At 32.3% G+C, this 72,089-nt stretch overlaps 4 protein-coding genes across 5 annotated transcripts; 2 read left to right on the plus strand and 2 right to left on the minus strand.

Moving 5' to 3' along the window:
- Positions 1-15,486: 15,486 nt before the first annotated feature.
- Positions 15,487-31,127, minus strand: LOC139498256 (uncharacterized). Its single transcript, XM_071286627.1, has 5 exons — positions 30,636-31,127; positions 27,138-27,275; positions 24,203-24,353; positions 18,890-19,165; positions 15,487-15,762 (listed from the first exon to the last, which is right to left on the minus strand). The coding sequence occupies exons 1-5, from the start codon at positions 30,977-30,979 to the stop codon at positions 15,586-15,588; spliced, it is 1,086 nt and encodes a 361-aa protein (XP_071142728.1). The 5' UTR covers positions 30,980-31,127; the 3' UTR covers positions 15,487-15,585.
- A 7,169-nt stretch (positions 31,128-38,296) lies between these two features.
- LOC139498245 (uncharacterized) lies at positions 38,297-45,041 on the plus strand. The gene is made up of 3 exons (XM_071286612.1): positions 38,297-38,368; positions 39,449-39,802; positions 40,988-45,041. Exons 2-3 carry the CDS (start codon positions 39,463-39,465, stop codon positions 42,988-42,990), a joined length of 2,343 nt encoding a protein of 780 aa, XP_071142713.1. The 5' UTR covers positions 38,297-38,368; positions 39,449-39,462; the 3' UTR covers positions 42,991-45,041.
- A 6,624-nt stretch (positions 45,042-51,665) lies between these two features.
- Positions 51,666-56,655, plus strand: LOC139499514 (uncharacterized). Its single transcript, XM_071288221.1, has 2 exons — positions 51,666-52,019; positions 54,556-56,655. Exon 2 carries the CDS (start codon positions 55,066-55,068, stop codon positions 56,557-56,559), a length of 1,494 nt encoding a protein of 497 aa, XP_071144322.1. The 5' UTR covers positions 51,666-52,019; positions 54,556-55,065; the 3' UTR covers positions 56,560-56,655.
- A 5,513-nt stretch (positions 56,656-62,168) lies between these two features.
- On the minus strand, positions 62,169-69,188 carry LOC139498246 (uncharacterized). 2 transcript variants are annotated; one of them, XM_071286615.1, is made up of 3 exons: positions 69,148-69,188; positions 65,590-66,007; positions 62,169-64,413 (listed from the first exon to the last, which is right to left on the minus strand). In XM_071286615.1, exons 2-3 carry the CDS (start codon positions 65,927-65,929, stop codon positions 62,438-62,440), a joined length of 2,316 nt encoding a protein of 771 aa, XP_071142716.1. In that variant the 5' UTR covers positions 65,930-66,007; positions 69,148-69,188; the 3' UTR covers positions 62,169-62,437. The 2 variants fall into 2 exon arrangements, with proteins under 2 accessions (XP_071142716.1, XP_071142715.1); XM_071286614.1 differs by having other exon boundaries at positions 69,105-69,184.
- Positions 69,189-72,089: the final 2,901 nt, after the last annotated feature.

Here is a 72,089-nt window from a genome sequence, read left to right on the forward strand (position 1 = left end):
AAATTTAAAATCACTGTGCTTCTTTCAATTACAAAACTGATTTTCAACCATACCGCATTTAAAAGTATTCAACTGTCTGAAAGTAATAATCCAGCATGCTTTTTCATAAAATATTCACATATGCTACTATATTGTTTTTGGTACAATTAAAAAAATATTATTTTAAATGAACTGGAGCATAAAACATGCTACACAGATGAACACAGTGTGTGTATGCTGGCGTGTCTCATTGGCAACTTATGTGTTAACAGTAGATGTAGTATTTTTAACAGGATGTCGGCGTACCTTCGGGGACTGTTGCCGAACATTTTATTTTTTTTATGAATCAGAGTTCCTTTAAGGTGGAACCCTACAGATATAGCAATTTTTTTTCCAAATTGAATTTTTCTTAAAATTTGCATACATATACTATGCAATGGCCTCTATAAAAATCTGAGTTAAAAAATAGTATGTCACCAGACTCGATTCTATGGTAACGGTCACCAAAGTTGTTACATCACGTGTATGCATAAATACATACCTGATGTAGAATTTTTCAAGCCATTGAAAGTAATTTGAAAGGTTTGTTCTTCATTTATTACAAAATTATTATTAAACATGTAAATAAAATACAAATAATGGCAGTTTTATTCATATTTATTGATTTCGGCTCCAATTTCATCAACACTGCTGCACACAAAAAAACATAGGTTTTGTTCAAAATTTCTATTTTTCTTAAATTTCCAAAAAGATGGTCCATTGAATATTTTTTTTAATTTGACATAAGATGGTCAAATAAAAGCATTTTTTTGTTCCTACGAACAACGTAGTTTTTGCATTGTTCTGTTGTGCAAAAGTTTCAACTCAACAGACAAAAAGAGATCAAATACCATGATTTCAGAGCTACAACAAATGGCGTCTATGTAAATGTAAACACATTTTATGATACATTGTAATGCAGCTTATATAAGTATTACTGTGGTTTAAAAGAAGCAAAATAAATTACTCAGAAGTTAGCGAAAATCACCATATATTTTTTTCTTTCAATTATCAATTCATAGAAGTCATGCAGGTGAATGGATTAAAAGAATGTCAAGACTTTGTCACCCTGTCCTTAATTAATGATTTAAGTTTGATGAAGCATAATGCAAATACATTATATATTTTCAGTTGCCATAGTAAAATTATAAACCAAAAAAAGATGACATTATACCTTTTTTAAAGGTTTTTCAACTTTCTTTATTTTTAATGCCTCAATAATTAAGTAAACATATAGACTGTTATATTTAAAAAAATGTATATAAAGTTTACTCCTCTGATTCAGTCAAATACTGATTGATAGTCATAGCATAATAAGAGTTCACTTGTTCGCAGTCAAAATTGTCAGTCCTGCTATTTTGAATAGTACAAGTTGCTCCCATTCAGATATATCATACTACTATTAGTGGCATTACGAAAAGAAAATACCAGTTATTTTGCTGGCTTCATTTAAAATGTCACATCTTTCCATATTACATCCCTGGAATAGGTTTGATCCACTGACAGCTGCTACCTGAGTGATGTTACCATTTCTTGAAGGACGTCTTGTTTGAAAATCAAAATCGAAACATTGATCTTTATATATGTAGGACTCTAAAGTGCGATGGGGACGCTAAAGTACGATGGTCACGCTCAAGTGCGATGGTCTACGCTAAAGTGCAATTCCTCCATACGCTATAGTACGATGTTCTGCGAAAGTATAGACGTAAGAAACGTACATGGATTATGACGTTAACAGTCGTTTATACAAACTAAAAATGAACACGCCGGAAGACAACTAACAAATATTTGATTCATAAGAACTTCAAGTTTTTATCCAAATGTCTAGTTTGTACATTGCAGGAAAATATAACATGGATGTATAGTCGCTACAAAAAACAGAGAACATTAAGCTCGGCAAACATCGCTTTTTCCCGTTCATTTAAATTAAACAAATAAATGTACACATTCCGACAATAATCGAATTTTGTATCTGTAATGTAAAAAAGACGATTGTCAGAGGATGTGTTCCTATTAGTGTAACGGCAATCTACACCAATTATCCAAATATTCAATACGCATTATTTTAAATAAAATATAATATTTTGCGACACATAAATTACCTTTTTAGCAATTGTTACGTACTTTGGTCAGTCTTTTTAATTTAGAAACAATCACTTTAGCCTATCGGTAAATTATGAAGCCTATCACATATGTTATACCTTAGCATACTAGCTTTTGCTAAAAAAAAAAAAACTGTTTAAACCTCGATATTTTGATCCCTCTAATCTTAACTTGTTGTTCCATCGCACTTTAGCGTGATATACCATCGTACTTTAGCGAACAAACAACCATCGCACTTAAATAGCGTGAGACACCATCGTATTTTAGCGTAGACCATCGCACTTTAGCGTGACCATCGCACTTTAGAGTATCATCGCACTTTAGAGTCCTACATATATATAGTGCAGGCGATTCGGTGTCACGATATCACAGTAGCATGGGTTCGAATCCCGGCGAGGGAAGAACCAAAAATTTGCGAAAGCAAATTTACAGATCTAACATTGTTGGGTTGATGTTTAGACGAGTTGTATATACATTATGTACACACCCATGTATCACCATCATTGATGGCGATCCGATGGATACATCTGTTGTATAGTTGTCACTGACTCAGACGTACTTATAAATATAATTATTTTCTGTGACTGTATATTACATTAATTTGTAGGATCCTTTACTATAGATAATTTAGCTGATCTGTAACAATAACATCTTCATGCCTTATATATCATGTACTGTAGTACGCCGCTAGATTAAAACTGACGAGGAAAGGTAACACACGGCCAGCGAAAGCTCTATTTTTGTAGAGCCCAGGTGGTCGTGTGGTCTAGCGGGACGGCTGCAGTGCAGGCGATTCGGTGTCACGATATCACAGTAGCATGGGTTCGAATCCCGACGAGGGAAGAACCAAAAATTTGCGAAAGCAAATTTACAGATCTAACATTGTTGGGTTGATGTTTAGACGAGTTGTATATATATATATATAATATATATATACATGTATTATAAAGAATAAGAGAATGAATTTGTTGAATGTCACAAGCCCTAAAGCATTGTCGTTTACTTCAATTTCTATTTCATATGTTGTTCCTTCTTTAACATTTGAAATATGTGGGGCCTCTTTCTATTCTTTTGATTTCAATTCTTCTCTTTTAAATTCTTTGTTTTCTGGTTATCTCTTTGCCTCTCCAATTTCTTATTCATACTTTCCCAAACATTCGGCGTAAATTTTCCTCGGGAACGTTCTGATGCCTCATTTACCTGAAAGTTTTATTTATTTATTTGTAATGAAAAGGTGTAATATATATTACAGTGCAAAATTAATCCAATCATGCATTAAAACATCAATTTAAAAATATTTTATACCTGACTAACAAAGGCACTCATTAAGCGTTTAACATCATAATGTGATATATGGCCAGGTTTATTAAGTGATTGCAATAATTAGGTCATCTGGTGATGGGTATGCAATTTTATATTGATTCTGCATATGATGTACATCCTTTTTAGTGTTTTTTTTTTATATACAATGGCAAAGTTATCTAAATGTGAAAAATGTTCATGCCCATGTTCATTTTTATCTTTCAGATTACATGTCTTGGCCAGGAAAAGATTTTCATGCAGAATATTTATATAGTCAGCTGGTACACATAGTTGGTAAGGAAACCGACGTACGTTGCAGACAACGGTTATTTCTAATTGAAGATATAATAAGAAATATTATTCGTCCTTCTTTTATACGTTTTGTAAGCGGACGTTTATCTAAAGGACTGGATTTACCTGGAAGTGATCTGGATATTATGTACGTTTTACCATTTGCAGAAGCAATTAGTGATACACAGAATATAAAAGACATCACAACACTGTTAATGGAGATAGATTCCTTTCATCCTGGGTTTACACGACTGAGATTATTGGCTGGAGGCTTTGAGGACTCAGATCCTATTAAAACATGTTTTAGGGAGTCTCTTGTAGAAACTAGGGAAGGCTTATATTCAGCATCCGATCTTTTTATCAAAAATCATCAGCACAGACTTGGTATGCTTATGTTACATGGTCCATGTTTATCAGATACAAATCAGACAATGGATTTTGCGGTTTGTTTCCATTGTAAATCATTCCCAACCAATGCAATGCAATGGGTATACCGGCATAGAAATCATTGGCCACCAAGTGAAGTCATTGATAACATTAAAAGTTATGGTTGTTTATTGGTTCCTATAGGACCTAAACAAATAACGAACAGTCAATTGCTTTGGAGAATTTCTTTTTCTGTTGCTGAAAAGCAACTTGTACATTCTTTTAACTATACGCAATTACTATGTTACGGACTTCTCAAACTAGTCTTGAAACACATCATCAACAAAAACCATGATGTGAAAGATTTGCTCTGTTCTTACTTCTTAAAGACAGCTATTTTTTGGTTTTCAGAGGAGGTGTCAATCGAAATATTTCAGGTAGCTAACCTTTTGTTCTGTTTTTGGTCGTGTTTGGGTAAAGTCAGATCTTATGTAAACATCTGCTTCTGTCCTAACTACTTTATACCGGAACATAACATGTTTCGAGGAAAGATAAATAATAGAAATAATAAGGCATTGCTTGGTGTAATTGACAGTGTTATAAATGGTGGAACTACCGGACTGATTTCTGGTTTGTTTCAGGGAGGTGCTAGTATAACTTGCCTTACATCTAAAAGAAAAAATAAATCTATTAAATTAGATTATTTCGTGTATAAGTTTTTTGTCACGCCAAAATTCCACAAACTCTAGAAAACGGATATCGAGGAATATCTGTTCTTAAATCTCTAATTTTATCAGAATCCTCGTCATATATACGTGATGTATGTAAATGGTGGATTTCTGATGTCAGCCAGCATCTAGCACAAAAACTTCCAACTCCAGTGAATATGCGAAATGTTGAAGATATTCGAAGTCGGTGTCACAAACATTTAAAAGACAGTCTACAGACAAATTCTGTGAATGGTTGGTTGCTTTACGCATCGTTTTATTATGTTATTGGACAATACAATGTAACAATTCAAATTACAGATCATGTTCTATCAAAGTGTACGCCTGAAAAGTTGCAGTTAGGATCATTATTTTATGATAACGACATTATGAACACTTATGCTCAAAATGTATATGAAACAGTCACATCTTTAAACAAGAGGATACAATTTGCGACCGTGTATGGAACGCCAAAACTGTCTTGTTATGACCATTTTTCATTACATGATGTGCACTTGCCATTATATGATGTGCATTTACCTTTATATGATGTGCACTTGTCATTATATGATGTGCAAACACCTTTATATGACGTGCAAATATGCTTATATTATGTGCAAGTATCTTTATATGATGTCCAAACATCTTAATATGATGTGAAACTACACTGATATGATGTGCATACATACTTATATGATGTGCATACATACTTATATGATGTGCAAATATACTTATATGATGTGCAAACAAACTTATATGATGTGCAAATATCCTTATATGATGTGCAAATGTACTTATATGTTGTGCAAATGTCCTTATATGATGTGCAAATATATTTATATGATGTACAAATATCCTTTATATGATGTGCATTTTCCCTTATATTATGTGCAAACATCTTTATATGATGTGGTTGTGTCATTATATTATGTGCTTGTGTCATTATGTTATGTGCTTGTAATCTTATATCATGTGGTTCGGTTAGCTTCATTATATGATGTCGAAACGTCATTATATGATGTGCTTTCACCGTCGTTATGGTCAATGAACATGATTATGATTAGAATGATTACTGTCTACGTCATAACTGATTCCGTTCTGTTTTTGCAGAATTAATACAAACCCGGATCAAACCTTTAGCTATTTAAAAAGAGAAAAACCTTGACATGTTTGTTTCTCGATTTAAGATGAAACAAATCACAGCAAATATTGATGGAGAATTGTCAAATAATGAATTTTAATCGATGGGTCTAAAATATTGAATACACGGGATCTACAATAATGAGCATACAGTTAACTTATTACGTTTTAGAAATAGATCTTTAATCTTTTAAGCGAAAGTGCATTTTTAAGATAAAGTGAGACAGTGCATTTTAACAATATGATAAAACAAATTGTTTGTGGCTCTTATTTATAGCTTGCTGTTCGGTTTGAGTAAAAGCTCCGTGTTGGAGGCCGTAGTTTAACCTTTAATTGTTTACTTTTTACACATTATGACTTAGATGTAGAGTTATCTCATTGGCACTCATATCATATCTTCTTATTTCTATTCCTTGCAAAAGACACCAATGATCTCAAAGTCAATTTTTAAAATATTTTATAACGATAGCTACAAAATTATCCTCTCTTGCATATATAATTATACCGGTATGAATGATTGGTTGATTAATTTGTTGATTGATTGCTTTTTCACGCCACTTTCAACAGTATCATGCTAATTCGTGGCAGTGAGTTTATATTGATGGAGGAAGCCGAAGTCCCCGGAAGGAACTTTCGGTAGGAAAAACTAATAATTCTATTCAATTGAGATTTGAGTCGTGCTTACCTGCCAAGTGTGGGATTCGAACTCACAACCTACATGTAAGTGTTGACAGGCTAGATACTAGGACCACTCGGTCACCGAGCCCCCCCCCCCCCCCAAAAAAAAGAGGAGATATGGGAGGACCTTCAACTCGGTGCATGCCATTTGCTGCATCTTTTTATTATGTTTTCATGCATTTATTGCACACTTACATGATTATAAATGTATGGTTGCATCCAGCGGAAAATTGATATATATATAAAAGACTATATATATATGTGGCATGATTGCAAATGAGACAACTCTCCACAAGACACCAAATGACACAGAAATTAACAACTATATGTTACCGTACGGCCTTCAACATTGAGCAAAGCACATACCGCATAATCAGCTATAAAAAGCCCCGAAATGACAAATGTAAACAATTCAAACGAGAAAACTGACGGCATAATTTATGTACAGAAAAAATTAACGAAAAACAAATACCGATATGTAACACATCAACAGACGACAATCACTGAATAACAGTCTCCTGACTGGGGACAGGTGCATATTTGTACGGGAACATAATAATGTGAAATGAATATTAACCCTGTTTTGTAATAGACCGACACCCTGAGTAGGATTTTTAACATGCTACTTCACAAAAATCCATTTCACCTTACCTGGACAGATTATTCTGATTCCGAGCCGAACAAGTCTTTGATTTTACTCCTTAATTTAGCAGGGAAGCAGCAAATACCAACTTTAAAATCTTTGGTTTTGACCCTGCCGGAATTCGAACCTACGAACAGCAACACTAGAGGCTAACATGCTACCATGAAAGCACCGCCACTAAACAGTTACCCGTAATATAAAAGGAAAGCCGTTCAGATATACAACTCCGTAAACAGGGTTAATATACTGACCATTGATTTTTTTTTGGTGATTGCGGGGGGAAGGGGGGGGGGCATGTTTTTTTGTAAATGTTTGATTCCAAGTTTCTTGAAAGATATTTTATCTTTTTCAGAAGGGAATCAAAATAATTGTTTCCGTTGAAAATTAGAGAAACAATAAAACAATAATGAAATTAAAAAAAATAACCATATCATTTTTAAAAGAGTTTTTTCCATTAAAGTCGAAAAATATGTTTGTCCTGGAACAAGGAAGAACACGTCCTCCTGCCCACACTTCATGTTCACATCACGATGACCGTGAGGGCATTCCGATGTATTGTCGCAACAGAGATTTGACTTTCGATTTTGACTGGTACATGTAACCGATCGTATAAAACGCAGACATAATCGAGTGCAAAATAACAGTCCTTGTCGCTTCAAGTAATACTCATAAAAACATTTTTGTTAAACATATTAAATTAATAATATGAAAATGTTGCGTCGTACGAAATATATTTATACATTTGTAAGTAATATCTATGCACACGTACAGAACAATTGTGTTAACGCATGCGGAAGAATATCTCAAGAACGTTTATGCGGGGAAAATGAATGCCTACATAAATCCACACTATTAGAAAATCCGAATTATTACAGAAGAGTTTTCACCATGCACTTGCACTGCACTATTATAAGAATAGTAGAAAAGAATGCTATAGCATTTGGATCAAAAGTATGTATACATGTAACTGTTATATACAAATATTAATTTAATATATAACAACAAACCAGAGTATACTAATTTGTATCCCTTCAATATAATTGTGATTACGATGAGGATGAAATCCCTGTCATTTATTCATCATCCACGCACGAACTTGTCTCAGAAATAAATATATTTCTGTAAGTTAACTTCACTTACAGGTATTGAGATGTGATGTTCTTTTAGACAAGTGCGTGTGACCATTCACGAGAACTTGCGGTCATCCGATGTTCAGTATTTCAGTCCTTTGATACTTTCTGTTCTAGTAAATATTAGATAGATATCAGCCAATAAAAATCAGCCTTCACAATTTTGAAGGTGTATAGAAATCCGACAAAACCGAGAATCCTAGTGGTCTTTAAACAGAAAATAGAATAGATCGGTTTCAGATCCGCGTATAAGCATAGCTTGGACACACAATATCTGTTATTTAATTAGATTTGTGTCTGAATGAACATTAAAGTTAAACACATGACTGTATTTATTTTTTGTTTACTGAGGCCAGGTGGTCTCTGACAGATAGAGAGTTGTGTTTTAAATTTTTCTAAGTGAAGATTTACGGCGGTGACTTTTAATATTTTGTGTTTATCTTTAAAACTACAAAAGATTAAAAAAAAATATTAGTGCAATGTGTCCGAATATATTCTATGGTACATTTTAAGGTCCCATTTTGGCTCTTATGAGTTTTGTTGTTTTATTGCCTATTATCTTGATACTTATTTATAGAGAAACCTTTTCTAAAGCAAAATAGTTTTCTCGTTTGAATTGTTTTACATTGTCATTTCAGGGCCTTTTATACTGAATTTGCGGTATGGGCTTTGATCATTGATGAAGGCCTCACGGTTACCTAAAGTTGTTAATTTCTGTGTCATTTTGGTCTCTTGTGGAGAGTTTTCATCATACCACATCTTCTTTTTTTATATTATAAGAACAGATTTAAAAAATAAGTAAATAATAATTATTGTCATTTTCATCATTGGTGGTGCGGACGGGGTAGGAAAGATGGGAATTCCTCTAATTTTTTTCCAAGTTATTACCGTGAAATAGGGAAAAAAAACACAATCGTTCCAAAGACAGAAACTTTTCACCCCCCCCCCCCCTAAAAAACCCACCAGAGAACAATTACACACACCTTTCTCAATACATTTGTTCGTAATAACAAAAAAACCGCATTAAATTCCTTTTTCATTATATAAGTTTAAAATAGCACGTCAATAGTGGATCTAGAACTTCAAGTGTGGAAGTTGTTTGCGACTTGTAATTTAATTTGGATATGCCGGTTATGGTCTCATTGATATTTATCACACCTTCATTCAATATTACTAGTTTCAGATGAAACCGTACTCTGCTAGAAGAAATTATTTGTTGAAAAAATAAGGATTCAGATTTTAGCAGATGAGGCTAGCGGATCTAGGCGTAAAATTGACGTCATTCGAGTCAACTATTAATTTTTACGGGGGTTTGGGGGGGGGAGAGTACGATGAGGGTCGAACCCTAAACAGTTAGGGCAAGTATGGATATAACCATTCAAGCTTTATACAGGTCTGAATTTGAATTAATTTATTATTCAATATCTGACACATCATAGGTTTGTGACACATACTAAATGTGGTCTAAGATTTTCAAAAGTTGAAATTGGGCAATTACCTATTATATTGTCCAATATCCGAAATCTAAATATATTGCTAGATTCAGCATATCAAAAAACCCTAAGAATTGCTTGTTTTAAGTGCCGTTTTGGCCCCTTATTTCTAAAAAGTTTTTATCTGGCAACAAAGTATTTACGGACAACGAACACATCGCAAAAACATTATACTGCGTCAAATCTATAAATATAAACAATTGAATACCACCATTTTATTTAAAAAAAAATCAAAACTAAAGTCTCCCCTAATTTCTCCCTATCCCCTCTTTATGAGGGTTGCAAATGACCGGTCCTTTATATTAGTCATTACCCTATCAATGTCCGGTTTTTGTCCATTTTTGTGTCTTTCTTCAGAAAAGTGATATATAAAGACAAACTTCCACAGCTAAAATGATCAGCAAATCAATTACAAAACAATGAACATACTGGAAATTCATGTATTTACTTCTTTAAAAAAAAAAGCCGCTAACGCTAGATATAAAGATATTGTCAAATATAAGCCTAGTACAATGAGCATAGAGCATGGTATGAAATAATCATTTCTTTAAATTAATAACTTTAACTGTATGCTCATTATTGCAGACCTCGTATGTTCATTATTGTAGACCCTTTGATAAAAACTAAACCTTGCAATTCACAATTTGACTATTTTCCAATAATATCTGGTGGTATTTTTTCATCTTAAATCGAGGAACAAACATGTCAAGGTTTTTTTCTTTTTACATCTCAACCATTTTCCAAACGATAGCTACAGATTTGATCCGGGTTTATATTAATTCTGCAGAAGCAGATCGGAATCAGTTATGACGTAGACAGTAATCATTCTAATCGTAATCATGTTCATTGACCATAACGAAGATGCAAGCACATCATATAATGACGTTTCGACATCATATAATGGAATTTACCGAACCACATGATATAAGATTACAAGCACATAATATAATGACACAACCACATCATATAAAGATGTTTACACATAATATAAGGGAAAATGCACATCATATAAGGATGTTTGCACATCATATAAGTACCTTTGCACATAGTATAAGTATATGTGCACATCATATAAGGATATTTGCACATCATATAAGAATGTTTGCACATCATATAAGTATGTTTGCACATCATATTAGAACATTTGCACATCATATAAGTATTTATGCACATCATATAAGTATATTTGCACATCATATAAAGATGTTTGGACATCATATATAGATACTTGCACATAATATAAGCATATTTGCACGTCATATAAAGGTGTTTGCACATCATATAATGACAAGTGCACATCATGTAAAGGTAAATGCACATCATATAATGACAAGTGCACATCATATAAAGGTAAATGCACATCATATAATGAAAATGGTCATAACAAGACAGTGTTGGCGTTCCATAACCGTGTCTAGTGTAACATTCTTACAACACTCTCCCATAATTCCGGACGAATTTAGACTCGAAGTAGAAGACGATTACTTTTATATCCCTTTTGTTGTTTTGTCTTATTGTCTCAAATTTCTATCATATTTTCATCTCGGGGATGTTTCTAAACGACAGGAAGCCTTACGGGAGTTACGTTTAACTGTAAGAGAAAGATTTTTTGTCAAAGAAGACCATCAATCGCAATCATTTCTAATTCTTGGTGTGTGCTATCAGTTATCTGGGGATATAGATACTGCGTGTCAATGCTTTGACGAGGCTTTACAGTGTGTTACAATTAGCGAAACAGCAGAAATAAGAAAAGCAAAAATTTTAAGTCAAAACGTAGAATCACTGTTTAACGTACATAAATAATATCTATTTTTATAATTTGTTTAAGAAAATATACAGACTTTCAGTTCAAGGGTATGTTTTGTAATATATTTTTGTTTTATTAGCCTTAAAGAATATATATTAGTTTGGAAATAAAAGTGGTCTTCCTTAAAGATAAAGGGAAACAGTATATCAAAATCACTTGCATCACACAATCTGTTATTGTTTGCAAGCGTTTCCTTTTCAGTTTTTTATAGACAGATGTCTTACTGCAAAATCTTATAAACTTTCCATGATACTATATAGATAGAATTTTCCGTAGTTTTTTTTTTTTTTTTTTTTTTTTGTAGTAGATCGCTTATTGCATTTAACCTTCAAGTTGAAAACTACCTTAATATTATGAAGTAAATGAACACTTTCAGAATGAACCTGATTTTAACATTTATATTGGTGTAAGAACATATATGTAGTGTAATTGTTCGGGTTTTCATCAATGTTAAGGATGAACTGTTATCACAGAGATATGTTCCGCCTTTTCGTAATTTTGATTATGTAAAGGTTGAAATCAAAATATCAATACTTAAACATCTTACACAAGTTATCTAATGTAAATCCATGTAAATGAGATGTGCCTATGCTTATACAACTGAATACCAATTAACCTTGGCCTACCACTAATGTTTCCCCTTAAATTGACCTAATCACAAACTAATACATGATAACTCAGAAAAAATTTCAAAGTCAATAGACCATGACTAAGAGGACGGAGCCAAATTATCTCCATGGAAATGAGGTATGCCAATGCTTACACAACTACATACCAAATATCATTAACCTACCACTTGTGGTTCCCCATCAACTGACATAATCACAAACTAATACGTGTAAAATAAGCAAAAGTTTCAAAGTCAATAGACCACGACTAAGGGGACAGAGCTAAATTATCTCCATGGAAATAGGATGTGCCGATGCTTACACAACTGCATACCAAATATCATTGACCTACTACTTGTGGTGCTCCATAAACTGACCTAATCACAAACTAATACATGTACATAAGCAAAAGTTTTGAAGTCAATAGACCATGACTGAGGGGGCAAGGCCAAATAATCTTCATGGAAATGAGATGTGCCAATGTTTATACAACTGCATACCAAATATAAATGACCTATCACTTGTTGTTCACCATAAAATAGACCTAATTACAAACTAATACATTATTGACGCCGCCTCAGCCAACGCTGGAAACCAGTCAAGGCGAGACAAATACTGAAACCCAGCGATGATGATGATGATGATGAAATTTTGTGAATGTATCCATAATTTTGTCAAATTGAGTAAATTTTTCAGTTACATCTGTTTAGAATTTTGTTTTGAATTTTCTAGCAGGCATTTAACATGTTTAACCAGAATTCATGATGATATGTATCTTTTTTTATAATTATCAATCATAATTTTTCAGATATTTCTAAAAAAAACACAAACAAGGAGAAACAATCATGGTAAAAGGGCAATAACTCAATTATTGGTCAGTTGAAAATTTCTACCCTACTGATTTGTAGATCTTGGTTGCTGATGCTTCTTGCTATTAACTTTTTCTCTTTATCAATAATATTTTTTAAGAAAATACTCAAGAATAACAAGAGTGCACACGCTGAAATGTCTCGCCTTTTTTACTAATCATTGATATAATGTTGATAGACCTAATTATAAAGCTTTATTACAACTGTCACATAAACTCAACATTAACCAAGAAAACGAAACATTGATCCATGAAAATGAAGTCAAGGTCAGATGAACCATGCCAGGCAAACATGTACAGCTAACAATTCTTCAATACAACAATTATAGTTGACTTATTGCTTATAAATTGAGAAAAACAGACCAAAACACAAACACTTAACATTTAGCAATGGACCGTGAAAATGAGGTCAAGGTCAAATAAAACCTGCGTAACAGACATACAGATCATAAAATATTTCCATTCACCAAATATAGTTGACCTAATGCATAAAGTATTAGAAAAATAGACCAAAACCCTTAAACTTGACTTTGACCACTGAACCATGAAAATGAGGTCAAGGTCAGATGACACCTGTCAGCTAGACATGTACACATTACAGTCATTCCATACACCAAATACAGTAGACCTATTGCATATAGTATAAGAAAAACAGACCAAAACACAAAAACTTAACTATAACCACTGAACCATGAAAATGAGGTCAAGGTCAGATGACACCTGCCAGTTGGACACGTACACCTTACAGTCCATCCATACACCGAATATACTAGACCTATTGCTTATAGTATCTGAGATATGTACTTGACCACCAAAACTTAACCTTGTTCACTGATCCATGAAATGAGGTCGAGGTCAAGTGAAAACTGTCTGACGGGCATGAGGACCTTGCAAGGTACGCACATACCAAATATAGTTATCCAGTTACTTATAATAAGAGAGAATTTAACATTACAAAAAATCTTAATTTTTTTTTCAAGTAGTCACTGAACCATGAAAATGAGGTCAAGGACATTTGACATGTGACTGACGGAAAGTTCGCAACATGAGGCATCTATATACAAAGTATGAAGTGTTCAGGTCTTCTGCCTTCTAAAATATATATAGCTTTTAAGAAGTTAGCTAACGCCGCCGCCGCCAGATCACTATCCCTATGTCGAGCTTTCTGCAACAAAAGTTGCAGGCTCGACAAAAATGGAAAAATCGTTTTTAGAGGGCAATAGCTCTTTTACAGTTTTGATGTTTCAGACTATATAGCGCGCATCTTTCTGAACATTTCTCCCCTAGCAGTTTTCCAGATAATAGACACATCTTGCCTTGTTGCGTTATGTTCTATTTTTAGCCATGTTGCCCATTTTGATTGACAGGCTTTGTCATTGGACAATCTTTTTTAATTAGAAATCTAAATGATTGCTGTGACACAGGTTGGTTAAAATTTTAACCCAGTTGAAACATAGAAGATTTATAAAAAGTTTATGATGATGGACAATAATGTCAAGTAATGAGAAAAGCTTTCTATTAGCCAGGTGATATAAAACACAATCAACTGTTAACAAAGAGATATGGCTCGTCTCTGTGTAATTTTACAAGTATAAAGCAAATGTTAAAATCAAATTACTACATCAACATACAAAAAAGCAAATCATTCAATATTTTTGTAAAAGTTAATGAAGACCACAAGGGAGGCAAATGATGAGAAACAAAAGCACACACACTGAAATCTCTACTGCTTTAGTACCATGGATTTTATGTTGATAGTCCTAAATGAAAGTTTAACTACAAGTTCCACATTTACTTATCATGATCTGAGAAAAAGAAGTAAAGGTCATTTAAGTGATATTCACTTTTTAAAGAAATTAGACTAAACAAGAAGGTACATCATATTTAATACAGCTATACATATAATGATGCTGATCATTTTACACAAAAGAAATATATTTGTTCGTATGTCATCATGTGTAATGTTTTGTTCATGCATTATCAAGTCATGCATGTGAAACGATTTGTTCGAATATATCATCATGTGAAATGATTTAACTTTATTAATTGTAGTATTCAAAACAGTTGAAAATATGTCATTTTTTATAATTTTAGTCCAATTTGCTGACAGTTTATGGACAAAGCAAGCAATTGATTACAGTATTTCTAAACATAATCAGATATTCTGATACGAAATTTAACACATTGTGTTCTTCTCTGAAAGAAGGCTTATTATTTTATTTAAAATCCACAAATTTAGTCTATTTCATCTTTTTCATCTTGTTTGCAACAAAACTACTCAACCATTTCTTCTATTTAACTGAATTTTAAACAAATATGATTGCTTGTATAGAGCACATCTTGGGTTGCAAACCAAAGTTGACATTAATAGGTATTTCTTCTCCAAGAATCTGTAACTGCTCTGGTCGTTCTCTTGAATGGCAGAAGAATCTCAGGAATCAACAGTATTTGTCATTCTGACTAATGCCTCAAGCAACAAATCTCGATCTTCTTTTTTTAGAATGTCCATTGGTTCTGAGTAGTATATAAAACTTCTTTCCCTTTCAACACTTCCAGATTTTAATTGTCTGTGATGATCAAAACTGTATTCCAACAGAGTGAATGTAACCTACAAATAAATTGCATACAGTAAATTAAATCAATATAAACATTTGAATTGTTTTACACTTATGATTTTGTGGCTTTGTATTGCTTGCTAAATGGTATTTGTTTTGCTCTAACAATCTTTTTTGAAAAAAAAACTACACTTCATTCTAAAAATCATTTAGATCATTCAGCACAATTTAGGTTGAAATTTGTCCAGCTGTTTCAGCAGAAGATATTTGTTAAACCTCATTTGATAACATAAGCTGAAAAACATCATCCTGATTTAACTGTTGACCAAATATATGAAATAAGGCCAAGTATCTCTATTTAATGAAATTTAACTAAAGAATTGAATGCTTCTTTTTGTAACTTCATTGGAGGGTGTAAAAGCGTTGACCGAAGTACATTTTGTATGAAGCGCGGAAGCCCTTTATTCTAAAAATATGTGCACAATCAACGCTTTTACAACCAACCCTATGTAGTTACAAAACAAGAGGCTCTCAAGAGCCTGAATCGCTCACCTTAATTTTTTTGGTTAAATCTCTCATCAATGATTATTTTGGCTTTTCAATTTATCTAAATGTTCTTTGAATCGTCCTATTTTCTTCAAAAGCAAAAAAAAAATCATTTTCTCCTATGTTCTATTTTAGCCATAGGAGCTATGTTTCTGACATACAAGGAAATGAAATATAAAATTTATACTAGATACTCTGAAACTCATTTAGCCTAAGTTTGGCTGAAATTGATACAGCAGTTTCAAAGGAGAAAATTTTTTAAAGTAAGTCAACATGATGAACAAATTGTGAAAAAAAGTCTTTAAAGGGCAATAACTCCTTAAGGGGTCAATTGACAATTTTGGTCAAATTGACTTATTTGTAGATCTTACTTTGCTTAACATTTTTGCTATTAACAGTTTATCTGTATCTATAATAATATTCAAGATAATAACCAAAAACTGCAAAATTTCTTTAAAATCATCAATTCAGGGGCATTATACCTGAAAAACCAGTTACCCAATTCGGCTAAAAATTTCAGGACAGGTAGACCTTGACCTAATAAATACTTTAACTTCTTGTCTTATTTGCTCTAAATGCTGGAGTTTTTGAGATATAAGCCAAAAACTGCATTTTACCCTGTGTTCTATTTTTAGCCATGACGGCCATGTTTTTTGATGAAATAAAAAATAAAGCACAAACTTTATTTTATACACCCTACTGATCATTCAGTTGAAGTTTGGTTGAATTTGGTTTAGTAGTTTTAGAGGAGATTTTTTAAAGTTAGCAAATATGATGAACAAATTGTGAAAAATTGTCATTAAAGGACATTTTAAGTAACGGCGGCCATGTTTTTTGACGGATCAAAAATCGAAGCACACACTTTGTGCAGGATAATCTAAGGAACAATCATGCTAAGTTTCATCCAAATCCGTTCAGTAGTTTCAGAGGAGAAGATTTTTTAAAGTTAGCAAATGTGATGTACAAATTGTGAAAAATTGTCATTAAAGGACAATAACCCCTTAAGGGGTCAATTGACAATTTTGGTCATATTAACTTATTTGTAGATCTTACTTTGCTGATCATTTTTGCTGTTTACAGTTTATCTTTATCTATAATAATATTCAAGATAATGACCAAAAACTGCAAAATTTCCTTAAAATTACCAATTAAGTGGCAGCAACCCAACAATGGTTTGTTTGATTCATCTGAAAATTTCAGGGCTGATAGATCTTGACCTAATGAACATTTTTACCCCATGTCAGATTTGCTCTAAATGCTTTCGTTTTTGAGATATAAGCCAAAAACTGCATTTGACCCCTATGTTCTATTTTAAGTAACGGCGGCCATGTTTTTTGACGGATCAAAAATCGAAGCACACACTTTGTGCAGGATAATCTAAGGAACAATCATGCTAAGTTTCATTCAAATCCATTCAGTAGTTTCAGAGGAGAAGATGTTTGAAAAATTGTTAACGACGACGAAGACGACGACGTCGACGACGACGACGACGACGGACGCCAAGTGATGAGAAAAGCTCACTTGGCCTTGTAGGCCAGGTGAGCTAAAAAGCATTCATTACTTATAATTACATTTTTTAGCTAGAATCATGAAAACATGATTTTATCAAGTTTTTATTTAATTTACCTGTGCACTTTATAGTGGGACCTCGTGTCATCATGAATGATAAATTTTATTGTGTAATTCAATTGCTTAAGGAATAACGTGAGATTGCATTATAGCCAATCAGAATAAAGTATCATAATGAAACATCATCTAATGTAATTATTTTGATCTAAATGACTGATTATTTCCTTTCTCAGCAGAGTCGAGTGATATGAAAAACTAGCACTAGAAACTAAGGGTGCACATGTTTGTTCAAGTTATTGTCAATGAAATTAATAACTTTGTCATAGGTAAATTGCAATAAACAGATTATCATTGGTTATCTCAACTCACTTGCATTTCTCACTTTCGTTGTACCAGCTCGAGCGAGAAAATCAATCTCATTGAGATGACCAACGATAAAGCTATTTACTGACAAAAACTCCATATCTTGTACATGTTGTAGAACAGACAAATCTCCAAAATTAAGTAAGATCGTCATTTCTCTATTCCAAACATTGGCAAACTATTGAACAGGAAGATATCATGGTAAATCACAATACAAAAACATTTTATATTTTCATATTTGATTAATATTTAAGTCTCAAAATTCAGGAACAATAAACATTTAATATACAAAATCTAAAGGGAGATAGTATTCTATGAATGCCAGCATGAGATGCGTCAGATAGCGATCATCCTTATGCAAAGGAAAATCAATACATGTACATGTACGTTAACCTTTTTGGGGTTGAAAAAAATCTTTAAGTTATGTCTGCAACTGTTTAAAAATTGAGTTTTAACTTATAAGAACCCTGCAAAACAAACTGAAAGTCCTCTTCTATTTAATATTTAACTGTTCTAAAATAAACAAAATCTTATACATTTACAACATTAACATGCACTTGCATACGTTGATTTCTATCCGATGCAGCTCAAATTAAAAAAAAATGTCATAAAGATCAATTTCTTGACATGGAAAATACTTAAAGACACACAGCAAAAGTAATTTTTATTATACATGAATAACTTTTTATAAGGAGTTTATACCTGTGTTCCAACAACAATAATTCCTGGTCGGTACTTTGACTTTTTTGTTTTACAGTCAAATGTATTTCTCCATTTGTTATGTTCGAGTGTATGCATCAGTAGATCCCCAGCGTGCTGACATAGTACTTTCTCTCTTATTCCTCCATATATAACAGGTTCCTCGTCAGATTCATCACTGGACATAGAACATGAAGATAGACTTCTTCTCGATCTTGATCTCTCTGGGTATTTATAGTTCACATCATTGCCATTTGATTGTACAGACATGCTTTCATTCTGAAAAAAACAAAACATAAAATGATCAAATCCTTAAAATACCTGTAATCATATTACTTTAATCAAAGTGCTGGATAGCACCTCTGGAAAGTTTGCAACTGTATATGTGTATTATTTCAAATAGGTTATTGACGTGTATTATTTTAAATATGTATTTAAATCACTGTTTTGATTTTTTAAACTAAACCATTGTCTCGCCAGCAATTTCCAAAAATCACTTTTTATGTCCCATTTATATGGGCATTATGTTTTCTGGTCTGTGCGTCCCTTCATCCGTCCGTTCGTCTGTTCCATTCAGGTTAAAGTTTTTGGTCAAGGTAGCTTTTGATGAAGTTGAAGTCCAATCAATTTGAAACTTAGTACACACTAGAACACACCCATCTGTGACTGAATTAGAGTATATAACTATGCCTAAGCCTTATTTTAGTATTGGGATTGCCATCTGATAAAGTCATGCCGATTATAAGATGCACAGTGTTCTCTGCTTTCAAAATCTGTCTGTTTGAACCCGTCGACCTGGAACTTATCAATTATTGGTAATATTAATTGAAAACAAAAGGTCCTGGAATGGAGTATTTTTTAATCAACAGCATTGTCCTATATTTATTAATTTAGTTATAAATAAAGTTGAATTCTTTGATTCGCTGTTTTATGTCATGCCCGCTAACAAATTGAAAACTGTACCTATACGCCTTATTTTAAGTCCAGATTTTTAGTACTCGTATTGTCATCTTAAAATGTCTTACTGCTTAAAATACTACAATAGGGAACAATTTGACGTCACAATGATTGAATTTAGTAGTGTCAACCCTGTGACTATGACCCGTGTACATGGCAAAATCCGAAATACACTGTTTGGTGGTGCGCCTGTCAGATGAGAAACGTACTGATAAGGTAATAGGTAACAGGTGAATATTAATTATGTGGAAGAGTGCTGTAATTTTTAATCAACACCATTGTCCTATGTTGGATATATATAAAATTGAATTCTTTGATTTGTCGTTTTTACCCCATGACGGCTGATAAATTGGACCTCGTCATTTTAGTATTGTAGTTGTTCCCTATGATATAATCTTTCTAATTTTAATGCCAAATTAGACTGTTTTTACTCCATTTTCACGGTCCACTGAACATAGAAAATGATAGTGCAGATGGGGCATGCGTGTACTGGGGACACATTCTTATATATCTATACTTCTAAATCTAAAGACCGTTTTTATGTTTATGTTTTATATATAAAGGTATATATACTTGATAGGGTATACTGAAAATTTCACCCCTTTACATCTAGAATGGTAAAAGTGACGCCAACAAAATTCAAACTTGACTTGTGTTTTGTGGTTGCGTATAAGTTTCATAAAATTTGGTTCAAGCAAACTAAAGTAAGAGAACAGAAATCAATTTTGGGATGTATGGACGTACGTACAAGTAAGGGAGGTACATACTTACAGAAAAAAAAACAAGGATAAAACTCAATATGGTGGGGGCATAACAATAGTAGTATGACCTCAGAAATGAAAAAATTTATATACACTAGATTCATACAATGTTGATCCGGCTGAGGTGCTTATAACCCTGTAACACATTTTAGTTGCTGCTGTGTAATTGCCATTGAGGCAATGACATTTGAGATTTTTGTTTGAAGCCATTTATTTAATCATTGCCTCTGTGGGGACACATTATTATTTATAGGTCAATCTTAAAAAATCATACTGCCCCAGGAATAAAGTGAGGATAAAAAGTTCTGGATCTGCCACTGCATTGTTAAGCACTAAGAAAGTCATTTTGCTAGTACATGGACAAATGTTATTAAATCATTTTAATAATTTCTACAGCACTTGTCTTTAGCTTGATCTCGGTCTTGATACACTGAGCTACATGTATAATATTCTTAGAAGTAGTTGATGACTCAGTTGCTTTTAAATTATACGGATGCTATGATACTAATTGTCATTAAGACAATGTTTTTTCTGTTGTCAGTTTGATCCACTTGAACATGCTGAACGAGTGAAGGTCCTTATATCCACAATGGAATGTGAAACAGCCAGTACTTAACGAATTAAAAGTTTTCAAATGATTTTTGGCATCAAAACTTTCAGATCGATGTCAGTTTGACAAAAACAATGCACTTTTCTATTTATTTCTATAAGCCGGTATTTACCTTTAATCGTCCTTGGCGTGAGACATAAGCCATATAATTATCGATTATTTTATATTCTATCACCTGTGTATTGTTAAAATAAATCAAACCATTATCACTTGTCAATTCTCCGACAATTTTGTCAAATATCAACTTGTTCTCGCATACCGGACTCTTTCGATGCACTCAGGCTTTTACTTATTCAATAATAAACAGTTGTAAATATCGTACATAGTAAAAAATAGTGCGGGAAAATGTTCATTCATGAAATATTCATGAATGAAATGCTGTCTCGCGTAGATTTCTTTGATTTTCTCTTCAGCCAATGGCCGATCCACAAAGTAGTGTTTGTGATACTTATTTTCCATATGAAGCTAAATTCATCTGAATTGTCGTTGAACATTAATTCCTTTTTATTCAAGCTGTAATCATTTCAAAAGAGTAGCAACTTAAAGTATCCAAGAATCAGAAGTTGAACACTAGTACTACATTATCTTGGAGCAGAACATTGGGATAGTCTGTCTCACCGAAAGTTGAGGCCGACGCTTAAGGAAAGTAGCAATAGCAAGCTATAGCAAACTTTCCAAAAATGTCCATGGTTAAATTTGAGTGTGAAACTGGGCTGCTTTTAGCGGGCAAGCTGAAATAACAAAATCCAAATCAGCTATAATGCAGATATTGTGATCTAATTCTGGTTGAATTGACATTCTGTGCTTTAAGCTTGAAAGAAAATTATAAGATATAAGATTGAGAAAGGAAATGGAGAATGTGTCAAAGCGACAACAACTTGACAATAGAGCAGACAACAGCCGAAGGCCACCAATGGGTCTTCAATGTAGCAAGAAACTCCCGCACCCGTAGGCGTCCTTCAGCTGGCCCCTTAAAAAATATGTATACTGGTACAGTGATAATTGACGTCATTCTAAACTCCGAATTATACACAAGAAACTAAAATTTGAAATCGTACAAGACTAACAAAGGCCGTGCAGGCTCCTGGCTTGGGACAGACGCAAAATTATGTTTGTTATCAATATTGAGAGTCTGATTTATCATTTAATACATTGTTAAATACATATAACATCTATTTCAACAAGAATTAGTATGTATCAATCACATTCAACATCATTCATTGTGAAATTTAATCACCACAAATGTGCTAAGAAAGACAACTTTATGGAATATAAATAACATATTAAATATCATATAGCATATTACATGTATAAATTTTAAAAAATTGCCAATATTTTTCGGGACTTCTATTCATACCCCCTTCGTTTCTTTGAAGTTAATTGGTTGCTCCCTAAGGGATATTCTTGTTTTACTTCTGTACCCTGTTGACTTTCAGTAGATTATTAAGATAAATTCAATTTTCTTTCATACAGTTTGTAATAATTATTCCCTTGATTTTATAATTTTATGGCATTAATATTCATAAAGTCTGGATGATGGATGGGGTCCTTCTTTTCTGTATTCTTCAATTTATAGAGGATTTTTCTAAGTCTTTAAAAATAACAAGTCTTCTGTTAAATTATCATGAAAATGATTTTCAATTAGATTTATCTGTAACTATTAGATTATTTAATTGTGCACACCATTCACTTTTGTAATCAGTATTGTATAATTTACTGGTTCCTATATTTCCCCAAATTATTCGTTATACTTTTGCACCCAATTATCATCTTTATTATTTTCGTTTGCTAATTTTTCCTATATTCTTTTTTTTTTACTTATCATTATTATTTCTCTATTCTGTAAACCCTGTCCTGAGACGGTGTGAGACCCTTATATTTCAGTACAGGATACTACTTGTAAAAGTTATTCTTATTTACTTGGAGAATTAAATTATAATATACTAATTTAAAGGAAGTTGTAAGATACTTACTTATACCTGTGTATTTTATTTACTTGTATAGGTGAATGATTTTAATGGCTTAGTTATGTCCCTTAGACCATTTTGTAGATATTCAGATGTTTTTACTAAAACGAGTAAAAAGGTCATACTATCTTCTTTTCCTGAATTTCTCAGGACTTCTTTGCTCTAATAGAATTTTAAACTGTCTGTCCTTCAGTCAGGGGCATTACTTAAACAAGTAATTTTTTAAAGTTACTTATATATTAAGTAATTTTTGTTTTTGAAAATAAAAAAAATACTTAATAGAGTTATTCTAAATTTCAATAAAACATAGACTAAATATAGTTTTGATGAGTTTTTACATAATTTTGTATCATAAAGTTAAGAATTTATTATATTTGAGAGGATTATAGAGATGAAAGGTTACTTTAAAAATTATGACAAAAATATTACTCGAATAAGTTATTTGATACATTTTTAATAAAATAAGTATTAAAACTTATTTAAGGAACATGTGAACTTGGTTTGGGTTACAAATTATCAATAACTTCAAGTCTTAATCAATTCACAAGTATATATCTATTTATATCAGTCTACCTTCAAGATTTTGGAGGAAAATGAGAATTTAATTGTCCCAAGATACCAATCTTTGACCAAGAAGCGTCGGTATGAAAGATAAGTGCGTCAGAAAGTTAATTAGTGTTTCAGAAGGATTAGATTTAATATGTCAGGGGAAAAATAACAACATGACTGTGAAAAATTGTTAAACCTAGTAAAATCTGTATTATTGGACACCTATAAAAATAATATTCAGAAAAGTTACTTATATAAGTAATATTTAAAATAGCCTCGTTTTCAATCACCACCAAGAATGTTTTGACTGAATCACCTAGTGAGTACATTTTTGTTTGCTACATGCATGTATGTCAACACCTGTTTACTGTTGATTCATTCAAATGTTGTTTTTTCATGAAATTGACATTCCTTCTTTGACTGATTTTTTTTATCATCCGTTTTTTATATTGAATATAATAACATTTATTACCTCTATAATGTCTACAATAGATACTACAGACACAGCATTTAATGGAGAGGTGAAAGATTCTAATGAGTCTGCAGAAGTCAGTATAATATCTGGTTCTGATGATACCTCACGTTGGAGAATGTCTTGTTTTGAACTCCACTCGGAACCACTCCTGCAAGTAACAAATGTTTTGACACAGGAAAAATGTTAGGTAAAATGCATCATGTACATGGTAGTTCACCTCTATATGGCGGGACGGCTACAGTGCAGACGATTTGGTGTCACAATATCTCAGTAGTATGGGTTCGAATCCCGGCGAAGGAAGAACAAAAAATTTGAGAAAGCAAATTTACAGATCTAACATTGTTGGGTTGATGTTAAGACAAGTTGTATCATAAAATACATTTATACAATTATATACATAGCATGTACATTGTTTTGAAAATTTCCTTGAATTTGTGTTATTTTCCTGTAGATGTCACATGATAGATACATGTTCAAGCATTCATTGAATTGTGAAATACAATACTTTAAGGTGGTACATAACACTACAGGGAGATAACTCTGTAAAACAAATAATCTGAACATTTTAATCTCGTTCTATATATATTTGTAAGGAAATATTAAAAAAGAAATGAATTTATTTGTAAATAAACACTGTTTTATAAATACCAATTTTTTTGGTGGGTTGGTGCTACTCATTCTTTAGTTTTTTTAATTGTGTTTTGTGTACTGTTGTTTATCTTTTCCTCATTTTTATATGTTTGCCTATTCATCATGGTCATTGACAGTATCACAAGTTTGAATATTGCTATGATATCTTTTGCCTCTCTTCCATAAGGCCTAAAATAAAATTTCATTTGTTTGGCATTGCCGCCCGACCCACTGAAAAACTTGCTGCCCAAATAATTTTATTTGCGTTTCAGAATTATTTTTTTTTTATTTACAAAAAATCGAAATTGTGCCGGAATTTGATCGAGTTTGTTCCTGGCTTTACTTATTTCAAATCACGATCTTAAAAGCGCTTGTCTTACACTGTATTGGGAGCAAACATTTAAATGACATGGAATAGAAAAAGTCTGCCAAAAGAAAATGTCAAAGAGGCTGGCAGGGGAAAGCATCTCCCTATGCTGCAATGCATTGGTTAAGGGAGATGGATTTTATCAAAAATAAATTTTTCAGCTATTCTTTGAAAGAAACGTTCTGAGAGACCTTGTAGCGGACTCAAATTTTATCTTTGGTTAAGCAGAAACAGATGATTTCTGCTTGACTTTGTCGCTTCATGAGATAGAAGTTTTTCACTGGGACATCACAGAACAAATATGTGTGGCTCTTACATTTGTTGAACTTATTAAATATTTGAAATTTATCATTGACAAATTTTCCCTTGAACCAGAGAACAAAGTACCTACTATAGTCAGAACCACTATGATGCATCTGAGACTACTATAACACATAGTGTTACAGTAGTCTCAGGATGCATTCAAGATAAATATGGCTGTAAGCACCAAAGCTTAAAGACCAAAATGGTCCCAGATTTACAGGTTTATAGTAGTTTTGTACCAGTAGATGCTAGCCTGGTACAAAACATACATATTTCAAAGACTAGCATCTTGTGTCAATTGAAGTACTTCCCCCTTTTCTTGCCTTAATTTCTTCTTAACATGAATAAGATAGTTCTTAAAACATAAAAGATACTGACAGAAACATGTATAAATGTATCTAGTATACAAGTAATGAATAAAATCCCCTCCTTTTCCACAATTCTAAGGGCTCATTAATTTATCTGTGTATTCATGTAATGCATGTCCAGATTTCTATTAATCAAACAAGCATTACAACCCATAATTTATTTCTGCAAAAATTGTCTGTCCTGCTGCATATTTCCATTTTGAATTTATCATACGTTTTCAACTTAGCCCTGAAAAACCTTGCACTTGGATAATATTAGTATAAACACCAAGTCTATTTGTGCCAAGCTTCCAAATTTTTAATATTTTGCTATTCTTATTTGGTACAGATCCTTTATCCTCAAAACTTATCAGGGGCTGTAGGCGTGTTTGTATGGTAGTTCGTCACCCCTTACATGTATGATTACTAGCCTCTAGGTATTGGTTTGAGCCCTAGTTGGGCAGTTGCAAAATTAAGGTTTGATTTTCATGTCATATGTGATAAGGTTAGTCAGTTTCCTCCCGTAGGTTGGTGTTTTCCTTCGAGTACTACGGTTTAGTATGCCACTAAAACTAACTGCCATGAAATTACCCATATCGTGTAGAAAGTGATGTTTATAAAACCAAAGCAAACAATCAAACTGTTAAATCTTTGTCCATTTCTACACGGAGCCGTAGTGGTAGAGCCATTTAACTTATGGTAATTTTACCAAACTGTGACCACAACTTCAAGATGTGACATCAGGCCTCTGTTCAATGGGCAGTCCCACAATAAAAGTTCAATTTTCACGTCATACATTTTATATGGTTAATTTGTCAGTTAACTGCCTCAGTTCTGTGTTTTTTTTCTGGGTACTTTGGTTAACTCTGACAATAAAACTGACTGACTTACATGAAATTATCCATATGATGTACATTGTAGAATGTGACATTGACGGTTGACCCCTTTCAAAGAAACCACCAACATGTACACACAACAATGCTGCAATGCTTTAGACAACATTGATCTAGAGACTTCATGATTTACATGTATAAAGCTTTTAAATGTAAAAAAAAAAAAAATCCCTACCTACCTACCCACCTGCTGATAGTGTGGGTCGGCAATGCCAAACAAACAATTTTTTAAGGGTGGCCTAAAATAAAAGGATATGAAGTATGATTGCTAGAAACTTGAATCTTTTTACTGCCTTTCACAATGAGTAAATCTTAAAACGCATGCATAGTTACCTAAAACATGTAGGGGTATGCCCTGGTGTGATTTTCATTGCGACTGTTCATAAACTTACATAGGTATCAAGCCACACATCTTTATAAAAGAGTTGAACAAATCCATAAACACTCCTTTGGATACTTTGTCTGGTTGAGATCGCTTCATTGCAGAATGCACCATCAGCACTGTATTTCTTAGAAAGTCTTCAGCAAGCCTGAAAAACAAAACATCACATGAACAAAATAACTTTATATGAAATATTTTGTTCATTTGTTTAGTGATAAGTTGATTTATAACTAAATGTTTATAATTTATGATAACTATCAAATGCTATTTACCAATCTATATCTAATTTGATATAATTGATAATCAGATTAGACTGATTGTTTTTAATTTTATATACAAAATGTATATATTAAATAACAGTTGTTATAACTAGCTCGTAATTTGTAAAGAGGATACATTTCTAAATTTACACACGATTGAAACAGTAATTTGTTTCTTAAATAACTGTAGATGAAAAAAATCTGTTTGATTTTTTATACTGTCATGTGAATAAACAATTGCTTAAGGCAATGTAAAAACAATGCGAAACGACCCAGGGATGTTAGAAAGTACATGAAAGGGCAACTTCAACATCAATGGGGGCGAATCTTAAAGGCAGTGAACGGACCCTGACCTGACATGCCTGATATACAGCAACAAGTTTCTTCATCTACCAGTTAGTGACATCATCATGACTATTCTGTCACAGGTGTCAAACCACTGAAAAAATTACAGGCTACAGACGAATCTGGGTCTGTTCGCACTGATTCATGTTTGCCCTAGTACCTGTTCGCCCTGCTACCTGTTCGCCCAGGGTCCATTCGCCGTGATTTTTATTTTTTCCCAATCGTTGTCTAGTCACATAATTTTAAGTATTTGAACAAAATATGTTAAAGTTTGTTGAAAAATTGACAGAATATTTATATTGTCGGTTTCCATAAATTTCAAGAATATACATTGTATATACATGTCAGTTAGGGGTACTACTTGTAGAAGTAGTTTTTATTTACTTGAAGAAGTAAAAAAAATATATACTTATACAAGTGAATTTTATTTTACTTGTATAGGTAAAAAAAAATAGACTTTACACTTAGTTAATGTCCCTTAGACCATTGTAGACATTTAGATTTTTTTTACATATATAAGTGAAAAAGTCATCTTATCTTCATTTCTTAAATCATGTAAATTCTTAGGATTTCTTGGCTCTAATAGAATTTTGATGTGTCTGTCCATTGCTGATGTCTTTACTAATTCTTTAAGTGTAATTTCATGGACAATGAAAATCCCATTTGTCTGTTACAAATGTATCTTCAGGACACTGGTCATTTACACGCCCCAAAGGAGCAATTTTTGAAGGCTTTGCACAAATACGTAAGATCTTTGCGCAATCAGTTTCTTTGTTAAATTGATGAGATGAAACACTGAATTATTATTATAATAAAAAATAATGAGTTTACCTGAGAAAAATCATTAAAGGCATGATTTTACATTTCAAAACTTGAGAATTTTGGTGGGATTTAAAAAAAAAATTACTTGTAAAAGTAATTTTTTTTTAAATTAAGGGGAGATTATTCAAACATTATAATTTCCTTAAGGATGTTTGCAGCTCAGTTTCAAAATAAATTAAAGAACCTTAGTGAGCACGCTCACATACCCCACGTCCCACATTGTCATTGGAGAAATTAAATATGTATAAGAAAAAATATTGAATAATAATTTCCTGTCAATATACATAGTATGTCCTTATTATCTACAAAATTTCATGAAATTCTGTTGTGTGTTTTCAGAGGAGTTGAGATGACAAACTGTTGCAGAAGTACATTGAAGCAAATAAGTTCAAAGGGGCATAACTCCTAGAAAAAAATTGAACCGTAATTTCCTGTTGATATGCACATCTACATAGTATGTCCTTATTATCTACAAAGTTTCATGAAATTCTGTTGTGTGGTTTGAGAGGAGTTGCGATGACAAACTGTTGCAGTAGTACATTAAAGTAAATAAGTTCAAAGGGGCATAACTCCTAGAAAAAAAATTGAATCGCAATTTCCCGTCGATATGCAGAACTACATAGTATGTCCTTATTATCTGAAAAGGTTTCGTGAAATTCTGTTGTGTGGTTTGAGAGGAGTTGCGATGACAAACTGTTGCAGTAATACATTAAAGTAAATAAGTTCAAAGGGGCGTAACTCCTAGAAAAAAAATTGTATCGCAATTTCCCGTCGATATGCACAACTACATAGTATGTCCTTATTATCTGAAAAGGTTTCGTGAAATTCTGTTGTCTGGTTTGAGAGGAGTTGCGATGACAAACTGTTGCAGTAATACATTAAAGTAAATAAGTTCAAAGGGGCGTAACTCCTAGAAAAAAAATTGAATCGTAATTTCCCGTCGATATGCACAACTACATAGTATGTCCTTATTATCTGAAAAGGTTTCGTGAAATTCTGTTGTGTGGTTTGAGAGGAGTTGCGATGACAAACTGTTGCAGTAGTGCATTAAAGTAAATAAGTTCAAAGGGGCGTAACTCCTAGAAAAAAAATTGAATCGCAATTTCCCGTCGATATGCACAACTACATAGTATGTCCTTATTATCTGAAAAGGTTTCGTGAAATTCTGTTGTGTGGTTTGAGAGGAGTTGCGATGACAAGAAACAGGACTGACGGACTGACGGACGGACGGACTGACGGACGGACGGACTGACGGACGGTACGACGGACGGACGGACGGACGGGTCAAAAACATTATACCCTCCGCAACTTCGTTGCATGGGGTATAATAACTTTTCATAAAACTAGTATGTATTGATAGGGAATAAATGAGGAATAAAAAAAAGCAAAAAAAGTATAGGGGTCAATGTGCTTGTTTTTGAGATATATTAGCCATTGGAATTTTGGCGGGAAAATATTCTCTCTTGATTTTTCATAGCTTTATCATTGACCAGTTAAAGTTCTCAAATACTATAAAAAAATAAATAAAATTTTATAAGACTTTTACAAATGACTTATAATTGTATTTGTAAAAGATTTATAAAAAGAAAAATGGGGGTTCATGGGGAAATTTTTTTAAGGCATTCAAATGGATTAAACCAGAGGATTCCGAAAATCTGACAAAAACTCCAAAACATGACAAGCAGACATCCTTAAATAAGTATATTTTTTTTATTTCTTCAAGTAAATAATAATTACTTGTACAAGAAGTATCCTTGACTGTGTGAAACATAGAAATTTTTGAATAAGTTTTAATATTCAACTTCAATGCCCTGAATATTAATATTTTTTCAGTAGGGCGAACAGACTTATGGGCGAATGAACTCAGAGCGAACGGACCAAGGGCGAACATGTTATTAGGGCGAATAGACCCGATACCACTACAGTCTAACTCTGGACAGGCACATACAGTCTAGTCCAATTATTTGGACTACATATAGTCATGATACAGAATGTCAGCTAAAAAGCTCAAAAAGTTTATCATACATTGTCATATGAACTTGATTACTTTTGAGAATCTTTTTTGATTTCATTTGACTTACACAGCATCCTCCTGTTTGATCATGTTCAAATTTTCTTGGGTTTCACTCAGACAGTCATCACCAAAAGTAATGTCATCCATAGAGTAATTAAAAGTTATATTTCTCTGGAGACTTTGAACTACTTGGTTTTGTTCAAAACATAACTCTTTAAACATCCTTGTTTGACTGGTAATCAAGTCTAATAAGTTTAAGACCGGTGAAGTTTCATTGTAGTAGAAAAGACCAACTGTTCGTAGATCCAAACTGGTCCATTTGCACGTCCTGTTCTGAGGCTGATCATTATCCCCCGAGGTACCATCACACGTTCTTTGAAACCAGTTGTCTTGGTCATTCTCTTCTGTCATGTTTAGTAACAGTTTCTGTCGCTAGTTGAGTTCAATTTTCAACTTTATTTGTTGTCATTTTAATTTCTCATGTTCTGTCAAATTTTGTCAATCAAAAATACGGCGGGTGGAAAAGGGGAGATAATCGGTGAAGGTTTCTCTAAATACCTAAAAGTTCACTTTAAATCGACCCATAACGATCTCGGACTAAAATTAACTCGACTCGTGACCATAGGATTACAATTACATGTTACTTTTGTCCTGACAAACCCATTTATCATCTTAATGAAAAGTTTTAGAGATCGAATAGTGAAAGATCTGGTATCGGATCGTGAATGAAATAAATTGAAATTCAAAATCTGTAACAAATCTGTTGTATTTTCAAATTGCAGAACAAATCCAATTTTTTTAAATGTTTGTTAAAATGATTCAACTCTCTCAATAATACTGTTTAATACAATAAGAAGTACTTTATGAAAAATCATAAGAGGCGTAACGCATGTGTATGGGATTTATAAAAGACAACACGTTTTGTACCTAATTCTAATTAATATGAATATAATGTTAAATTTCTTTAAACTGAACCTTTGGTGTGACAGATAATATAGTAAAACAAAAGTTTTAAATTCCTTGAAACCGATCATTTTGTATTTTAAACTTTGAACACTGAATGCTAATGACTTTTCATTCAAATTGAAACCGAAAAACAATGCGTGGCCAGACAGACGAAGTAAAAAATGTTGTCCTGCCTTCTGTTGTAATCTCTGTCCAGCTTTTTTTTTATTTTTCACTTTATTCCTTTCTGCCTTTTTATCGCTGCTGGATAACTCGGACTAAAACAAAATCAGCCTATCACAAAATCGGACTATCACAAACTCGGACTATAACAAACTCGGTCTACCACTATTTATATGCAGAAATATATTGAACAAACTCGGACTAATGTTTGTAGATTGGGGTTTACTAAAAAGCGCCCGGGAGCGCCAGGGTGAAGAAAAGGCGCCCGGAGGAAGAAAAAAAAAAGCGCCCGGGGAAAATATATAGAAATTGTGTTGGCATGAGACAACTTTGTGTCGATGAAATAAGGACATGTTTTTCAAAAACGATATCAAAATGAAAAATGCCAAAAACAACTTAATTAAAATTCACAGATAAATATTAATTTTATAAAAATTAAAAGAGTAACACATTATCTAAGAACGACAAATTTAAAGTGACACGCACATGCATGTATAACAGCATTAGCAAATAAAACAATTATACTATGCATGTTAAAAGCAGGTGTTTGGTATGATAAAACAAATAACATAGAATCACCGATAAGCAGTCGCGGTTTAAACAGTTTTGGTTTTATAAAAAAAATTATAATAAATTTTACAATTTTAACGGCACATTCCACAAGGTCAGAATATCATATTTGCTTTAGCAGTGGGGTTAACTTTTCTTAGTGACAGGCATGTTGAAACCCTTTCACGATATTCCAATGTCAATTCAAGTGTGTTTAATAAAATACGAAACTTTGAAGAGTTGTCACCATGCAGTTTCGAATATTAGACCTCGGGCACTGATTTTTTTTTTTAATAACGAAACATACGTTTTGATCGAGGACAATATCATTCATGATTTTTCTATTTCCTCTTGTTTATATTTACGGCTTACTTACTTACATACAATTTTGAAATCTGAAAGTGCAACACCACTATCTTCCGACACTTTAGACAAAACAAGCAATGATTATATATTTTTTCTTCAGGAAAACATTTATTGTTATAAAATTTTATTATTTAAAAATTTCTTCTCCCGGGCGCTTTTTCTTTTCTCCGGGCGCCTTTTCTTTTCTCTGGCGCTCTCGGGCGCTTTTTAGTAGGACCGGTAGATTGTGTTGTTAACGTGGGTTTTTTTTACTTTAAAAAAAAACAAACTTTATATATAAAAAATTATATACGAGAGGGGTCATACGAATTTATGAGAAAAAGATAAATATTTTTTAAAAAACAATATATAGAAATGTAGATTAAAATATTCAAATATGTGTTATATGAGTTGAATTTGATATTTTTGAATGAGGATAATTAACTTTTATTTGAATGATGTACTCTCTGTTTTGCAAGGACATTTATAAGCTGTGTTGTTAAAATTTCGTTTTCGTTTCGTTTTAAACATATAGGCCAAAGGTCAAACAAGAACATTCTGTCATTTTCAAAGAATCAAATTAAGCACATTGACCTTTTTTTGGCTCTTGTATGATTGAAATGAAAATAACCCTCAATTATTGTATGGTCCGACGCTCTTTTCTTGATTTACCTTCATCAAAAATACTCAATACCAAATGGACGGTATGGAAAATTTTTGATCGTCGAAATATATAGACTCCCCGCCATAATTATACGGCAAAATTTAGGGTACTTTACTAATTTGCAAAGCGGCCACTTTGCTTTATCATGACGACAGCCATTACAATAGGATTGTATATGCTCCTTAAATAAATATGCCAAATATTTGCCAATTCCTATATCGAATCAAAAATTTGTCTGTATATAGGTTAATTTTACATGTTTTTAATTTGATTCTTTTAAAATGTCAAAATGTTCATGTTTTACTTTTGGTCTATATGTCACGTTTAAACGAAATTTTCACAACACAGCTTTTAAATGTCAAGGTTGCAAAACAAATCTCAGATTCCTATTGGTTATTTAATAAACAGATAAGGTTCAAAACTTTTCACCCATTCTCTGTAACCGTCAACCAAAGTTGGGCACTGGTGGTCACCGATTTTGTTGAAACTTTCTGACAACAAACATGGATATAAAATATGAAAAAAAGTCTGTACATGTCACCCTGAATTATGTATGGTTTCCATGGCAACATAGTTTAAGATGTTGAAAATAGCTGATTTTTGCTATTCTCGGCTTACAGTGACTTATATATTGCATAATATGTTTCATGCAGTTTATATCATGATATCAAATTCTTTTAAATACTTGTTCAGTGACATTTTTTCACTTTTTCTGATATTAAACTCAAATTGACATTTTTAATCCAGGTAAGATTCCCATTGGCTATTTAATAGACAGATAAGGTTCAAAACTTAAAATCTCTCTTACAAAGTCTATATGTTCTTAATATATATCCAAATGACATAATTTTGCTGCCATCGTTTAAAGATGAATATCACAACTGATAATACCATATTCAATGGCAAAATTAAAAGCTCAAACACATCAAACGAATGGATTCCAACTGCCATATTCCTGACTTGGTGCATGCATTTACTTATGTAGAAAATGGTGGACTGAACCTGGTTTTATAGCTAGCTATATATATAAACCTCTCACTTGTATGACAGTCGCATCACATTCCATTATGTTGACAATCTATACGATGCATGTACAAAACAAACAGTCACAATAGGGATATAGCAGTTAACAGACTGTGTTAGCATCTTTATCAATATAAAATACAAACTAATTGAACAAAGAAGCACAAAAGGCCTACATCAATTTTAACAACCTCATTTTGCGTTTTTATTATACGATTTTATTTATCTAGTATGTAAAATACACCCATAAAGGATTGAACGATTTTGCGTACTACAGGTATATATAAAATATTTTTTCGTCGTTCAAAGTTTGACCGGATGCATAAGTCTAGAGTCACGTCCAATGGATATCCAAAAACAGACTTCAGTACAAGTAATAGTAATACAGAGAAATAAAAGAATACTATAACACGTTATTGTATGATGATAAACAGTGTCAGTACGCAGAATCTATACTCCAAGACCATCGTGTATTATATAATTATGTGAACTTGATAACGAATATTTTTCACCAAGGTCTTGGTACCTTCCGATGAACTTTTTTTTTAGAAAAAGGACAAGACGTTCTTTGACATATCCATGATTCATAAACTTTCAGCTCAGACACTGGTGATTTTTTACAAAGTCTGATTAGGAACTGCAAGCTTTAGAATACCGAATAGGTTGGGAAATGCATATCTCATATGCGGGTGAAGTTGATATATTGCTACTTTGCCGGTGGGGTGAATCTGTAATTTAAAGATTAAAATCGTCTGGTTTGTTATAGATTATGGTACTGAGATGACTGTGTATGTCAAATTCGAGGTATAAGTCTAAAATGGGGCGGAGAAAGCCGTGTCTGTTGTTTCTTTAATTTCTAGTTCTGGGGATTAATCATTATGGAACCCAATCAGAAAAGTTCGGATTGTTAATGGGAAGAAAATCATCTTTATATCTGAAAGTGAAAGTAAATAACCTGGCTTCTTTGATCTTATTAAACGAAGAAATTGTTTGTCTTAGTGTGTTATCGTGTTACTATTTTGTCAAAGTGTGGTTAAGGTCCGTCCCTTAACTCCATTAAAAATAGCGAAATCAAACTTGATGGCGATAAACTGCAAAAGCAGAAATTTTCGTGGAGGATTTAATTTCGTTTATTTCGTGGAGGATTTAATTTCGTTTATTTCGTGGAAAGAATATATCAACGCAATTAAAAACCCAACGAAAATTTAACCTCCATATAATACCACTTACATTTAAAGAAACAACGAAATTAAATCCCCATGAAATCTTATAGAAAGACAAGTAATATGTTCGGCTGTATATGATAGCAAACACTCCTACACCAGTTTAAGAAATTTCTGTCAAATGATCTCATATTAGTTGCGTTCACAAGATAAAACGAGTACTCATAAAATAAGAAAAGCCCCATTATCCCATAAAAATGGTCGAAGCAAAATGATGGTATAATATGGTGCAATACACACAATGGCAACCACTAATATAAGTATGAGAGCTTTATGTATTCGGTCACAGATGAGTTGCAAAAAGTGTTGTAACAGTCGTAACAATACTCCTGGACCAACAAAATTAATGATCAAAGTCCACAAACTCCCCTTACAATGCAAATGTCGATAAGTGGTGGCAAACAATAGTACCAATTGTAAGAGCTCCTGACAAATAATCTCAGGTATAGTTGGCAAAATATATTCCCTAAAATAATAAAAGTATGACAACTCCCGTCAAGAATGGTCAAATCAAAATGACAATGAAAATTGGCAAGCTACACCTAATCGCAACCAATACTCCTATATATGAGAGTTTTTTTTTTTAAACAGACTGAACAGAGTTGCATATCAATATAATTTGCTTTTGAAAATGTAGATGACGGTAATGTTTTGTTTATTCTGTAAATAGTTATCAAAGGTACCAGAATTATAATTTAGTAAGCCAGACGCGCGTTTCGTCTACATAAGACTCATCAGTGACGCTCATATCAAAATATTTATAAAGCTAAACAAGTACAAAGTTGAATAGCATTGAGGATCCAAAATTCCAAACAGTTGTGCCAAATACGGATAAGGTAATCTATGCCCGGGATTAGAAAATCCTTAGTTTTTCGAATTTCAATGTTTTGTAAACAGGAAATTTATAAAAATGACCACGTTATTGATATTCATGTCAACACCAAAGTGCTGACTACTGGACTGGTGATACCCTCGGGGACGAAACGTCCACCAGAGGTGGAATCGACCCAGTGGTGTAAATAGTTATCAAAGGTACCAGGATTATAATTTAGTACGCCAGACGCGTGTTTCGTCTACATAAGACTCATTAGTTACGCTCATATCAAAATATTTCTAAAGCCAAACAAGTACAAAGTTGAAGAGCATTGATGATCCAAAATTCCAAAAGGTTTTGCCAAATACGACCCAGTGGAGTAAATAGTTATCAAGGTGTAGTTGTCAAAATATATTCCCCAAAATATTAAAAGTATCACAACTCCCGTTAAGAATGGTCAAATCAAAATGACAATGAAAATAGGCAAGCTACACCTGATGGCAACCAATACTCCTATATATGAGAGGTTTTTGTGAAACGGACTGAACAGAGTTGCATATACATATAATTTGCTTTTGAAAATGTACATGACGATAATGTTTTGTTTATCCTGTAAAATAATACTACAAAATAATTTAATATACTTTACTTATCTATATTAGAATGTCTATAAATATATAATCTTAAGTGAACTCGGTAAGTACCGGGGAAAAAAACGTACTGTTAAAAGGAAGTTTGAAAATTTACTAAATTATCTCTTTGTTTAAAATGAAACTGAGAGTTGGGAAGTTTCTAACATAAAGTGCAAACCACTTGCTTACAATGTACACAAGTAGACAACACCCTACAAACTTCACTCTGATGCCAGATCTATCATTTGTTCATTTTGAATATCTCATTGTTAATTCAATTCTAAATTCAAGTTCATTTTAACATATGTTGAGCGTGTGTGAAAACTTTTTCATGGTATTATGTTATTCCTAGCAAAATTGTTATTCTTTTCATAACATATATTAAATGTAGTCATTAGAATTTTCCATTCCATAAGTAAATTCAACAAACATTATTTCCAGCATGTAAAGCTTTACAAAGAAAACAAAATTGGGAATCAGTTTCATTGAGTGTTTGAAAAGATAAAAATTGTGTTCTTTAAAAAAAACGTCAAAAATATTTTTATAATTCAAACTTTTCTTTAGTGATCTTCAGTCGTGGATAATTTCATTTTTAATGCGTCGCCAGTAAACTTAATTTTCGACCATCAAGTCACCAATTGATGCCGACGGAGCTTAACATACAATACCGTTATCTCCTTAATGTCATGTATTCATACACTGTACAGTCATTAGACAGTACACATCTACAGTTAAAACTCGACTAAGGAGCTTAACATACAATACCGTTATCTCCTTAATGTCATGTATTCATACACTGTACAGTCAATAGACAATACATATCTACAGTTAAAACTCGACTAAGGATTCGAGCTTGCATGAGGGAAGTTACCTTACATTGTAACTCCAAATGTTTAGTTAACAACCTCCGTATTATCATATTATAACAAAAACTAGTGGAGCCATATATATAAGGACAACAGTTAAGTATTCCAGTAAACAAGCATAAGCAAAAATTCCAATAATGACATAAAATGCCATACAGTAATAAACATGGAGCACTTCGGAAAATGTCGGTTTTTTTCAGGGATGCTCGAAGAAAACATATATTTAGAAATTGATTTTTCAAAAAATATTTTTAAACGTTTTAATCGAGATACATGTCAGTATAATTATGTTAAATGATAACAAATTTAAAACACAATTAAAACATTTTTACATTGAGGATACAATTGCGCCCATATAGACAAAGAGCTGTTTAAATTGCATGATCGAAACTTAACACTCAATTTTCAAATATATCAGACGAAAATGTACTATTACGTAACGGAATTATATATATATATACTATATCTACATAATAATTCTTCCGTAAAGTATTAAGCGTATCCACATGTGTAGTTGTGTTTCTTTAGTATGGACATAATTATATGAAAGTTGAGGGTAAGAATATATATACATTTATATTTATCCATAGTAAACTATGTATTGTCTTGTGTACTATTACATTTGTATTTGTCTTTTTTTTTTTTTTTTTTAGCTATGACGTTGTCAGTTTATTTTCGATCTTTGAGTTTGACTGTCCCTCTGGTATCTTTCGCCTCTCTTTTAAAATAGTATGACTTTTTTGTGTCCAGATTTTGTAAGCTTCTTTTAAAAATTCAGTTGAAATGGAGATGAAAGTGTGTACACGAGAAAAAAGTTATACCATTTGATAAGTTTATATTTATATAAGAAAACACAACTTAACTTCTTATAATATGTAACGGACAAATGTTTCACAAAGAATAGGAACATTGTGAAGAATTTTAATTACTAGTTTACATATATGGAGGAATGCAGTCGCATAACACGTACCTCATAAGTGCTTCTAGCCTTTTATTAGCTAAAAGTTTATGACATACCTTGTTCAATATACAGTTAAAATAAGCTATATAATATCGCAATCACCAGGTACAAGTAATCAACAATAAATGACAGTGTAAACAAGTTCTCCAAATAAGCTACGAAATGAAAATTTGAAAAGCCTAGTTTTAGGTGGGGATGTTACTCAGTCAGTGTTCGATGTTAGTGTTTTGCATACTGTTGTTTGTCTTTTGGTCTTAATCGTTTAATGACATGGCGTTGTCAGTTAATTACCATTTTATTGATTGAATGTCCCCTTGGTATCTTTCAATACTCTTCAGTTTGACATACTGTAATTGTCAAGGCTCGTCAGTTAAACAAACTGGAAGACGCACACAAAAGTCAAAGGATATATATAAGTTAAGATTGAAACCGTGAAAAAATTGTTTTGGGGTATCCTGTGCAAAAACAAATCGTCGTTTTATTTTTTATGACTTTTATACATGTTTATGTCTACAGTAGTTGCACTTACTTTTAGTTAAGACTTCCGTATGACGTTATAATACCAGACTGGTCTCTTCTTCAAGATATGATATACTGTATTGCTTCATTTCTACAACAAGATGTGAATTTTTATGACCAATCATACATATACCAAATACGTCCGTTCTATTACAGGCATATAATTTAGTATGAATACAAATAGTGAAAGAACGAACAACCAAGGTGTAGCAGAAAATGGAAAAATTCATGGAATGAGAAAAGGAACGTATTGGGAAAAATATGGAGCTAAACATTTCCCATACCGTGGGAAACGACGGTTCACTCCAAATATCCATCAACATTTTGACGGTCAAATTAGTATAACAAACGATGTATTTGGCCTCACTATTCATCAATTTGAAAGGACATTTAGAGCCTGTATGGAAAGAAGAAAACAAAATTCTCAATGGATACTTAATTTAAGATATCCTGTGAAATCTTCCAACAAATACCTTGAATATTTGGAAAATTGTACAGGTCATATTGAAGGTAAATTGATATAATTTATTGGAAAGTAAGTAATGCTACAAATATCAAACAGTAACGTAAAGGAATGATATCTATATATAAAAAAAAACCACACACATTGAATATGCTTGTACTACTTTCACTACAATTGCAACATTCATCATGTGCAGCATCAACCACAGAGTATTATGATAAAAACGGATCTGTAATACAGTACTGATAGGTCTGGGGATAGACTCGATGAATCGACATATATACCTGTTCAGCTCAGCCGGCACAAATAGGTCAAATTGAATTTTCTCATCACTCGGCGTCCGTTATCGCCCGTTATCATTTACAAAAAGCTTTTCTGAAACTACTAGGCAAATTTAAACAAACTTGGTCATAATCATTATTGGGGTCTCTAGCATTAGTTGATTAATCGTTATGGAATATCTAGACTAGTTCACAGATAACGACGAAACGTTTACAATCTAATGTCGTACAAAAATGTACCGACAATCCCGTCATTGTTTCCTCAAACATCACAGGACTGATAACTTATATGTAGGGACATACGCAACATAGGACGAGTGCCAAATGTTGGGCAGGATCTGCTCACACTTCAGGAATACCTGAGATCACCCCGGTTTCAAATTGGGGTTCGTGCTGCTCGGTCTTAGTTTTGATGTTGAAACTTGTCTTTTTGTCGTGTTTCGTTTTAATCAACATTTGGCGTGATCAGTTTACCTTCGATTGTTTGGATATTCTTGTAGTATATTCTCTCTTATTTTCTGTAGCTATACGCTAAGGGTATTTTGTGTATAGCAATATTTTCAATGGTAGTCGTATTTTGATCAGCAGTAAAACCCTTATCAAAGTGGATATGCATGTCTTTTTGACAGTGCGGGATGATTTCGCATTCACATTTGATCAGAATGGAGATGTCACATCCGTTGTCTTCTGTTGAAAGAGTGCTACGCTTTTCCAACGTTAAAAAACACGAAACAACTCTTCCGTAGGGGAGGGGATCCATAGGGAGCTTGTTGCAATGCAACATGTCTGTGTGTATCAAACAAACCCTAGTTGTACAGTTGCAGTTTAAAAGTCCCGCACTTCATTTATCTCAAAAATGAATGTAACCATTTATCTTTGAAACATAGTAGTTTACCATTATATTTTAAAATTCATTAAAAAAATATCCATATATTCATTTTTATCTTTTAGGTTATGTGCTCTGGCCCGGATTAAATGTTAATAATGTATACCTGTATGAACAGCTTGTTCAAATAGTCGGAAAAGAAGGAGACATACGTCATAGACAACGGTTATTTCTGCTTAAAGATATAATAGAAAGTATACTGGACATTTCTAATTTACAACAAATTACAAGTGGAAGCATATCTGAAGGACTTGATTTACCCGGCAGTGACCTTGATATAATGTTTGTAATTGGTGATGTAGAAGTGGTAAATAGGGCAGAAAACATAAAATTTTCACGAAAATATACAAACCTGATTATGGAAACAGACCCCTTGTATCCAGGGTTCACAAGACTAAAGTTAGCTGCAGACGATTATCATTATTCCTATCGTTTGATCAAAGATTCTCTAGTACCACGTATGCAAACCAACAAAAGTAGTTTTTATGTATCCACCTATAAATTCGTTCAAAATATTCAACAAATGGCGGAGTCAGTTGAAACGGTATTACACGGACCATGCTTATCGGATTTAGATGAGCAAGTGGACTTTGCTTATTGTCTCCGTTGTAAATCGTTCCCATACAATGCAAGCAATTGGGTAAATCGTCATAGGAAACATTGGCCACCTAATGAAGTAATCGATACAATTGTGAAGAACGGCTGTTTGTTGGTACCTGTTGGACCTAAAGCAATGACGAACGATCAATTGTTGTGGAGGTTATCTTTTTCTGTGGCAGAAAAACAACTGATTCATTCGTTTAATTATACGCAATTATTATGTTACGGCCTTCTTAAATTAACATTGAAACACATCATTAACAAACAACATGGTGCAAAGGATTTGTTATGCTCCTACTTTCTAAAAACAACGCTATTCTGGGTATCAGAGAAAGTGTCTATCGAAACATTTCAGTTAGCTAACATATTTATCTGCTTTTTCTTGTGTTTAGATACATTAAGCTCGTTTGTTAAACATTGCTACTGTCCTAACTACTTTATACCTGAACAAAATATGTTTCAAGGAAAGGTCAATATGAGAAATAATAAGAGATTGCTAAGTATCATTCAAGGTATTGAACGTGGCGGAACAGCTGAACTGATATCTAAAATTTTTTCCGAAGGTGCTATTTTAGATTGCCCAGCACCATCTTTCAAATGCAAATCTTCTTCGCAGTTAGATATTTTCTTTTATAAATATATCAACCAAATAAAGTCTAATACGCATATAAATAACTGTTACCGAGGAATGATTATTGCGAAATCTTTCCTTCAGAGCGAATCGTCTATCTTTGTACAGGATATATGTAAATGGTGGATCGACAGTCTCAATCATTTTGTGGTGCAACTACTTCCTCGTCCATTTTTGGGACAGAATGTCAAAAATAAACGGAATCGTTATCATAAACATTTACTCCAGTGTTTACAAACAGATGCTGTGAATGGTTGGCTGTTATACGCTTCGTTTTATTACGTAATTGGACAATACAAAGTTACACTCCGAATTACAGATTATGTTTTATCAAAGTGTACACATGATAAGTTATATATAGGCGGTTTAACTTTTCCCCAAGATATAATAAATAACTATGCCCAAAATATCTGTACAAAAAATGTAACTCTTAATGAAAAGGCGAAATTAGCGACTATAATTAATTTTACATACTTGAAACGTTCATCTTTAATACCTGCGGAGCTAAGCCTGGAGGTGAAAAATAATGAATTGTTTGTACCTCCTGTTGTTTTAACTCATTGTCTTAGAGTTCTGTGTTTCCATCATCTCGGTGAAACCTTCAATACACTGCACGCGTTGCAGGATTTAAACTTAACTGTTAGAGAAAAATATTTCATTACAAGCTGTCTAAAATCTGAAACATTAACAATTCTCGGTGTGTGCTGTGAGGTATCTGGTGATATTGATTCAGCTTGTGTTTGCTACGATGCAGTTTTACAAATTCATAAAGGGACTAATTGTACAGCAGGCATTAGGAAAAAAGAACTCTTGAAAAGACGAAATGTTAGACTCTAAACATAGTCGTTCTGTAAATGGATGTGATGTTTTCTTTGATGCCTATCTTAATTATATTTGTTTTCTGTAAATCTAAAACAACTTATTTGTACTTTTTTTCATTCTATGTTTGGTAAATCAGTATTGAATTGTAACTGTATTTGTTTTCTGTAAATCTAAAACAATTTTCTATCTTTTTTTTTTGTATTCAATGTTTGATAAATCATTACTAAACTGTTACATATGTATACTTAACTGATCATTTTGACTTGTAGCGAAGTGTCCTAATTTTTTTTTTATTCTATCTTAGCTAACCTTTCATGGACGACTAATATGAGGATGTGATATACAATGCAAACTTAAACATAGACGTTTATATATGATCCTTATTTCGATGCTTTTATAAAGGACTGAGAAAAAAACATTTCCCAAGAAAAAAAACCCAAAAAATCGATCTCCTCCATCGAAAACAAAATGAAAAATATGTCGTCAGGTCATAATAAAGATCACTAAATTAATTTTTGTTTAAATGCAGAGTTTTAGTAGATATATGCAGATCAGATTTTTGAAAAAAGTTAAGAAATTAGTGAGGGAACGAATAAGGTTAAACAGATCATCAGTGAACAACGGGGAATATTTAACTATAATATTTCAGAAAGCTGAAAACTTCAGTATTGTTAGTTCCCATATAAGATGCCAAAAATAAACTAAGTTCGGAAAATATTTGAGATTTCCTTCTCTGTAATAAATGAAGTGGACTAACTGTATTGATTGCCATGGACAATTATTAGACATGGATAGAGAATTAATAGACATTTTAATATGACGTGCTTCTTTTGCTTTGTAAACAACACCGTGATAATATACTCGATATATCAATAAAGCACAGATTCAGATATACACATAATAATGGATGTTACAAAATACCTCCTACGTAAATCCACATGTATCAGAACCCGTTTGCAAACACTATGCCAATCTTTTTGTTTTATAAACTGTAATTGAAAACAGAATACATTGCCACATAGCAGATTATATGTATAAACTATATCAGGTCTCCAATTATGATCTTAACAGTTACATATTGGATATCAACTAACGTTGTTCTTGTATGAAATTGATGAATTATAGACTTTTTTTTCGAATGTATTTTATATAATTATGTAACTATCTATAGAATTTTTCTAATTACTGTTTATATACTTAGACATGTTAGATGTTGTTAGAATATGTTAATATTCCAGTGTAATGTTTTTAATTCTGTTCTTATAATATAAAATGTAACATCTTCATAGATATATCGATCTCAGCGAAAATGTTCAGATTTGAAATATATGAAGATTGCAAGATTACATTATTCTAAAACATATAAATATTCATGATATACTACTCGTATAGTATAGAAAACCTGAAATGTGTTTTCAGGTATAAGTAGTTATATACTAATTGTGTTTATAGAAATACCATCTTAAATAATTTGATTGACTCATATGTTAACAATAACTACGTCCAAATTACATCTACTTAATGTGCTTAGTTTTGTCCTTAAACGTTACGAACAGCCGTTCTATATAAACAATTCACTTTACGAACAGGCACCTTCAAAGTTACGTACAGCTTTTTGTTATATTTAACGTCGTATAAAACCATTTTTTCGCCATTCTATCTTTAGAAGGCTTGATATTTGTGTTGACCTACATATTTCACAGACAAATACCAAATTTTCTCTACCAGTAATGCTTTTATTCGAAAGTATTTAGGAAATATAATATCTAATCGGTACGGTCATCTGCCATATTGGGCCGTCCGTAACGGAAGTTACGAACAGCCGCTTTCCACAAGTGTACGTCGACAGAAATGTATGAACGAAAGTTTTTCAACATTGGAGGATTTATACAACAATAAAATAAAATAAAATAAAATGGATTGAGTTGTATAATGTTATATTTCAGAGTATATGTTAGGGAATCTATAAGTCACTTTGACATTTTGAGACAAATGAATGTTTTCCCATTGTAGACAGACCAAATTACTACTTTATATTAACAAAATTAAACATGCAATTTTCGCCACCTACTTGATTTTTCATGCAAAAAAATTACTGTAAACATTCGTAACCATATTTGCTTTCAAATCAAAGGACGATAACAATGTCATCGAATCAAGTACTCAACATGATTATGCCGAGTATTTATCTACTTATTCAAAAACTTCAAAGATTTGGAAAAATGATTATGGAACAAGGACTTATAAGGGAAAACAATGGTATTATTACCCGGAATGTATGTGTGCGTGTGTAAGAGTCTGTTTTTTTTTAAGAAGATTGATTTTCAAAATCGCATTTAAGAAGTTACATATAATCTTTTAAGAACATCCATTTTTTAGAAGATTGATTCTCAAAATCACATTTAAGAGGTAACATCTGATCTTGTAAGAGCCTGTATTGTTTGACAAGATTGATTCTCAAAATCACATTTAACAGATGCCTTATCATCAATAATCTATCATATGAGTAGGCATATTTTAGCATATTCAGTTTCTGGGCAAATTATGTACTTTCCTACTAGTTGTTTATATATTTAGTTATAACAAAACCTTACAAAATGTATTATGTACTGTTATAGATAAATGAAATGATTTGTAAAGCACTTGCATCAAATCATAAACAAAAAAGAAACCTATCTTTTCATCCAGAATATGACCTACCGAATTAGACTATTTATCGGATGTGTAATAAAATGAGCAACACAAGGGCGCCACATGTTAAGCAGGATCTGAATACCTATCCGGAGCAACTGAGATCGGCTGAGATCAACCACAATTTTTTGGCGGGGTTCGTGTTGCTTTGTCTTTAGTTTTCTATGGTGTGTCTTGTGTACTATTATTTCTCGGTCTTTTTATTTTTTAACCATGGCGTTGTCAGTTTATGTTCGATCCATGAGTTTGACTGTCCCTCTGGTAGCTTTTGCCCATTCTCTTTAATATGCATCTCTCTGCATGGTTAACTTTATGTTAAGTTTGAATTTTAAGTTAAGAAAATGTTAACATGGATCAAACAAAGGAACACAGCAGAACCAGAGTGGTCCGGACTATTCCAGTGTGAGTGAATCGGGATTCACGTCGACTCCGGATTAGTCCGGACTGTCCGGTATATTTCGTAGTAAGGGAATCGTATTTATTGTTGTAAACGAGGTAAAGATTTGATTTTTCATAAGTCTACACTATGTTGTATTATGATGATGATTCATTTGATTGTATCTGTGAAATTTACGCAAATTGCTGTATGATGTCGTCTCATCATATACTACTGAATTATTCCTCTTTTTTTTAAACAGTAATGATTGATGAAATAATCAGTTTTCAAAGGAAACAAATCATATAGCGTTGTTAAATCTAATGATCTTTTTATATATTCCTCTCGATTATTAAGAAAATTTCAAATCCTGTCTTTTTAAAAGCCTTGTTTTCCTGATTTTTACTGTGATACAAATCTTATTGTCGCAACGTAAAGCTTTGTCGTTGCACTGACAAGCAGTTTCTATTTCACCAGATAATTCTGAGCACACACCACAAATTGTTAAAGACAATGATAGTTGTTCTTGTGAAATAAAGAACTTTTCCTCCACAGCCAAACACAAATCTCTCAACGCTTGTTGTCTGTTAAACGAATCACCGAGATGATAATAGCATAAAAATTTCAGACAATGAGACAAAAAAACAGGAGGTACGGTGATGTAGCCTGTTTGGATCTCAAGTTGTAACTCATTGGGTATTAAAGACGAATGCTGTAAGTATCTAATAGGAGGAATAGTTGCTAATCTTAACTTTTCATTCAATGTTATGGATTTTATATGGACAAACTTAGCACAGTAATTGATCTGTCTTACGAGATAGAATACCAAGCCTTGATATACCTTATCCGGTTTACACTTTGATAGAACATGATCTACTATTCGGAGTGTAATATTAAACTGTTCGATAACATAGTAAAACGATGCATATAACAGCCACCCAGTCACAACATCTTGCTGTAGGGCATCTTGTAAATGTTTATGATATCGGCTTCTTATATTTTCGATATAATTGTTCTGACCCGAGAAGGAAGTTGTTGTGGTATATACTGGATAATATTCGATATCCATATTCTGCAAACATAACGTATATATACTTTTGATTCTGATTGGAGCAGATATTGAACGGCTATTAATCCACGGAAACAGAGAACAAGATTATTGGGATTTCCAAACTGAGCAAAAATCTTATAACACAAGAGGTCTAGCTGTATTGAGTAGTTATTTTTCATGGTTGATACTAGGACTTTAGAACATACATTCGTTCCCAGTTCTACAGTTTTATCACAAATCATGCTATCGAGAATTCTGAGCAATATTTGATTATTGGTCATATCTATTTTTGCCCTGAACTATATTTTGTTCAGGTATAAAGTAATTAGGACAGTAGCAGTGTTCTACCCACGATCTTAAAATACCCAAACACAGTATAAAACAATGAAACAAGTTTTCTTATTGAAATATCTCGATGGATACTTCCTCTGACAACCAAAACAACGTTGTTTTAAGAAAATATGAACATAACAAATCCTCTACACCTGGATTTTTGTTTATGATGTGTTTCGATGTTAATTAACGTAGAGCATAGCATAATAACTCGGTATAGTTAAATGATTGTAAAAGTTGTTTTTCTGCAACCTAAAATGATAACCTACACAGGAACTGATTATTTGTGAATGTTTTAAATCCGATTGATACCCGCAAACATCCAAATCTCATTATGGTATCAATAACTGCATTCGGCGGCCATTGTTTTCTTTGTCGATAAACCCATTATTTTGCATTGTATGGAAGTGTTTTATTACGGAAACAAACCGCTATATCCAACGTCATACATTTATCTGAAAAACATGGACCATGTGAAGACATAGGTATTGTATTTATGGTTGCTTATTCAAAATTTTGTCAGATTCCTATTGTCTATATTTGTCTAGAATAGATTACCTCAGCCGTATTTGGCACAATTTTATGGAATTTTGGATCCTCAATGCTCTTTAACTTTGTACTTGTTTGGCTTTATAAATATTTTGATATGAGCGTTACTGATAAGTGTTTATGTAGACGAAACGCGCGTCTTGCGCACTAAATTAGAATCCTGGTACCTTTGATAACTATAGACATATAAGGTCCAAAACGTATACTCCTCTTAAAAAATCTGTCATCGTTTAAAAATGAACACCATAACTGATTATACCGTAGTTTTAGTTCGTTCAAAATTATTCTTTTCAAATTGGATTTCATAGTAAAAACTTTATAAATTTATCACCAGCACAGGCTCTTAATTTCTTTTCAGGGACAGATGCCTGTGAAAAAACATGTACTAGTAAATATTTTATTAAGATATTTGTCAAAAGGTCATCAAGGTAGCACGATACAAAGATTTTATGACTCGAGCTCCCAATTTTTAAAATGCTGTTACTTTCTTAATAATGCTTGAAAATTTATAAAAGTGGTAGTTTTGGATAGCTAACATATTTCTCTTTCAAATTAATGCAAAGTTAGTATTATGCAACATTTGTGTAACCAATTATAATGTTAACTGTGTCTAAAATATTTATCACCAAATTTCCACTTTCAAATGAAATTAGCTTCTGCATAGGTATCCCTAGAGGGTTGATTTTATTATATGTTGTTCCTATGGCCATTATCTACAAAAGGGTGTCTCAGATTTCAGATAGAATGTATAGAACAAATTTTACACCTAATCAAACATTTTCTTCTTTAATGTGGTTAAAATGTTTACACTAATTAGAGATTGGTGAGAGAATGGAATACCATGAGGACAATTTGAGACACTCTTTTGAAGCCCATGATGTGTTGTTTAAGATTTCGTTAAAACATTTTGTAAAGTTAAAGAGATGATAGAGCTAAATTCATTCAAGTGAACTGACCCAGATTTTGCCACTAATTACATAATAATTGATTACATAATGATTGCATAATAAAAATATTGCAACCGTTTAAAAGATTAATCTTTTATCTATATATAAATACCTCTTTTATTATTTTCTACGCATTCATAAGAAAGTTACAGCATATTAAAGGTTAGTGATTGGAAGTACCTTAAGTACAACATTTCCAAATATTCCACTCACAATAAACATGGTATAAACAAGGAATTAAAGTATGCGTCATAGTGTGTTCTCATTGTACTAGCTTGTCAAAATATATCTTGAATTAAAAATGGCGAAATAAAACTTGATGGCAGTATAATCTGCTCGGCTATACACGATAGCAAACACTTCTACACAGTATAAGAAATGTCTGTCAAATGGTCTCAAATTAGTTTTGTTCACAAGATAAAACCAGTACTCGTAAAATAAGAAAAGTTCGTAACCCCCTTAAAAATGGTCGAAGCAAAATGATGGTATTATATAGTGAAGTACTCATAATGGCAAACAATAATATAAGTATAAGAGCTTTATGTAAAACGGTCTCAGAAGAGTTGCTGTCAAAACGTCAAATCAACAAATGGTCAAAGTCCAATAACTCCCGTAACAAAAGTCAAATAAAAATGGCGATAAGTGGTGGCAAACAATAGTACCAATTGTAACAGCTTTTTTATGAATAATATCAGAGGAGTTGCAATCACAAGGTGTAATTGTCAACATATTTTTCCATAAATAGTCAAAGTATCACAATTCTAGTCAAGAATGGTCAAATCAAAAAGGCAATATAAATTGGCAAGCTACACATGATGGCAACCATACTTCTATATAAGAGAGGTTTTTATAAAACGGACTGAAAATATGAGGTATGGGCTTTGATCATTGTTGAAGGCCGTACGGTGACCTATAATTGTTAATTCCTTTGTCATGTTGGTCTCTCGTGGACAGTTGTCTCATTGGTAATCATACCATTTCCTTTTTATATGAAAAGAGTTGCATATCATTATAATTTGCTTTTGAAAACGCACATGACGATAATGTTTTGTTTATCTTGAAAAATATCACTACAAATAAATACACTTTACTAATCTTTATTATAATGTCTACAAATATATAATTTTAAGTGAACTTCGTAAGTACCGGGGATAAAACGTCCTGTTAAAAGGAAGTTTGAAAATTTACTTAAATGATCTCTTTGTTTAAAATAAAACTGAGAGTTGGAAAGTCGCCTACATGAAGTGCAAACCACTTGCTTACAATGTACAAATGTAGACAACACCCTACAAACTTCACTATGATGGCAGATCTATCATTTGTTCATTTTGAACATATGCAATATAGCATTGTCAAATCAATTTTTAAGTCAAGTTCATTTTAACATATGTTGAGCGTGTGTGATAATATCGTCAGGATGGTATTATGTGATTCATAGCAAAAGTGTTATTCTTTTCATAAAAGATATTAAATGTAGTCATTAGAATTTTCCACTCAATAAGTAAATTCAACAAACATTATTTCCAGCATGAAAATCTTTATAAAGAAAACAGAAATGGGAACTAGTTTCATTGAGTATTTAAAAATATAAAAATAGTGTTCTTTAAACAACCAGGCAAAACAGAAATAAACCCTCGTCAAATTTTTTTATAATTTAAAATTTTCTTCATTGATCTTCAGTCGTCGATGCTTCCAAATATGTATTCATCCACTGTAAAGTCGATAGATTGTCAAAATCTACTGTTAAGACTCGCGACTAAGGATGCGAGCTTTGCATGAGGAAATTTAAGTTAACTAACATTATTGTAACTGCAAATGTTTTTGTTAACGGACCCCGTATTTGTATATCATCACAAATTATTCAGTTGTTCGAGCCATTATGGTGGTACCTGACACTACAGGGAGATAACTCTGTAAAATCAGCTAAACGTTTTAATAACGTTGTGTTGTTCAGGGAGTATTAAGCTTCTCATTAATCAAAATTAGTGTTTGTCAAACTGCTATATAACCAGTGTAAATTTTCTGATAAATTGGTTGGTTCAAATGTTTTAAAATTTTTACATTTTTGTCAAAGGGTCAAAGTAAATATTTTGTCAGATTTTTATGAAAATTAAACGAGCCAAATAAATTTTAGTCAAGATGTTAGGTACCACCTTAAGTATCCCAATAAATAAGCACACGAAGCAACAATAACAACATAAAACATGCAATACAGTAATAAACATGGAGCACTTCGGAAAATGTCGTTTTTTTCAGGGATGCTCGAAGAAAACATATATTAAGAAATTGATTTTCAAAAAATATTTTTTTTACATTTATAATTGAGATACATGTAAGCATAATCATGTTAAAATTATTACAAATTTCAAACACAATTTAAACATTGTTTTTGACGTTGAGAATACGTCTGCATCCATATATAGACACAGAGCTGTTTTAATTGCATAACCAAAACTATGCAGTTCATTTTCTAATATATCAAATAAAAATGTATTATTACGTAACGGAATTATATATTGTGCGAAAACAAATCGTCGTTTTATTTTTTATGACTTTTATACAAAAGTCATGTTTATGTCTACAGTAGTTACACTTCTATTTACGATTTCCGCAACGACGTTATAATACAAGACTGATTTCTTCTAAAAGATATATCATGAGACTGTATTGCTTCATTTATTCTACAAAATGTTAATTCGTATGACCACTCAAACATATACTAAATAGGTCCGTTCTATTACAGGCATATAATTTAGTATGAATACAAATAGTGAAAGAACGAGCAACCAAGGTTTAGCAGAAAATGGAAACATTCATGAAATGAGAAAAAGAACGTATTTGGAAAAATATGGAGTTAAACGTTTTCCATACGGTGGGAGACGACGATTCACTCCAAATCTTGATCAACATTTTGACGGTCAGATTAGTATAACAAACGATGTATTTGGCCTCACAATTCAGCAATTTGAACGGACATTTAGAGCCTGTTTGGGAAGAAGAAAACAAAATTCTCAACGGATACTTAATTTAAGATATCCTGTGAAATCTTCCAACAAATACCTTGAATATTTGGAAAATTGTACAGGTCATATTGAAGGTAAATTGACATAATTTATTGGAAAGTAAGCAATGCTACAAATATTAAACAGTAACGTAAAGGAATGATATCTATATATAAAAAAAACACACTCATTGAATATGCTTGTACTACTTTCACACCAATTGCAACATTCATCATGTGAAGTATCAATAATATGATAAACACGGATCTGTAATACAATACAGGGGACAGACTCGATTTATCGACATATATACCTGTTCAGCTCACCCGGCACAAATAGGTCAAATTGAATTTTCCCATCACTCGGCGTCCGTTATCGTCCGTTAACTTTTACAAAAAGCTTCTCTGAAACTACTAGGTCAAATTTAAACAAACTTGGTCATAATCATTATTGGGGTCTCTAACATTAGTTGATTGTTCGTTATGGAATATCTAGACTAGTTCACAGATAACGATGACACGTTTACAATTTAATGTCGTGTCGTTAAGAAATAACGATGTACAAAGCACTTTAAAAAACTACAAAATTAAAATTTCTGAAAACTTTGAATTTATAAATCCAGATAACAAAATCATTAAAATCAAAGATTTGACATTAAAATATCTGCAGTTAAACTTAAACATAACTGAGACCCCTAGATGTCAAACAAAATGGGAAAATTTGTATAACGAGTACATAAATTGGGAAAAAATTTGGCTAAATCTCAGTAAACTGGATATTAATAGAAAAGTTAAAGAGTTTCAATGGAAATGTATACACAGGATTATATATACAGAAAACAGACTGCAAATAATGCGCATGTCAAATGGAAAATGTCACTTATGTGATGAAAACAATAACATTGAAACTCTTGAGCATTTATTTTACCAATGTAACAATGTTAAACCATTGATAGAAACAGTTATCAAAAATTTACAACTGTGTAACTTAATAAATAACGATGCACTCGTTGAAAAAGATATTCTATTAGGAATCTGTTTAGATAATTCGAATAATATAATTGTTAACGCAATAATACTTTATTTTAAATGGGCTATTTGGAAAATACGTAATAAATGCAAATTTGAAAAAAATAAACTGAGTATGCAGTCTATACAGGCTTTGTTGAAATTGCATATGAAAAACGAATTAAAACTACTTTTACTACGGTCAGATATAAAATATATATGTAGATTAAAAATTGAACTCTTTATCGGAAATATGTAGGTAAATATTTTTAGTTCAACTGCTCTAAACTAAAGGTGTGTTTGATTCCATATGTAATAATAATGCTATATCTTAGGAAGAACGTAGGGAACACTATGTTTGTTTGGTATTGTTTTTGGGTTTTTTTACAGAAAGAAAGATTTGTACTGTAATTGATATTTGAATCTATGTCTGTGCATATTAATATGTTTATTAGTAAATTACACACAGCACGTTTCTTATACATCAGTACTCACCACATGTGCCTTATACTTTTATAATCCCTACGTCAGTCATAGAATCATTTCAACTTTTGTTCATTCACATTAATTCAATAATTTCCAATTCTAACTATAACTTTTATTATTTTTTCAAACAAATATATAGTTTTCACGTTTAAATCAACACATGTATAATGTAAGTCAGTGAACCGGATATACGTTAATTATTATGAATTACAGTGCCAGTGATGCGTAGCAGGTAAAATCAATTGTATTGGTTATTTTTAAATGTATACTTATGTAAACTATGGGAAGTTTAAACTCATTTGATATTTTCCCTGGTCAAGTGAGGCTGTTAAAAAACAGGGGTCCCTAAGTATGCGACCTGGGCTACTTAGGTATTTATATAGCAGGAAATAATTGAATAAAAATATTTGTTATCGTAAAAAAAAAAAAAAAATGTCGTACCGACAATCCCATCATTGTTTCCTCAAACAACACACCACTTAATGGGACTGATAACTTATATGTAGGGACATATTGGGCAGGATCTGCTCACACTTTAGGAATACCTGAGATCACCCCGGTTTTAAATTGGGGTTCATGCTGCTCGGTCTTAGTTTTTATGTTGAAACTTGCCTTTTTGTCGTGTTTCGTTTTTATCAACATTTGGCGTGATCAGTTTACCTTCGATTTTTTGGATATTCCTTTAGTATATTCTCTCTTTTTTTCTGTAGCTATACGCTAAGGGTATATTTAAATATAGCATAATTTTCAGTGGTAGTCGTCTTTTGGTCAGCAGTAAAACCCTCATCAAAGTGGATATGCATGTCTTTTTGACAGTGCGGGATGATTTCGCATTCACATTTAATCAGAATGGAGATGTCACATCCGTTGTCTTCTGTTGAGAGAGTGCTACGCTTTTCCAACGTTAAAAACCACGAAACAACTCTTCCGTAGGGGAGGGGACCCATAGGGAGCTTGTTGCAATGCAACATGTCTGCGTGTATCAGACAAACCCTAGTTGCACAGTTGCAGTTTAAAAGTCCCGCACTTCAACTGTCTCAAAAATGAATGTAACCATTTATCTTTGAAACATAGCAGTTTACCATTATATTTTAAAATTCATTAAAAAAATATCCATATATTAATTTTTATCTTTTAGGTTATGTGCTCTGGCCCGGATTAAATGTTAATAATGTATACCTGTATGAACAGCTTGTTCAAATAGTCGGAAAAGAAAGAGACATACATCATAGACAACGGTTATTTCTGCTTAAAGATATAATAGAAAGTATATTGGACATTTCTAATTTACAACATATTACAAGTGGAAGCATATCTGAAGGACTTGATTTACCCGGCAGTGACCTTGATATAATGTTAGTAATTGGTGATGTAGAAGTGGTAAATAGTGCAGAAAACATAAAATTTTCACGAAAATATACAAAGCTGATAATGGAAACAGACCCCTTGTATCCAGGGTTCACATTACTAAAGTTAGCTGCAGACGATTATCATTATTCTTATCGTTTGATCAAAGATTCTCTAGTACAACGTTTGCAAACCAACAAAAGTAGTTTTTATGTATCCACCTATAAATTCGTTCAAAATATTCAACAAATAACGGAGTCAGTTGAAACGTTATTACACGGTCCATGCTTATCGGATTTGTATGAGAAAAATGGACGTTGCTTATTGTCTCCGTTGTAAATCGTTCCCATACAATGCAAGCAATTGGATAAATCGTCATAGGAAACATTGGCCACCTAATGAAGTAATCGATACAATTGTGAAGAACGGCTGTTTGTTGGTACCTGTTGGACCTAAAGCAATGACGAACGATCAATTGTTGTGGAGGTTATCTTTTTCTGTGGCAGAAAAACAACTGGTTCATTCGTTTAATTATACGCAATTATTATGTTACGGCCTTCTTAAATTAACATTGAAACACATCATTAACAAACAACATGATGTAAAGGATTTGTTATGCTCCTACTTTCTAAAAACAACGCTATTCTGGGTATCAGAGAAAGTGTCTATCGAGACATTTCAGTTAGCAAACATTTTTATCTGCTTTTTCTTGTGTTTAGATACATTAAGCTCGTTTGTTAACAATTGCTACTGTCCTAACTACTTTATACCTGAACAAAATATGTTTCAAGGAAAGGTCAATATGAGAAATAATAAGAGATTGCTAAGTATCATTCACGGTATTGAACGTGGCGGAACAGCTGGACTTATATCTAATTTTGTTTCCGAAGGTGCTATTTTAGATTGCCCAGCACCAACTTTCAAATGCAAATCTTCTACGCAGTTAGATTTTGTCTTTTATAAATATATCTCCGAATTAAAGCCTAGAACGCATATAAATAACTGTTACCGAGGAATGATCATTGCTAAATCTTTCCTTCAGAGCGAATCGTCTATCTTTGTACAGGATATATGTAAATGGTGGATCGACAGTCTCAATCATTTTGTGGTGCAACTACTTCCTCGTCCATTTTTGGGACAGAATGTCAAAAATAAACAAAATCGTTATCATAAACATTTACTCCAGTGTTTACAAACAGATGCTGTGAATGGTTGGCTGTTATACGCTTCGTTTTATTACGTAATTGGACAATACAAAGTTACACTACGAATTACAGATTATGTTTTATCAAAGTGTACACATGATAAGTTATATACAGGCTTTTCAACTTTTTCCCAAGATATGATAAATAAATATGCCAAAAATATCTGTACAAAAAATGTAACTCTTAATGAAAAGGCGAAATTGGCGACTATAAATTATTTTACATACATGAAACGTTCTTCTTTAATACCTGTGGAGCTAAGCCTGGAGGTGGAAAATAATGAATTGTTTGTACCTCCTGTTGTTTTAACTCATTGTCTTAGAGTTCTTTGTTTCAATCATCTCGGTGAAACCTTCAATACACTACACGCGTTGCAGGATTTAAACTTAACTGTTAGAGAAAAATATTTCATTACAAGCTGTCTAGTATCTGAAACATTAACAATTCTCGGTGTGTGTTATGAGGTATCTGGTGATATTGATTCAGCTTATAAGTGCTACGATAAAGTTTCACGTATTCGTGTTGGGACTAATAATACAGCAGAAATTAGAAAAAAAGAACTCTTGAAAAGACGAAATGTTAGACTCTAGAAATAGTCGTTAATGGAAGTTTGCTTTAATACACATTTTGAATGTATTTGTTTTCTGTCCATCTAAAACAATTTTATCTATTCATATATTATCGTTGGTTATTTCAACGAGATTGTTTTTCACGCTTCAGCTGGTACGGCGAAAGTGATAAAAGCAATCGAGACGAGAGGACCAATGATAATCTGTGTATCGCTCTATTACTTATGAAGACGTTGTTAATGTCCTTGACAACAGCACGTGTGTCCTTAGTTTCTACAGGAATATTCCTATATGTATAATTTTTATTTTAGCCTGAATAAAACCTATCTTTTCTTTTGATATTTTCAAAGCATTTTCAAACAGCTACCTTCTCGTATTTTATTTTACAATTCTTCATTTAGTTTCGATTCTAATCAAATAATGATGTTTTTTTCTGTATTATTCAGTATTATTCAAACAAAATGTGTCATTGTCTTAGAGTTCTTTGTTTCCATCATCTCGATGAAACCTTCAATACACTACAAGCAAGGCAGGATTTGAAATTAACTGCTAGAGAAATGTATTTCATAACAAGCTGTCTAAAATCTGAAACATTAACAATTCTCGGTGTGTGGTGTGAGGTATCTGGTGATATTGATTCAGCTTGTGTGTGCTACGATGGAGTTTTACAAATTCATAAAGGGACTAATTGTACAGCAGGCATTAGGAAAAAAGAACTCTTGAAAAGACGAAATGTTAGACTCTAAAAATAGTCGTTCTGTAAATGGATGTGATGTTTTCTTTGCTGCCTATCTTAATTAGGTCTTTCCACTTTTCTGTGGAAAGACCTATTGTTTTTCTTCTGATTATTTTTTTTTTTTTTTTTTTTTTCTTCCGCCTAATTTTGTTCTTGCGATAAACATTTGTTTCGCAATATGTCGCTTAGATATTTTGTATATGATATCGAACAGTTTATGCGCTTTTGAAATTTACCCTGCGTAAACAAATACTTTTCTTTGTAGGAGTTATCTCCCCAAACACTGTTTTCCTTGTTAGCGCATCTCCTTCGCAACCGTAAAAGATTATGACAAATTTATTTTACAAAATTGCTAGTTATATCCTTCGCATGATTTGTCCTATTTTGACCGAAGCGATATGACCGCTCCATATGAGAGTTATTTCCCCTTATGCATCTGATATAAGTGATATGAATTTCTATCTTATAAACCATAAGTGATAGAGACCTAGGATCTTTTGATTTGAGGTCCTTGGTCCCAAAAAATGAAAATTAGGTCAAGGTCAAAGGTCAAGGTCATATTCTAATATTTGAATTTGGCTTATTTTAACTTATATCCAAAGACTGTATAAGATATCAACAAATTATTTTTACTAAATTGTTAGTTGCGACATGTCGTAAGATGTAAATTTTGATTGCAAGCGTACGTTGAATGTAAAAGGGAGTTTTCTCCCCTCTTGCATTTAAAAATACGCGTTTGGTGATATAACTCATTAACTAAATATAATTAAGACCTATGGTCTTTTGATTTGAGGTCCTTGGTTCATGACCTTGAAATTGATCTCAAGGTCATAGCTTAATTTGACGTTCTAGATTTTGACCTTTGCTTTTATTCTATATGTATACATGATAAAGATATACAACTTTTAGAAAAAGGTATCAAACCATTTAACCTTGAAAAAAACAACCGGAAGTGACCTTTTGTAAACCGGAAGTAGCTATTTTTTGTACTTTATTAATATAAAAGTATATAGAACCAGATATTTTTGGAATCAGTGTCAAGTTAATATTCAAATATAATCGGAAGTAACATTTTTCAAACCGGAAGTAACAAATTATCTCCCTTATTTAAAAAAAAATGTATGGAAACAATATATTTTTGGAATCAGCTTACTAGGAGCTATCATTTGACGATTGAAATGACATTTTAAACTTAGTTTCACAACTTTTCATATCAAAATACATTGTTTTGATGGAAAGACCTTCAATTGTTCTCTGAACAATTGGTTTTTAATTATATTTGTTTTCTGTAAATCTAAAACAATTTATTTATACTTTTTTTTCATTCTATGTTTGATAAAACAGTATTGAATTGTAACTGTATTTGTTTTCTGTAAATCTAAAACAATTTTCTATCTTTTTATTTTGTATTCAATGTTTGATAAATCATTACTAAATTGTTACATATGTATACTTAACTGATCATTTTGACTTGTAGCGAAGTGTCCTAATTTTTTTTATTTTATCTTAGCTCACCTTTCATGGACGACTAATATGAGGATGTGATATACAATGCAAACTTAAACATAGACGTTTATATATGATCCTTATTTCGATGTTTTTATAAAGGACTGAGAAAAAAACATTCCCCAAGAAAAAAAACAAAAAAAATCGATCTCCTCCATCGAAAACAAAATAAAAATATGTCGTCAGGTCATAATAAAGATCACTAGCTTCATTTTTGTTTAAATGCAGAGTTTTAGTAGATATATGCAGATCAGATGTTAAAAAAAGTTAAGAAATTAGTGAGGGAACGAATAAGTTTCAACAGATCATCAGTGAACAACGGGGAATATTTAACTATATTGGAGGAACTAAATAATTAAATCTTAAATGTAAAATAATATTTAAGAAAGCTGAAAACTTCAGTATTGTTAGTTCCCATATAAGATGCCAAAAATAAACTAAGTTCGGAAAATATTTGAGATTTCCTTCTCTGTAATAAATGAAGTGGACTAACTGTATTGATTGCCATGGACAATAGAGAATTAATAGACATTCTAATATGACGTGCTTCTTTCGCTTTGTAAACAACACCGTGATAATATACTCGATATATGTATACTAAGCACAGAATACATTGCCACATAGTAGATTATATGTATAAACTATGTCAGGTCTTCAATTATGATCTTTACAGTTACATATTTGATCTCAACTAACGTTGTTCTTGCATGAAATTGGTGAATTATAGACTCTTTTTTTCGAATGTATTTTATATAATTATGTAACTATCTATAGAATTTGTAGTAGAATATGTTAATATGTCAGTGTAGTGTTTTTAATTCTGTTCTTACAATATAAAATGTAACATCTTCATAGATATGGAGGAAATAAACATAATCAATCAATCAATTAGAAGAAATATAAAAATATCGTTCTCAGCGAAAATGTTCAGATTTGAAATATATGAAGATTGCAAGATTACATTATTCTAAAACATATAAATATTCATGATATACTATTCGTATAGTATAGAAAACCTGAAATGTGTTTTCAGGTATAAGTAGTTATATACTAATTGTGTTTATAGAAATACCATCTTAAATAATTTGATTGACTCATATGTTAACAATAACTACGTCCAAATTACATCTACTTAATGTGCTTAGTTTTGTTCTTTAATCGTTACGAACAGCCGTTCTATATAAACAATTCACTTTACGAACGGATACCTTCAAAGTTACGTACAGCTTTTTGTTATTTTTAACGTCGTATAAAACCATTTTTTAGCCATTCTATCTTTAAAAGGCTTGATATTTGTGTTGACCTACATATTTCACAGACAAATACCAAATTTTCTCTACCAGTAATGCTTTTATTCGAAAGTATTTAGGAAATATAATATATAATCGGTACGGTCATCTGCCATATTGGGCCGTCCATAACGGAAGTTACGAACAGCCGCTTTCCACAAGTGTACGTCGACAGAAATGTATTAACGAAAGTTTTTCAACATTGGAGGATTTATACAACAATAAAATAAAATAAATGAATAGAGTTGTATAATGTTATATTTCAAAATATATGTTATGGAGTCTATAAATCACTTTGACATTTTGAGACAAACTAATGTTTTCCCATTGTAAACAGTACAATCACTACTTTATATTAACAAAATTAAACATGCAATTTTCGCCACCTACTTGATTTTTCATGAAAAAAAATTACTGTAAACATTCGTAACCATATTTGCTTTCAAATCAAAGGACGATAACAATGTCTTCGAATCAAGTACTCCACATGATTCAACTGTATCTACGACAATCATTTATCTACTTATTATAATATAAAAAAAGATGTGGTATGATTGCCAATGAGACAACTGTCCACAAGAGACCAAAATGACACAGACATTAACTACTATAGGTCACCATACGGCCTTCAACAATGAGCAAAGCCCATGCAGCATAATCAGTTATAAAAGGCCCCGATATGACAATATAAAACAATTCAAACGAGAAAACTAACGGCCTTATTTATATATAAAAAAATAAACGGAAAACAAATAGGTAACACATAAACAAACCACTGAATAACAGGCTCCTGACTTGGGACTGGTACATACATAAATAATGTGGCGGGGTTAAACATGTTAGCGGGATCCCAACCCTCACCCTAACCTGGGACAGTGGTATAGCAGTACAACATAAGAACAAACTATAAAAATAAGTTGAAAAAGGCTTAACTCATCAGATGGATAAAAATACAAATGAAAAAACTTCAATGATTTTGAAAAATGATAATGGAATAAATACTTAAAAGGGAAAAGAATGGTATTATTACCCCAAATGTGCATGTGTACATTTCCCCTTGTAAGAGCCTGCATTTTTGTAGAAGATTGATTTTCAAAATCACATTTAAGAGTTACCTTTTGATCTTGTTGCGGAGCCTCCATTTTCTGTCAAAATTAATTCTCAAAATCACATCTAAGAGGTTACATATAATCTTGTAAGAGCATACATATTTTTAGAAGATTGATTCTCAAAATCACATTAAAGAGATGCCTTATCATCAATAATCTATCATATGTGTAGGTATAGTTAAGCATATTCAGTTTCTGGGAAGATTATGTACTTTCCTACTAATTGTTTATATATTTAGTTATGACAAAACCTTACAAAATGTATAATGTACTGTTATAAATAAATCATGATTTGTAAAGCAATTGCATCAAATTATAAACAAAAAAGAAACCTATCTTCACCACGAATATGACCTACTGAATTAGACTATTTATCGGGTTTGTAATAAACTGCGCAACATGAGGGTGCAACATGTGATGCAGGTTCTGAATATCATTCCGGAGCACCTGAGATCGGCTGAGATCAAACCCAGTTTCAGGCGGGGTTCGTGTTGCTTAGTCTTAAGTTTTCTATGTTGTGTCTTGTGTACTATTATTTGTCTTTTTATTTTTTTTTAGCCATGTCGTTGTCAGTTTAATTTCGATCTATGAGTTTGACTGTCCCTCTGGTATCTTTTGTCCCTTCTCCTTAATATACATCTCTCTGCATGGTTATCTCTATGCCTGTACCAAGTCAGGAATATGACAGTTCTTGTCCATTCGTTTTTGATGTGTTTTGTCATTTGATTTTGTCATGAAATTATGAACTTTCCGATTAGATTTTCCTCTGAGTTCATTTTTTTTGTGATTTTACTTTTTTCTAAGTTTAAATTTAAAGTAAAGAAATGGTTAACATGGATCAAACAGCTAATAATAAGTAACACAGCAGAATCAGAATGGTCCGGACTATTCCGGTGTCGGGGAATCGGGATCAATGTCGACTCCGGAATAGGCCAGAGTGTTCGGATTATTCTGGAGTGAGGGAATCGGGATCCAAAACTTAAAATCATATTTCGTATCGTATTCATTGTTGTAAACAAGGTAAATATTTGATTATTCATTGGTCTACACTATGTTGTATAATAATGGTGATTGATTTGTTTGTATTGGTGAAATTTACTTAAATTGCTGTCTGATGTCGTCTCATCATATATGACTGAATTATTCATCGTTTTTTTTTGGAAAACAGTAATGATTGATGAAATAATCAGTTTTCAAAGGAAACAAATCACTTAGCGTTTGTTAAATATAATGATCTTTTTATATTTTCCTCTCGATTATTAAGAAAATTTCAAATCCTGTCTTTTTAAGAGCCTTGTTTTCCTGATTTTTGCTGTGATACAAATATTATTGTCGCAACGAAAAGCTTTGTCGTAGCACTGACAAGCAGTTTCTATATCACCAGATAATTCTGTGCACACACCACAAATTGTTAAAGACAATGATAGTTGTTCTGGTGAAATAAAAAACTTTTCCTCCACAGCTAAACACAAATCTCTCAACGCTTGGTGTCTGTTAAACGAATCACCGAGATGATAATAGCATAAAAATTTCAGACAATGAGACAACACAACAGGAGGTACGGTGATTGCGCATTTTTGGATCTCAAGTTGTAACTCATATGGTATTAAAGACGAATGCTGTAAGTATCTAATAGGTGAAATAGTTGCTAATCTCAACTTTTCATTCAATGTTATGGATTTCATATGGACAAACTTAGCATAGTAATTGATCTGTCTTTGGAGATAGAATACCAAGCCTTGATATACCTTATCCGGTGTACACTTTAATAGAACATGATCTACTATTCGGATTGTAACATTGTACTGTCCGATAACATAGTAAAACGATGCATACAACAGCCATCCAGTCACAGCATCTTGCTGTAGGGCATCTTGTAAATGTTTATGATAGCGGCTTCGTATATTTTCGATATTCTTTCTTCTGACCAGAGAAGGAAGTTGTTGTGGTATATACTGGTTAATATTTGATATCCATCTTCTGCAAACATCACGTATATATACAGATGATTCTGATTGGAGCAGATATTGAACGGCGATTAATCCACGGAAACAGAGATCAAGATTCTTGGGATTTCCAAACTGAGCGAAAATCTTATAAAACAAAAAGTCTAGCTGAATTGAGGAGTTGTTTTTCATGGTTGATGCTAGGACTTTAGAAAATACATTCGTTGCCAGTCCTACAGTTTTATCACAAATCATGCTATCGAGAATTCTGAGCAATATTTGATTATTGGTCGTATCTATTTTTCCTGCAAACATATTTTGTTCAGGTATAAAGTAATTAGGACAGTAGCTGTTTTCTACCCACGACCTTAATTTACCTAAACACAATTTAAAACAGTTAAACAAGTTTTCTAATTGAAATGTTTCGATGGATACTTCCTCTGATAACCAAAATAACGTTGTTTTTAGAAAATAGGAACATAACAAATCCTCTACACCTGGATTTTTGTTTATGATGTGTTTCAATGTTAATTTAAGTAGACCGTAGCATAATAATTGGGTATAGTTAAATGAGTGTAAAAGATGTTTTTCTGCAACTGAAAATGACAATCTCCAAAGGAACTGATTATTTGTGACCGTTTTAGGTCCGATCGGTACCAGCAAACATCCAAATCTCATTATGGTATCAATAACTGCATTCGGTGGCCATTGTTTTCTTTGTCGATAAACCCATTGTTTTGCATTGTATGGAAGTAATTTATTACGGAAACAAACCGCTATATCCAAAGCCATGCATTTATCTGAAACACATGGGCCATGTAAAGACAAAGGTATTGTATGTTGCTGTTGAAAAATTGAAATGAATTTATGGGGTGCAAGGTATAAGCCTTCGTCGGTTTCTGTGACCATTTTTTTCAGAAGTGGACTTGATGTCTCGAAACCGCCAGCTAATTTCAGTCTGCTAAATCCTGGATAATTAGGGTCTATCTCCATCACCAGTGTTGCAAATTCATTTGGGATTGGTATATCTTGTTCCCTATTGACGACTTTAATACCATGTAAAACGTACATGATATCAAGATCACTGCCAGGTAAACTCATACCTTCAGCTAAACTTCCACTTGATATGTGGGTAAATCCGGTTGCGGGATGCATACTATTTGTAATTACATCTTGTACCAAAAATAACCGCTGTCTAAGACGTATATCTGTTTCCTTTCCGACTATATTTACAAGTTGTTCATATACGTATTGCTGGTGAGAATTATCTTCAGACCAATATGTATAACCTGAATGATAAATATATATATTATGTATTTTATGCACCACCAATACATTTTCTTAGCTGTATTAAGGAAAGATTTGTTTTAATTGTGAATTCTCAATTATCGTCATCAAGGTTTTGTGATTTCAGCGTCTCTGATGAGTCTTTTGAAGGCTGTATCGCTGATTATGTATTTCAACTTTAATGTGATAAAAACTTGGCTAGTGGTACCTGATGATATTGTACGCTAAGTTGTCAGTGTGTAGGTGCTGATAAGATTTGTAACATTTTTTTTAATTGTTCTTTGATTGATTCAGAAATTATTCAGAAAGGAAGTTTTCAAATGTCGCTTGCAATTTTGATCTTATATATTATTGATTAATTTCGATGGCTTATGGTCAAATAACTCTCGTCACGTCTTCTGATAGTATCATCATTGACTTTCACACTTTTGAGTTGATGATAAACTTAAAGCTAGAAAAGTGATTCGAACGGTTGAAATTTATTAAGTCTAATTTGTATTCATTTAAAATCTTTCATTCGTCGCATTGTAAGACAAGTGCGATATACGTTTGTATGATTTGAACGCCTCTTTCAACTTTTACGGCCGTTTTTTATATTGTATGAATAATGCATCTGGGCATACATAGACAGTCAGAACAATTAGTGTAACAGTTTTTTTGCCAACATAAAATCAGTGTTGTGTTATGTCTTTAGCACATGTAGAAACTCGCGATCCCTTGTAGAGTTGTCCCAAATCATAACAGAATAATAAATAGATAGATATTCTAAATGTTTATATATATAAATTATTGTTTTTGCTTAAAATTTAATCGATGGTCAAAATTGTTGTGAGGAACGTGAGATTTTCACTTTTCTAGTTACTGATTATTTTTGTTTGTCGACGTAGTCAATTTGGGATTTCCAATTGTTTTATAAGGTGCTACTGGTAAGCCTAAAATATACGAAATATAATTCACCCTGCTTACCCTTCCGGAGTATCTGAGATCATCAGGGGTTCGTGTTGCTTATTCTTTGGTTTTCTATCTTATGTCATGTGTACTATTATGTGTCTGTTTTTTATTCATTTTTGGCCCTGGCGTTGTCAGTTTGTTTTCGATCTATGAGTTTGACTGTCCCTCTTTTAGCGTACTAAATAATATGCACGATGTATACGTGTAGTATGATATTGTATGGTTACCTTCATCATGATCTTCACATTTCTCTAAATATTCAAGGTATTCGTTCGAAGATTTAACAGGAAATCTTACATTCAGGATCCACTGTGAATTTTGTTTCCTTCTTTTCAGACAGGCTTTGAATTCCTTTTCAAACTGGTGAATAGTGAGACTAAATACGTCGTTTGAGATACTTATTCTACCATCAAAATATTGTTGGAGAATAGGTGTGCGTTGTCGTCGTCCGCGGTACGGAAAGCGTTTAACGCCATATTTTTCCAAATACGTTATTTTTCTCATTCCATACACATGTTCATTGTCATCTTCACTTTGATTACTGGATTTACTGGTATGCTTATTCATTATGACAGACCTTTTATATAATTGGCGAACAGGTAGACTTGCATGGTTGAATTAAGATTCCCAATCGGTTGACAAGGTCTATAATAGAAAATTAACGTGTGATTCAAACTTTCACAGGACATAATCCTAGTAATGCATGTGCATGATATAATATGCGTCTTAAATATGTGCTCTAAAAGTTAGTCTAACTATTTTAGTACATAATGTAAACCAACTTATTTTCGCGGATACTTTTTTCGCGTTTATCTTATTCTAGTCAACTACGCAACGATTTTATTCCGCGATTTTCAAACTACTAATTTTTGCGCGTTATCTTTTCACTCTCGAAAGTCGCGAAAATAAATCGCTCGCGACAAATTGTGGGTTAATAGTATTCAAATGTCGTGGACACAACAATGATGAGTTTATCTGACAGAGAATCAATATCAGCAGTATCAATTGTATCCTGGTTCTTCGAACTACTTTCCAAGTTTTAGCTAATAGCCATACCCTGTCACGTTATATTGGTGTATGTGTAACATACTGAATATTGCAATCGGAAACTAGTCTATATCAATCTTAACCCGGGATCTCATTTCGGAGTAAGCTTTCTAAAGATGATAATGTTCTCCATTGATATATTTCAAAGTGTTTTATTTATGCAGACTGTCTGTTGCATATACATTATTGTTGAAAATTATATATTATATAGACTAGTATATTGTCCTCTACACGGAAGAACTACAAATTATTATGAACGATGGTCAGGAAAAATCTCAAACAAATCAGACATGAAAATACCCCACAGTGCACTTCATTCATACGTATTAAAAAGCTGTAGAGCACAAAATGGTAGTGTGATCCTTTATCTGTACATTACGCTAAATATACTATATAATATCCTGTAACTAGATAATTCAACGTTTTGAGTCAGTTTTGAACGCCTCAAACAACCTATAACAAATTAACACCAAATATAGGATATCTTAGAATCATACATATACATACATTTATACGTACATATACATACATTTATACATACATTTAGATGTGACACTGAAGGTCAGGAAACTAAACTTTTTCACATTAGCTTTCTTCTATTGAAGGTTTTATTTCTGAAATAAATTCTTACCTTACCTTTTCACCCTGTATGCTAACATTGCCCATGTGAAATTTTAAAATAGTTTGTTTATACCTAGAACGACAAATATATGTGACGTATATAATTTTCTGGCGTCAGACACGCAAATCACTGAATGTGTTTAAAGATAGATTTTTTTGTGTTCTGTTAAATTGTTCCTTTTAAAGTTGTTACACGATGATGACTGCTGTACCCATATTTTGCCTATATTATTTATTATGTCTGTTTAGTTCACGCATCATTGTCAATAGAACAGGATTGATGAGACTGTCATGAGACTGTCATCAAAGTGAAAGGTTAAGCGCTTTAAACCCAGGTTTAATGCACCATTTTCTACATTTGAAGTCAGGAATATGACAGTTCTTGCCATTGGTTTTTTATGTGTTTTGTCATTTGATTTTACCATGTGATTACAGACTTTCCGATCGGATTTTCCTCTAAGTTCAGTATTTTTGTGATTTTACTTTTTTTTCAACATGTGCCACCATCAAGCAGCAATTGCCTTCACAATATTTATTATTGTATGTTGAGGTATCTGATGAATTGGTGGCTCATTGGAATCATACCACATCTCCATATTCTAATATGATGAAAATATTAACAATTGCGTATTTAGTCCATAACTGTTAATGTCAGCAAAATATCACATAATACCATAGAAAAAGCATTAGCTGGTTAACGTCTGTAATTAATTTATATAAATAATTGAAATGTTATGTATATTTTATTCTATTTCATGATACTTTTCAGAAGAAAATTCGTTCAACTGTGGTTGGTTTCTGCAGCTTAACTGAAAAGATAATTTTGTGCGAGGTGCTCCTTTGAAGTAGGGATTTTCTTAACCATAACAGATAGCTTGAAGACTAATCAACAACGAACAATATATTTTTGGTTTTTTTTTTGGGGGGGGGGGGGCAGGGGGCGGGATTCAAGTTTTAAATGATTATTTAGTTTCATTAACTATGATTGAGATATCTATCAAAAGTTAGACGCAGTATTGACATTAATTAGTAGTAAAATCTTGTAAATAAGAATATATGTTGAAATTCATATAGCATGTATAGACATATGCTAACAAAGAAAATCACTCTGCAGCAATTCTTTGGATTTTAGTAAATGTTGTTGTATTTTTGTCATTGAAAGATCAGACCAATGTTTGTGTTAAAGGAGTAGGTTCAGTAAGACCCCTTTTTGGCCCCAAAATAGATCAGTTTTACAAAATTGCTATAATGTAAACTTTTAGCTTTATACTGGAAATTAGAATACTTTTGCGTCATAAATATGGGCTGTTTTGGACAATATAATGCACATATATCGGGTACTAGCATCATTAAGAGATGTTAAATTACTGATAATCTTCACAATTTTAACATTTTAGTTAACTTGAATTTTAGACAAAATAAATGGAAGTGGCTGCATTCGTGTTCATTCTTAATATTTAAGTTTAAGTTGTATTTGATGATAATACATAACATATATAAAGGTTGAGGGTGAACACGGATGCGGCCACTTTCATTTTTGACAAAAACTATCTGAAAAGTGACATATTATGGCATAATTGATAGATTTTTCATATTTAAGCTTGAATATGAGTGTCTGAAACTCAGGTCTGAAATTACTAAATCAGTTCAAATTTTCACACAAACTAATTGAATCGACTGAAGTAGACACTTACATAACTTAAGTGTACACAATCTTTCTTCAGATGAACCTAAAATTTTAGGCCAACATGGGCGCTTACTCCTTTGTTCCGTCTTTAGTATGAGAATAAAATAGGGTTTTGTGTTCATGTGCTTCCACAAATCGTTACCGTTTGATGTCTTGTATTGCGAGCAAGATTTATGGAAACACATAATTTATCATTCTACTTTCTACCTAACACAAAATTAGAGGCATAAGCACATCACACTTCTGATCATGATAATAGTTTAACGTGTTATTGAAATAATCATTCAAATCAGTATGGAACATGTAGCTAAACAATTTTTATAGAAATCAAACAATTCTAAGATTTAATCATCAATCAAAATTAAACATACTATGCTTACAACTTACATACACATACACCTATATTGATACATATAATCCTACAACTTACATTCACATACACACCCATATTAATACATCTAATCTTCACGTGATGATTTACTGATTACACTGATTTACTTCATGGTAATACTTATATTAGTTGTAAACCGTGTTAGTAATCTAATTATAGTGTGTTTTCAGTTTGAAACGCTAATTCCCGGGGTTTTTTAAATGCACGGCAACAATTGTTTGAATCTGAACATGTAAACAAAAGAATTTATTAAGTTCTCAAAACTTTTTTGTGACAGATTGTTATGTATACTGCACACGTTCTATTTGAGCAGTCAAAATGCGTTGACCGTATAGTTCTATGTCATATACAGTCACTGACCTGATATGACTTTTCCTTATGAAGATTTAAATAGAAATTGTCGAAATTATATTTAATTATTCATACGACCTCTTCAACCTGTTTTTGTTTCCATTGTAAACAACGATGCGTTTAATGACTCAAACTTGTTTCTTTTACAATTTTTTGCAAAACATATTTCACTGATTAATATTTTTTGTTTGCAACCTAAATCATTATGTTTTATGTTTATTGTTGATATGTTAGTCTGTAAACAAACGAATTCGTTCACCATTGATTGCGGTTTTCAACAGGTAATTATGTACATTTCATCGTGTTGTATATTTCTCCGCCTGTGTGATATGAGGCCTTTTTAAAGGGGGATTTTTTCCCAATATTTAAATCAAATAAATAACATTAACACACTTAACAACAATTGAAAATGTTTTTCTTAGATTGCAGTATAAAGACAATAATAGTGCATTGACTTGACATATCAACGATACTCGGCACAGCCTCGCATTTCCCCGTTTGTAAGCCTCGTCCTTATATCGTCGATATTTCAAGTCAATGCACTATTATTGTCTATATATTGCTCTTATTATTATATATAATGCTATTCAACTTCGTACTTTATTTGGCCTTTTTAACATTTTTTTATTCGAGCGTCACTGATGAGTCTTTTGTAGACGAAACGCGCGTCTGGCTTAAATATGAAATTTCAATCCTAGTTTCCATGATGAGGGTATTTATATCCACTGGTGGAGTTTATATTCACCGAGGTTATCACCAGCCCAGTAGTCAGTACTTCGGTGTTGACCTGCGTTATCATTTATATGTTCATAAGTAAAAATCATCTGTTATCAAAACTCTGAATTTTTTAAATACTAAGGCCTTTCTACCTCAGGAATAAATTACTTAAGCTGTATTTGGCAAAACTTATAAGAAATTTGGTCATCAATGCTCTTTAACTTCGTACTTTATTTGGCCTTTTTAACATTTTTTATTCGAGTGTCGCGGATGAAACGCGCGTCTAGCGTTAATATAAAATTTCAATCCTGGTATCTATGATGAGTTTATTGATTCACACTTGATAAACACATCAACATCCGCAACTCATCATTTGCTGCTGAAGAAGTAGTAATTCAATGTCCGTGCAAAAACTAGATCTTTCTTAAAGACAAATTAAGTATTCAGGATCAATTAAGAAAATGGTAATGATAACACCATTGCAAAAACATTGAAGTAAAAGTACCGTTGCAACAAAGAAAAAGAAGTCCGTCATATAACATTGGATATGTCACAGTTGTTTGTATCACATCGCTATGATGGTATTTTTTCTAGACAAAAAATCCAAAATAACAAGATACAGAATAGAAACAAACAAAAATAGAAATTTCTAAGACTGAACAACACGTTTGATGACGAAATCAGATGTGACCTCATTTGAGCTTGAAACATAATCAGAAAGAGTTCCACATGTAGCATCCGTCGTATTGCATTAAAAGAAAAAAATAGTGTTTCATATTTTGCTGATATACAATGGAACACAACGATGCGTTCTTGATGTTTGATATATATTAATCGGCACTTACCAAGACGCAATTTCTTGTTAACTAAAGCTCGATTCTATGTTCATTTGCATCTTCTACCAAAGATCAAGAACTAGATCTTCCTTCACTGTATTTGATATCTAAATTACATACAACGTTATATTGCTGTGTCTTCAAAGTTTTTCACTAAACCTCCTTCTATATTTGATAATTAAAATCAACTTTATCTGTTATCGAAGCCGGGGTTGAAAGTTATTGTGAAGCTATCTCTTCTTGAGGTGACGTTAATCAGATGCGGAAACAAAACAAATCAAAAGATCTAAAACTCTGTCATCTTGAAACAGTATTAGAACATTTGACTTTTCCACACTTTACACCAGTATTCCAAGTCCAAACTAAAAGACAGATTAAAAGAGATAATCCTACTTTGTTTGGTAAAACGAATGGCCTACCAAAACGACAAGTGTCTTGTCTTAAGGAGAGATGCATGGTTCTTTGTAAAAATTCACAATGATTCAAGTAATCTGCCGTACACTTTTGGAGCACCTATGATCACCCCCAATTTAGGTTAGGTATTGTTGCTCAATTGATGGTTTTCCAAGTGTTGTGCACTATTGTTTGTCTGTTCGTCTTGTTTAGCCATTGCGATGTCCGTTTATTTTAAACTTTTGATTTTGTCTGTATTTATCTGAAAACGTCATTTTTACATGTTATCAACATGTTACCATTTATCTCCATTAAAAAGAAGGCATCTTAGTTTTCAGTGTCCCTGTTTTACACCCTGAAGATCAATCAAAGCAATGATGTTATTATAAGATGTATAGGAATTGAATATCATTAAACGTTTTAGGTAAGCGAGAGGAATGTACAGAGATGTTTCTATAACAAGTGCTGATGAGTGTCATAGGCAACACGACGGGTGCCACACGTGGAGCAGGATCTGCTTTCATTTCCAGAGCACCTGAGATCACCCCTAGTTTTTGGTGAGGTTCGTGTTGCTTATTCTTTAGTTTTCTATGTTCTATGTCATGTGTTCTATTGTTTGGACTGTCCCTCTGGTATCTTTCGTTCCTCTTTTAAACATTACTACATATTGCAGCAAACTTAATT

This window comes from Mytilus edulis, chromosome 12 (assembly GCF_963676685.1).
Source record: "Mytilus edulis chromosome 12, xbMytEdul2.2, whole genome shotgun sequence".
Classification (NCBI taxonomy): domain Eukaryota; kingdom Metazoa; phylum Mollusca; class Bivalvia; order Mytilida; family Mytilidae; genus Mytilus; species Mytilus edulis.

Coding starts and splice junctions, on each gene's coding strand:
- LOC139498256 (XM_071286627.1), bottom strand. CDS start 30,979: ATGACAGAAGAGAATGACCAAGACAACTGGTTTCAAAGAACGTGTGAT. Junction 27,276..30,635: donor ATCAAACAGGAGGATGCTGT/GTAAGTCAAATG, acceptor TTTGTTTTTCAG/GCTTGCTGAAGACTTTCTAA. Junction 19,166..24,202: donor CTATTGTAGACATTATAGAG/GTAATAAATGTT, acceptor TGTTTTTTTCAG/AATGAAAGCATGTCTGTACA.
- LOC139498245 (XM_071286612.1), top strand. CDS start 39,463: ATGAATACAAATAGTGAAAGAACGAACAACCAAGGTGTAGCAGAAAAT. Junction 39,803..40,987: donor TTGTACAGGTCATATTGAAG/GTAAATTGATAT, acceptor TTTATCTTTTAG/GTTATGTGCTCTGGCCCGGA.
- LOC139498246 (XM_071286615.1), bottom strand. CDS start 65,929: ATGAATAAGCATACCAGTAAATCCAGTAATCAAAGTGAAGATGACAAT. Junction 64,414..65,589: donor ATGTGAAGATCATGATGAAG/GTAACCATACAA, acceptor TTTATCATTCAG/GTTATACATATTGGTCTGAA.
- LOC139499514 (XM_071288221.1), top strand. CDS start 55,066: ATGAGAAAAATGGACGTTGCTTATTGTCTCCGTTGTAAATCGTTCCCA.